The sequence below is a fragment of the Triticum aestivum genome, chromosome 2B (assembly GCF_018294505.1).
Source record: "Triticum aestivum cultivar Chinese Spring chromosome 2B, IWGSC CS RefSeq v2.1, whole genome shotgun sequence".
NCBI classification, from domain to species: Eukaryota; Viridiplantae; Streptophyta; class Magnoliopsida; order Poales; family Poaceae; genus Triticum; species Triticum aestivum.
In genome coordinates this window covers 518565935-518637589 of record NC_057798.1, presented here as the reverse complement: position 1 = coordinate 518637589, position 71655 = coordinate 518565935, and the positions used below count along the sequence as shown (strand labels likewise).

The window sequence follows — 71655 nt, the reverse complement described above, 5'->3', positions numbered from 1 at the left end:
GGGTAAGTCGCCCCGCGCCACCAGCCGAGGGCCGGCTCGTCGGGCGCCGGTGCCTCCGCCGGCCTGGCTGGCCAAGGCGGCGCGAAGAGGCGTCACGCCGGGCCGAGTGCGCCCGGCGGCAAATTGAAGAAGCTCAAGGGGGCGGCCGCCGCAACCAAAAGGGAGGAGGCGGCTGCGAAGGCCAACCGCTTCCGAAGGGAAGTGAGAAGGCCGCCGCTAGTCTCTGCGTAAGTCTTTATGCTCTTTATTTTCCTTCATTGAATCTTGTCCGAGTCTTCCTTTATTCTCCCTCCGTTCTTCTTCAGGGCCCCTCTTTCCCTTGAGAGAGTCGCCATCCCCTCCGTCATGGGGTCGGCAGAGACGTCCGCCAATACTCGGCGGGCCGATCCTGCCGCCGACCTCCAGGAGGCGACGAAGCGAAATGCGCGGGAGAAGCACGACGAGGAGGAGGCCGACCGCCTGGAGAAGGCGCAGGCCGAGAAGGCGGCCGCCAACGCCCAGAAGAGGCTGGAGGATGCCGAAGCCGCCCTTGCGGCGAGACAGCGTGCCGAGGAGGCCGCGCGTCGCCGATCGGCGATGCTCGTCCCCCCATTGTTGTCTGCGCCGCCGCCTCCGGAGTTCACGGGGAAGACCGGAGAGGCCGGCGCCGAGAACCCCCTCGTGGAGAAGGAGAGCAGCGAGGCTTCTATGTCGGACACTCTCGTGCCGCCACCGCCGCCTCCGCCGCCGTCTGGGAGACTGCACGGCAAACAGCCGGTGGGTCAGTCGGAGCCGCCGATCGCGGACGAGGCCGAGGCGCGGCTGCTTCTTCAAGTCGTCTCGCCGGTGCGCCGCCGTCTTGAGAAGGCGACCTCGGCGCCGCGACCTCGGGAGACCGGCGCCGCCAGCTCGGCAACCCTAGACGTCGAGGCCTCAAGCGCCGCGCCCACCGGGTGGTTGCGCGGAGGCGGCACCGGACCGCTGAACCAAGCGCTCCTGGACGTCCAGGCGAAGCTACGCGCCGAAGGCGACGCCCTTCAAGCTTGCACCAGGGCGCATCTGGCCACGCGGACGTCCGTCCGAGTACGTTTCCCTCTTCTTTTTTATTCTTGTTTTTCTCTGTGGGGGCGCACCAGCGCACCCACTGGGTGTAGTCCCCGAGTTCCGGGCCGGCTGCTGAGCAGGCGGTTCGGAACTCCCTCTGGCGAGTTCCAAATACTAACTTTGTCTCCATTGGCTTCTTGCAGGAGTATCATAACCTCCGCGCCACTTCCTTCAACCGCAATGTTGAGGAGTTGAACAAGCGGACCGCCGACTTGGCGGAAAGCCGGGGTAAGCTCTTTTTCCTTTTCTTCACGGGGGCGCGCTGGTGCACCCGCGGGCTGTAGTCCCCGAGATTCGGGACGACTGTTGAGCAGTCGGGTTGGATCTTCCCGGTGATCTACTTTGCTGACGACTTATTTGTCTTCTTGTTTCGTTCTTCAGGCGCCAACGCCGCTCTTCAGGCGCCAACGCCGTTCTTCTTCTTTCTTGTCCTTACTTTATCTGTATCTCACAGTCTTTGAAGAACTTGTTAATTTGCACAATTCCACCCGCGGGGTGTATTTTGAACTCGGCCAGAGGCCTTTGCTTATGTAAATATCTATTTGCCTTCTATCTTTCCTTGCTTATTGCTCTTTTTGGCTTTTTCCTTTGCCGCCTTCCCATAGTTGCCGCTTTGCCAGACGAACAGCCGCTCCGCGGACTGCCGTAAGTCAAATGCTTGGCTACCTTAGGCAAGGCAAGTACTTCGCTGTTTAGAGTTTCTTTAGCAAGTCGGCTAGAAAGCGCCAGGCCGACTACTAAAGAGTCGGCCGTCCTTGATAGAGGTTAAGACGGCGAGCCGACTACTCATGAGTCGGCTGTGCAGAGAGAGGCTGGGAGCCGGCTTGAGCTATGCATACGCTTTAGGTCCTTAGACATTTTTTCGTGTGTGCGCTCGTTCTTGCTTGTTCTCCGCCTACCAACAGTCGCTCTGTGAGCTGCGGCTTTCGACAGGAGACGGCTTGAGCGCAACACACTACTTGTCCAACTGCAGGAAGCATTTCATAGCGCAAGACGGCAAGTCCCCGGGCCGACTAGTCGGACCCGGTGCCAAGTGATATGACAAAAAGAGTAGCATGCTTTGAAGCGTGATTCTTATCATATAGATAACAAAAAGGGGCAGTCCCCGAGCTCGTCTCGGGGGCCCAAAGTCTCGGTACTTTAATACAAAGGGGGTAGTGCGATACATACTGCATCAACTGTAAAATCTTCGAAGAAGATTTGTGTTCCACGGGCGCTCTGTTTCTTTGCCGGAGTCGTCCCTCTTGCCCACTTGAGGCTTCTGAGCGTCGATTAGGTAGTAGGAGCCGTTGCCTAGGACTTTGCTGATGATGAAGGGGCCTTCCCAAGGTGCCGACAGCTTGTGGGCCAGCTGTTCTCTGAATCAGCCGGAGCACAAGGTCGCCTTCTTGAAATGATCTCGGCTTGACCTTTCGGTTGTAGTATCGGCGCAGACTCTGCTGGTAGATGCCGGACCGGCTGAGTGCTAACAGCCGGCCCTCTTCCAGCAGGTCAACACCGTCTTGGCGTGCTTCTTCAGCTTCCTCTTCGGTGTACATGGTGACTCGTGGAGAGTCGAACTCTATATCCGTCAGGATGACGGCTTCGGCACCGTAGACAAGGAAGAAAGGCGTGAAGCCGGTTGACTTGTTTGGAGTCGTGCGCAGACTCCAAAGGATGGCTGGTAGCTCCTCAACCCAACAGCCGACCGAACGCTCGAGTGGTTCGACCAGCCGAGGCTTGATGCCGGACAGGATGAGGCCGTTTGCTCGCTCCACCTGGCTGTTTGACTGTGGATGGGCAACGGACGCTAAGTCCAGTCGGATGCCCTGCGTCGCGCAGAAACGGGCCAAGGCGCCTTTGGTGAAGTTTGTGCCATTGTCGGTGATGATGCTGTGTGGTATGCCATACCGCACCGTGATGTCGGCGATGAAAGTCACTGCAGTCGGACCGTTCAACTTCTTGATGGGCTTTGCTTCTATCCACTTGGTGAACTTGTCCACCGCGACAAGCAGATGAGTTAGGCCGCCTCGGGCCGTCTTGAATGGTCCCACCATGTCCAGGCCCCAAACTGCGAAGGGCCAGGCGATGGGAATTGTCTTCAGCGTGGAAGCCGGCTGAAGTGGCTTGGAGCGGAACTTCTGGCACCCCTTGCATTTTTGGACTAACTCTTTAGCCTCTTCCAGTGCAGTCGGCCAAAAGAAACCGTGCCGAAAAGCTTTGGCGATGAGTGCTCTCGAAGCCACATGGTGGCCGCACTCGCCCTGATGGATGTCTCTGAGGATTGCTTGGCCTTGTTCTGGCTCTACGCAGCTGGTAGACACCAGTGACACTGCGCCTGACCAGCTCTCTGTTGACTATGGTGTATGCTGCCACTCGGCGTTGCACTTGCCGAGCCAAGATCTCATCAGTCGGTAGCTCTCTGTTCACTAGAAACTTGAGGATGGGCTGTGCCCATGAGGGTGCTGCTATTTCTTCAACTGCTACCACAGCGACTTGGACAAGGATGGCTGGGCTGGGAGGCAGCGGGTTGGAGTCCGCGGTCGCTTGCTGGATTGACGGAGTCCCTGGGCCGACTGGCGCAGTCCCCGGGCCGGGCTCTGAAGTCCCCGGGCCGGCTTCGACTGTGATTTTCTTGGGGCCGTCTGCTGGGGCTCTGGAGTCGGATCCGACTTGTTCTGGAGGAGCCGGCACAAAGATGGAGTCTGACTCTGGTGAAGGCTTGATAGACGGCTTGAGGAGGCGCTGAAGAGCGACGCCGGAAGGTATTGTTTGGCGGGTGGAGCCGACTCATGCCAAGGCATCTGCTTGATCATTGTCATTCCTTGGCACGTGAAGGAACTCGCACCCCTCGAAGTATCCGCTGAGTTGCTGCACCAGGAAGCGGTAGCTCGCCTTGTTCGCGTCTTTGGCGTCCCAGTCGCCAGATGACTGCTGGACTACCAAGTCGGAGTCGCCATAGCATAGGATCCGGCGTATGCCGAGTTCTTTGGCGAGCCGGAGCCCATGAACGAGCGCCTCGTATTCGACGACGTTGTTGGAGGTGGCGAAGTGGATTTGCAGCGCATACTTGAGCTTGTCGCCTTTGGGGGAGGTGAGGACGACGCCGGCTCCCAGGCCGGTGCGCATCTTGGAGCCGTCGAAATGCATCCGCCAATGGGTGGAGTCGGGCGCTGGCGGCAGGTACTGGGTCTCGGCCCAGTCGACGAGGAAGTCGGCCAGTGCTTGCGACTTGATGGCGGTGCGGGGCTGGTAGTAGATGGTGTAAGGAGCCAGATCTATGGCCCATTTGGCTACTCGGCCGGAGGCATCTCGGCTTCCAATGATCTCGGCCAGTGGAGCGGTGCAAACCACAGTGATTGGATGCTCTTGAAAGTAAGGCTTCAGCTTCTTGGCGGCAAAATGCACACCGTAGCACATCTTCTGGTAGTGGGGGTAGTTCTGCTTGGAGGTTGACAGTACCTCGCTCAGGTAATATACCGGTCTCTGGACAGGGAGCGCCTTGCCTTCCTCTTTGCGTTCGACTACAATGACTATGCTGACTACTCGTCTGGTGGCGGCGATGTACAGGAGCATGGGCTCTTTGGGAGTCGGAGCCGCCAACACAGGGGGAGTAGTCAACATCTTCTTCAGCTGGAGAAATGCTTCATCTGCCTTGTGGTTCCACTCGAAAAAGGTGGTCTTCTTCATTAATTGATACAAAGGCAGAGCTTTCTCGCCCAGCCGACTGATGAATCGGCTGATGGATGCCAAGCAGCCGGTGAACTTCTACACATCTAACAGTCGGCTGGGTATCTCCATCCTCTCGATAGCCTTGATCTTCACGGGGTTGCACTCTATGCCGCATTCAGAGACCAGGAAGCCAAGGAGTTGGCCGGCTGGTACTCCGAAAACGCACTTCTCAGGGCTGAGCTTGATCTGGAATCAGCGCAGGTTCTCAAAGGTCTCCTTGAGGTCTTCCAGCAGCGTCCCACGCTTCTCCGTCTTCACCACCACATCATCCACGTAGACATGGGCATTTCTGCCGAGTTGCTTGAGGAGGCACTTCTGCATGCAACGCTGAAAGGTGGCACCGGCATTCCTCAAGCCGAACGTCATCGTCAGGTAGCAGAAGGCTCCGAATGGTGTGATGAAGGCGGTCTTCAGTCTGTCTGCCGGGTTCAGCTTGATCTGGTGATATCCTGAATATGCATCTAAGAAGCTCAGCAGCTCGCATCCGGCTGTGGAGTCTATCACCTGATCGATTCTTGGCAGGGCAAACGGATCCTTCGGGCAGGCTTTGTTGAGGCTTGTGTAGTCAATACACATCCGCCACTGCTTGTTTTCCTTCAGTACCAAAACCGGGTTCGCCAGCCATTCTGGAAAAAACACTTCCATGATGAAGCCGGCTGCAAGAAGCCGGGCTATCTCCTCTCCAACAACTCTTCTCTTCTCTTCTGACAGGCGGCGCAAGGGCTGCCTGACGGGTTTTACATCTGGCCTGACATGTAGCTTGTGCTCGGCGAATTCCGTCGGTACACCTGGCATGTCTTTGGGGGACCATGCAAAGATGTCTCGATTCTCATGGAGGAAATCGACGAGCTCGCCTTCCTATTTGCTGTCAAGGTTTGCACCTACGACAGCGTACCTCTCTGGGTGCTCCGGGTCCAAGGGTATCTTCTTGGTCTCTTTGGCCGGCTTGAATGATCCTTCTGCTTCCGACTCCTTGGGGTCGGGCGATAACTCAGGCTGCTTTCCGGCTATCGCCACGACCCGGTCAAGGAGCTGCTTCTCAACTGCGATCACCAGGGACTCGGCCAGCCGGCTGCTCTCGGCCGTGCAGGCGGACGACTTCCTGTAGTCGCCGGCTACAGTCAGGATTCCCTTGGAACTCGGCATCTTCATCTTCAGGTAGGCGTAGTGAGGGACCGCCATGAACTTGGCCAAGGCAGGTCGGCCAAGCAGTGCGTGGTATGGGCTTTCAAGGTCCACTACTTCGAACCAGACCGGCTCTCGGCGGAAATGATCTTTGTCTCCAAAGAGGACGTCTATCAGGATCTTGCCGATTGGCGAACAGGAAAGGCCGGGTACAATACCATGGAACACAGTCCGACTGCTCTGCAGCTGTCTTCGCTTGATTCCTAGCTTCTCCATGGTATCTTTGTACAGGATGTTGATGCTACTGCCTCCGTCTATTAGTACTCTTGAAAAGCGGGCGGCCCGCCTATCAGTGGCCAAGGTGGCACCTAGGACCAGGGCATAGGAACCCGGATTCGGCATCACCTCTGGGTGATCCGCTCTACTCCAACTGATAGGCCTCTCGGACCAATGTATGAACTCTCGAGTACTTGACGCGATCGCATTCACTTCTTGCTGCTGTTGGCGCCCGCTGCACCGGTCATCTGCTACACTGGTGAACACCACATAGGCTCCATGCTCATCCGGGAACTCGTCTTGCACTGCGCCGACTGGCCGAGCAGCCGGCTGCTGGGGCGGCGGCGGAGGCGGCGGCCCAGCAGGCGGAGGGGGGAGGAGGCCGTCTCCCTTGGCGATTCTGGAGAGCCAGTGGCACTTTCGGGTGGTATGGTTTGACGGCTTCGCGCCGTTGTGGAACTTGCAGGGACCATCGAAAGTCTGCTCGTAGGAGAAGGCTAGCAACCAATTGGATTTGCCGCCTTTCTGCCGCTTGGCCGGAGGCTGCCCCTCCGGCTGTTGATCTTCAACCGTCGCAACCTGCCGACTGTTGGAAGTCGGCGGTTGGGCCTTGCGCTTGTTGTCGTTCTGTTGTTGGCGCCGACTGGTGTCTCCAGCCGGAGTTCTGGGAGCCTGAGGAGTCACCTTGCCAGCCGCATTGACTTGAATCTCCGTCTTCATGGACGAGTCGGCCGTGGCGTACTTGTCTGCTATGACTAGCAGTTCGTCGAGGGTTTCTGGCTCGTCGCAGAGGAGCCTGTGCTTGAGGAGGGTGCCTTCTCGGCACCCGGCAGTGAAGTACTCGATATCCTGCACCTCGTGCATGCCCTCGCAGGAGTTCCGGAGCTCGCCCCAGCGCGTGAGATAGTCGCGTGTTGACTCATCAGGGCCTTGCACGCACAAGGAGAGCTGGCGCGGCTTGGGAGGTCGCTTGTACGTGCTCGTGAAGTTGCGGATGAAGGCTTTGATGAAGTCGACCCAGCTGTTGATGCTGCGGGGCTTCAGACTGTTCAACCATGTCCGGGTCGTGCCCTGGAGCATGAGTGGAACGTATTTCACGGCAACCCGCTTGTTGCCGTTCGCTATGCTGACGGCTGTGGAGTAATCTATCAGCCAGTCTTTCGGCTTCACAGAGCCGGTGTACTTGGCTGTGTCTCGGGGGAGCGTGAACCCTTTGGGGAAGGGCTCGTCTCAGATGCGGGGCCCGAAGCAAGGCGGACCCAGCTCGTCCTCTTCTTCCAGCGCCAGGGATCGGTGGAGTCAGTCGATCCGATGGCGGGCGTCGTTCTCTCTGACTCCTTCTCGACGGCCGAGGCGGCCTCCGAGAGTCGGATGCTTAACAGGCGGTGGGGAAACTCGCCGTTCTCTTCTGGGTGGGGGAGGCAGGTAGTCGTCCCGTCGCTCCACTGCTCTCGGCCGGCCGTCTTGGTCGCGCTCAATGGTGAGGCGAGTCCGACTGTGACTGGCAGCCGGCTCCTTTTCTTTCCTTCCGCGGACTCCGCCAGTCGGCATCCGAGAAGTCGCGCCTTGATCTCGGCGGGGAGGCAAGTCGTCATTTGGTTGCTGCAGCGCATCTGCGTGGCCCCCGGCCACGTTTTGCGCAGCAACCGCATCAAGGAGCTGCTGGACTTGCTCCGTCATCATGCGGCGTTCTTCGTCCTCGAAGTTCTTCAACTCGTCAGTCGCCGCCTGGGCGGCGCGGATGTTCTCCGCAGGGGTGGCGTATACGGGGAGTTTTGCCCCGAACAAGTCAGCGATGGCTGCGCCGCGCTGCCGGACCGCGCCTAGACGGCTCGGCCTAGTTGGAGCCGGCGAGCCGCCCACAGCGTGATCCATCTCACGCTGGTATGCTTCTGACAGGCGCCTCATGCACGCCAGCCTCTTGCCGCCTTCGATGATCTGAAGGCGGCGTGTCTCCAGCGTCTCGGCGTTTGCGTCCTCTGGAATGGGCGCCGTTAGGTCTTGCAGGGCCGCAGCGAGCGGGTCCTGAGCTTCTTCGCCGGAGCGCTCATCATGACTGATGACGAGCACTTCTGTGACGGCGATTCCGCCACTCTCCTCGTGAGGAAGCGGCTCGTCGTAGACCACCACGTTGGTGGGGAAAGTGTCAAGCGACATGGCGTCGGAGTCGACTAGCATCGGGTCGGTGGATCCTATGGACTCCAAGTCCGCGGCAGGCTCGCCGGCGAGGTGGAGTTGGTCGAGGAGGCCCGCGAGAAGACTCTCGGGGCCACCCGTGCTTGCGTCGGATGCAGGCTCGTCGGAGAGTCGAACCTCGCCGACAAGTTCGGCGAGGCTGCTCGCTGCGCATGCAGCCTCAACACCGCGCAGCGCGTCGATGCAGACGCCATCTGGCGAGCCTGGCTGGCTGTGCTCGCCAGGGAGAAAGAGGGTTCCCATCCAGAACAGATCTCCGGACGACCGTGCACCAGGCCCCACGGTGGGCGCCAAATGTCGGGGGTTGGGTGCGACATATGCCAAAGGATGGCTTATCATGGTGGGGGCGAGTAGAACATCGCCGGTGCCTGGAAACGGGATGAGGCGTAGGCATGCACGCCGGCGAATCTTACCCAGCTTCGGGGCTCTCCGAGGATATAACACCCCTACTGCTGCTCTGCGGGGTCTCCGCATGATCACTAAAGCAAAGTGACTACAATGGTGCTCCAGGAGCTGTATCGGGAGGCAGGAGAGAGCAAGGCTGGTTTTCTCCTCCCTGTGCTATCTGGTCTATCTCTATCAAGGGCCGAACCCTTTGCATGGGCGCCCCGGGGGGTTTATATAGGCCTACCCCCGGGGGTACAATGGTAATCCGGCTGGGCACGGGTCCCAGCCGTCTGCCTCTCAGACCGCCATCCTTCCCGCAGGCTTCTGGGGCCCGCCGACTGGTGGGTCTCGCGGACAGGCTTGATACTGTAGCGGCACTCCTGATGATGCAGGCTTGGTCATTGGGTCGTGGCAATAGTGCTACCGTCTATCAGGCGATCACTGTCGCCATTCCCCATCCTATCTGGTTAATGGCTCGTGGGCCCCTGGGAGGAGTCGGCCGACTCCGGGGAGGCCGACTCCCACAGACCCGTCTTTGGGGCGTTCAGGCCGCCTTCGGTCCACCCACTGACAGGCGGCCCCGCGGTCTTCGGGCCGTACAGGCCAGCGTCATGGGCACAGTGCGTCACGCACTGTGGCTTAGGTCAGGGCAGGCATGGAAACAGTGTCGCGCCTTGCCGGAGATCTTCCAGCGATACGGCTCACTGTAGCCATGCCGGTCCTTCGTAGGCGGGGGGGGGGGGGGGACGGCCACACTGCGACCGTACCCCGCGTCGTGCTTCACGATGAGGGAGGAGTCATGGGCCGACTCTCCATAGTCGGCCTCTCTCGAGGTCGCCAGTCTTGGAGTCGGCTTATCTCGAAGTCGCCGTCTGGGACTCGGCTTGTCTTGGAGTCGGCTCCTGGGATTCGACTTGTCTTGGAGTCGGCTCCTTGGACTCGGCCTGAGGGGCGCGGCCTGCCCCGATGTCTTGAAAGATTCTGGGACCCGGGTTAGCCTACCCGTGGCCCATTACTCCGACAGTAAGTAAACCGACTCCAAAACAACTCCAATGGCAATTTTTATCAGTTTTGGAATATTTCAGAATTTTAGGAAGAAAGAAGTAGTCTGAAAGGGACATGAGGCCCCCACGAGAGTGGAGGGCGCTCACCCTTACTGGGCGCTCCCCCTGTCTCGTGGACACCTCGTGTGCCTCCCGGACTCCATTTTCTTGCACGTTACGTATTTTGGTCGGTAAAAATTCATTATATAAACTCCCAAAGGTTTTGACCATCGTAGCACGGAAATGTCCTCTGTTTTCATTTCGAACTGTTCCTATTGCAGATTTAGAGCAAGATGTCTTCTCAAGAGTCAGTCGGGGAGAGTCGGGTGTCTCACCCGACACCAGGTCCAGGAGCAAATAGTGATGCTTATTACTTTGGTCCATCAACGGAGGACGAGATGGAGGCCGACTTGAAAAGGATAGATGCCATGGAGGAAGATCAAGAAGTTACCTCTCGTCTCCAAGCAGAATTCATGATGGGGGAACTACCTAGCTTGGCTATTCCAAATTCGGTCATCCCTTCCAACTTTAGATTTCTTTCTTATGAAAATATGAAAAAGAGCCTCACTTGTTCTCCAGAAGCTATGCAACATCCTTGGGTAAAGGGAGCTTTGGCCGTTATGGGCAAGCTCCACAAAGAAGTTATGGACCTCAAACAACAAATCAATAATCTCGAGGAGGAGAATCGCATCCTGAAGGGCATCATTGCCAAGAACATCATAACACCAACCGTGAAGAAGGAGACATAATCACATGGGTATGGGCACTCCCCTTGGCAACTGCCAAGCTTGGGGGAGGTGCCCCGGTATCGTATCACCATCACACTCCTATCTTTACCATTTTATTTAGTTCAATCCTTTTAGTAGTATTTTGATCTAGTAGATTGAAGTTTTGATATCAAGTAGTTTTGAGTTTTGCTTTGTGATCTCTTTATGTAATCGAGTCCATGAGCTATCTATAATAAAGATTAGTGTTGAGTCAAAGGCTTTGCTATGTTGCTATGATCTTGAAGTAGAGAATAAAAGAGTTCATATTCATCTTATGGTTAGTGATGACTTCACACATAGAAAGTATGAGGCATAAAAGTTGTTGAGAGTTGATAAACGTAGTTTTGGTCATCGTTGCAATTAATAGGAAGTGATAAGGAAAGATAGGCTCACATACAAATATATTATCTTGGACATATTTTATGATTGGGAGCACTCATTAAGCATGACATGCTAAAAGAGTTGACGTTGGACAAGGAAGACAATGTAATGGTTTATGTTTTCTCATATCTCAGTTAAAGTATATTGTCATTGACCTTCCAAACATGTTGAGCTTGCCTTTCCCCCTCATGCTAGCCAAATTCCTTGCACCAAGTAGAGATACTACTTGTGCTTCCAAATATCCTTAAACCCAGTTTTGCCATGAGAGTCCACCATACCTACCTATGGATTGAGTAAGATCCTTCAAGTAAGCTGTCATGTTGCAGGCAATAAAAATTGCTATCTAAATATGTATGACTTATTAATGCAGAGAAAATAAGCTTTATATGATCTTGTTGTGGAAGTAATAAAAGCGACGGACTGCATAATAAAGGTCCACATACAAGGGGAAATATAAAGTGACGTTCTTTTGCATTAAGATTTTGTGCATCCAACCCTAAACGCACATGACAACCTCTGCTTCCCTCTGTGAAGGGCCGATCTTTTACTTTATGTTTTTAATTTATGCTTGAGTCAAGGTGATCCTCACCTTTCCCTTTTTTTCATTTTATCCTTTGGCAAGCTCCTCGTGTTTGAAAGATCATGATACATATATCCAATTGGATGTAAGTTAGCATGCGCTATTATTGTTGACATCACCTAAAGGTGAATATGTTGGGAGGCAACACAATAAGCCCCTATCTTCCTCAGTGTCTGGTTGAAACTCCATAACCACAAGTATTGCGTGAGTGTTAGCAATTGTAGAAGACTACAAGATAGTTGAGTATGTGGACTTGCTGAAAAGCTCTATTGTTGACTCTTTCTGATGTTATGATAAATTGCAATTGCTTCAATGACTGAGATTATAGTTTGTTAGTTCTCAATGAAGTTTTTGAACCATACTTGACATTGTGAATTGATTGTTACTTGAGTATAAGAAATCATATGATAAAATCTATATATGTTGTTGTTATAAGAATTATCATGATGCCCCCATGTCCGTATTTTATTTTTATCGACACCTCTATCTCTAAACATGTGGACATATTTTTCGATTTCGGCTTCCGCTTGAGGACAAGCGAGGTCTAAGCTTGGGGGAGTTGATACGTCCATTTTGCATGATGCTTTTATATCAATATTTATTGCATTATGGGCTGTTATTACACATTATATCTCAATACTTATGGATATTCTCTCTTATTCTAAAAGGTTTACCATGAAGAGGGGGAATGCCGGCAACTGGAATTCTGGCTGGAAAAGGAGCAAACATTGGAAACCTATTCTGCACTGCTCCAAAAATCCTGAAACTCCACAAAACCTGTTTTTGGAATTAATAAGAATTATTGAGCGGAAGAAATACATCAGGGGGCCCACACCCTGGCCGGGAGGGTGGGGGCGCGCCCACCCCTACTGGGCGCGCCCCTATCTCCTCGGCCCCTTGGTGGCCCCCCGGTGTCCATCTTCTGCTATATGAAGGCTTTTACCCTAGAAAAAATCATGGGCAAGCTTATGGGATGAAACTCCGCCACCACGAGGCGGAACCTTGGCGGAACCAATCTAGAGCTCCGGCAGAGCTGTTCTGCCGGGGACACTTCCCTCCGGGAGGGGGAAATCATCACCATCATCATCACCAACAATCCTCTCATCGGGAGGGGGTCAATCTCCATCAACATGTTCACCAGCACCATCTCCTCTCAAAACCCTAGTTCATCTCTTGTATCCAATCTTATATCCAAACAACAAATTGGTACCTGTGGGTTGCTAGTAGTGTTGATTACTCCTTGTAGTTGATGCTAGTTGGTTTACTTGGTGGAAGATCATATGTTCAGATCCTTAATGCATATTATTACTCCTCTGATTATGAACATGAATACGCTTTGTGAGTAGTTACGTTTGTTCCTGAGGACATGGGTGAAGTCTTGCTATTAGTAGTCATGTGAATTTGGTATTCATTCGATATTTTGATGAGATGTATGTTGTCTTTCCTCTAGTGGTGTTATGTGAATGTTGACTACATGACACTTCACCATTATTTGGGCCTAGAGGAAGGCATTGGGAAGTAATAAGTAGATGATGGGTTGCTAGAGTGACACAAGCTTAAACCCTAGTTTATGCGTTGCTTCGTTAGGGGCTGATTTGGATCCATATGTTTAATGATGTGGTTAGGTTTACCTTAATACTTCTTTTGTAGTTGCGGACGCTTGCAATAGGGGTTAATCATAAGTGGGATACTTGTCCAAGTAAGGGTAGTACCCAGGCACCGGTCCACCCACATATCAAATTATCCAGTACCGAACGCGAATCATATGAGCGTGATGAAAACTAGCTTGACGATAATTCCCATGTGTCCTCGGGAGCTCCTTTCTCATTATAAGAAATTGTCCAGGCTTATCCTTTGCTACATAAAGGATTGGGCCACCTTGCTGCACTTTATTTACTTTATTTACTTGTTACTCGTTAATATTTATCTTATCACAAAACTATCTAGTACCTACAATTTCAGTGCTTGCAGAGAAAACCTTACTGAAAACCGCTTATCATTTCCTTCTGCTCCTCGTTGGGTTCGACACTCTTACTTACCGAAAGGACTACGATAGATCCCCTACACTTGTGGGTCATCAGCTGGTCATCGACCACCTCCTCCCGACAAGCTCCTTGGTGGCCTCCCCAGTGGTGGCCTTGCCGGCCTCCCCGGCAGGCCCCTTGACGGCCTCTTCAGCGGCGGCCTTGCCGGCCTCTTCGGTGGATCCCTTGGCAGCCTCCTCAGCAGGAATGTTGGCGGCCTCAGCCTCAGCGTCCTTGGTGGTTTCCTCGATCACGGCGTCGACGTCCACCTGGTTTACCAGGGGAGGATCTGGAGACGGAAAAGAAGAGTGAGGTGGGGCCAAAACCAAGGATCAAGATAATGGAGAAAGGAAAAATCATGGCAAAGATGGAAAGGGGCGGTAAACAACTTACCTGCAACAAGGGGAGAGGAAGCATCTCCCTCACCGGCAACATTCGTTGCTGGGATGGGGTCGCCAGCACCTGTGCCCGCCACCTCCTCCTCCATGCGCGTGGGCTCATCGGTGGATGCCCTTGCCGGGGACACCCCTCTGGTTGGCGTGATTGACGGGGGTGGTGTATCAAGGGTGGCCCTTAGTGGCTCCTCCTGCCGCTGCTCTCGTCTTGTGAATCCGGCAAGGTCAGGAACATGGACACATGCTCCAATGCCCGCCAGCAATAAGTAAGTAGTGGACTTACATTGAGGGCTAGAGTGGGGGCTACACTGGGGGCTGGTCTCCGGGCTGATGAAGATCATCCCCGACGCACGTGGAGTTCTTGCCGGGGGCTCATCGCTCGTCGGGGCTCTGGCTCTCTTTGCCACCCTCTGAGCCAGCGTCTCCGTGTCCCTGCAAAAACAAGATAAAGTCAAGATGGAATAATCCAAATGAAAAATAAGAGAATGGATGGGGAAGCAAAGCGCTTACTCATCCTCCTCTTCCTCCTCTGACTGAAAGACCCCAAGGTCATAATCGGCCACTGATATGGTGCCCGTAGGGGAAGGAGAAGGAGACGAGGTCCTTAAGCGCTTGGCTGAAGAAGAGGCGGTGACACGTTTGGTCGAGGAGGAAGCGGCGGCTGCAGTTTTCTTCACCGCCTTCGAGGCCGCGCGCCTCGTCTGACGCATGCGTTGCACCTGGGCCCCTTACCGCTGCGTGGCCCTGCCGGAGCGGATGGGCTCGCTGGAGTCAGCCCGCCGGATGATGCATTTCTTCGGGGCTGAAGGCTCGTCCGCCTCGGACGCCTCCTCGACCGCCCCCTCGGCCGTCTCCTCGGCCATCTTTTCAACAAGGGGACCCCCGGCACCGCTGCCACTGGGCCCCCCAGCAGACTCCGCCCATGCGGCAAGCTTTCTCTCCTCTTCGGCCTCCTCAGCCTCGTCCTCCACAGTGCCAAAGCTGCCGGCCTCCTCGAGAAGTGTCGCCTCGTCCAACCTGGAGGCAATGTACTCCATCTCCTTCTCGGTGGTGGGGCAGATAAGCCACGGTTCAACACGGATGTATCCTTCCAACAAATTGTCGAAGAAATCCTGCACTATCTCTGCTTATGGCTCAACCCAGAACGGGTCAAGGCCGTGTGCGTTGAATGCCGGCATCATAGCGATGATGGCGGTCAGGCAAGAGTTATTGCTCAGCGGGACCACCCCCGCTGGCAACTTGAATGGCTTGTCCACCTTGCCGGTCTTGGCGGCCTTGCCGGACTTCTCGGCCTCGCCGGCCTCATCAACCTTGAGCTGAAAGAGCCGCTGGAAGAGATGCGCGTGCTCGATCACAGTGAAATTGAAATTCAAGCTGGGGCGAAGCCTCATGATATCGGCCGCGTTATTGTAGTCCCAGGCCGGCCTCCCCTTGTTGTGAAGAGGAGCGATGTGGCGGCGGGTGAAGTCGGCCCCGATCATCTCGAGCGTGAGCCCGGTTGCAGTGAGGCAGTGGATCCTGGTGATGGCAGTCATGAGCTTCTAGTCATTGGCATCGAGCTTGCTCCAATCATCGTCGCGGACCGGCGGCTTCTCACGGACCTGGCAGAACTCCTGCGAATCTTTCTCCTCGATCCAGCACCACCAGCCCCGCATTCATCCCACTTGTCCTTTGTGAAGCCCTGCGGATACACGCCCTTGCTATGGGCCCTTGGGATCCAAGTGACGCAACCGGTGATGGCGCCCCCCGTCTGGATGCGGGGGACGAAGTAATGGCAGAAGAGCGCCGTATTGGGGTGCACCCCGACAAAGCCCTCACAGAGGATGGCGAAGAAGGCCATGCACGCTATGGTATTCGACATAAAATCCAAGAGGTGGAAGCCGTAGGTGTGCATGATGTCATTGAAGAAGTCGGAGAACGGGGGGTAGAGCCCACAGGAGAAATAATCAACAAAGAAAGGATATCTGCCTGACCCGGGCTTGGTGAAGCGAGCAGGGATGATCTTCGTGGCAGGATGCCCTGACGTCTCCCTCCCACACAGGGGCTTGAACTTCTCCCTGAGGGCGAGCGCGTCGACCGTCAAGACGAAGAGGGCAAACTTCTTTCGCAGCTTCACCAGCTCGCTCTCCGGCATCTCCTTCCCCGCGGCGGCATTAACCACTCCCTTGCCCTTGCTTGCTTTGGGCGCCATGGCGACTGAAAAGAGGCGAGGAATCGATAAGCAACGGAAGCATGGCGGCGGCAAGCAGAGGCGTGAGGCTCTGGTTTTCTCTCAAGGAAGAAGAAGGGGAACAACGGTTCCTAGATTGGGAAGGGCGTAGGGGGTAATGAGCGGCGCCCCTGCAGATTCCTCTTTTATGGGGAAGGCACGTGTTGCCCTTTTTACAATTAACTGCGAAGTGACGCAGGCATGCTACGACCGCCCCATGCATGATCCCCACGTCACACGTTCAACACGGATCATGGGGAAGCGCGACTGGCGAAGAGATCGTGGAACATAAGTCCCTGCCACGCGTGTCCGCGCACTGCCTTGGGCCTGGCCCAACTATGCCTTGCACTCACGTGTGGCCCAGGCCCGGGGGCTCCTGTCGGTGTACAGAAATAAGGGTTCTTTCTATACCCCTTACTTGTGCACGGGCAGTCGTAGCCACGTCTGTGGCCGGGCCCGGCAGGACAGCAGAAGACAGAACACAAGACTGCCAAGACAACACTCAGTACAGAGAACAAGGAGCAGAAGACAAGTTTTACCTCCCCTGGCAACATCCTTGCCGGGGCGGCTTGCATCTTGCCGGGGCAACCTACGCAGCACCAGCAAGCCCATCACCCTTGAGGCTGAGAGTTCTGACACCATCGACAACGTTAAGACCAAGATTTGGGAACGCATGCGTGGTAGCATACGGATCTTCATGAAGATTGATGGCCTGCGGGTCCACGTGGGACCAGAAGATGAAGACCCCCGGCAAGACCCTTGCCGGGGACGACGCTGAGGCCCCCGACAAGTCTTGCCGGGACGATTGCTGGGCCGCGGCCAGGCCCGCGCCCGACAGGAATCCGCCACCTCACCACCACTCCAGTGCGATGACCAGTGCGCCAACTAAGCAGGCGCCTGCGTGGCGGCTTGCAGATTTTCGCGGAGGCTCTACCATCGTGCCAACACAGCAGCCAGCTAGCCAGCGTGGCACTGCATGCCTCGTCAGCCTGGACGCGTGTCAAGGCGAGGAGGGGCGGTGACGGACGGGTCGGCTTCTATTACCGTCCCCGATAAAGTAAGAGGGCACGTAGGCAGCGCATTAAATGCGTTTGTCCTACGGTGCCGAGCGATAAACTCAGACATTGTAGCTTGCTTTCCACCTCCTGTGTGCCACTGTGGCGACCCCTTTTACGTATAAAAGGAGGCCCAAGGCGTACTGAGAGAGGATTCATACTTTTTGGACTGTGCATGCATCGCAGGTAGTTCAAAAGCTCAAGAACACATATATCCAGACAAGCAGGACTAGGGTATCACGCATCTTTGCGGCCCGAACCTGGGTAAAAATCCCCTTGTGCTGACTGCTAGACCTGCTGTTCATGCAGGTACTCTCACCGCCGAATGTAGAAGGGATTCCTGTGATCCCATAGGTGTTCGTTTCCCCCAACAACCTCCTATTCCGCTTCTCGGTTATGCGTGCAACTCCACCGGCTCCGCCTTGTAGGCAACCAAAGCTGCCTCCGCTTGAAGGCGCACACACAAATCTCGTTTTGGTTGTGAACCATGGAGGCAGATATGGCTTCCGTTTAGGCGGGTGAGGCCACCTAAACGATTTCGCTGGCAAAATGAGGTTGCGCTGCCATGTGGCCAGGCGGGGGTCACACGCCATGATCCACCGGCCCCGGCAGATCCTAGCGCCATCTTAGTGAGGGCAATGGATTCCCGCTGGATCGATGAAGACCGCGGGCGGACTCACTCCTCTGGGAGCATCGGAGAGTAGTGCGGACGACCATCTGCTCCTCTGAACTGCAAGGTATGAGCTCCTAGTCCTCGGATCTGGAAATCTTAGAGTCGGATCCCGTGCCCGTCATGAAGGAGTACGTCAGAGAGGAGTTTGGGTACTGTGGAAGGCGCGTGGAGTGGAGTGAAATGCAACTAGGGTTTCGTCCGGAGTATGGATAGGGTTAAATATATGTGAGGTCGGATGATCACAATGGACCGGATCCGACGCGGCGGACGCATCCGGCATATATCTGCCTCAGATATGAGCGCGTTTAGGGAGTGCCCGTCAGTCTAGATGTGAGTAAATTGCTGAAAGCCACCACATTTGTGGCTGAGATACTACAAAACCACCGCTTTTGTCCAAAGTCACAAAAAACCACCAACTCTGTGGCAAGTGAATAACAAATCGCACTAATTCGAAACTAAGCGCGTCTAATAGCAAAACTGACGGGTGGGACCCGTCTATCCGAGCTGACGTGGCGAAGACTAGTCCTAGTCAATGGTTGACATGATGAGATGGACGGGGGGTCCCACCTGTCAGTCACACCTCCTCTCTTCTCTCCTTCTTCCTCCCCACATATCTCTCTCGCTCACTACCAATAGCGCCGCCCCTCCCCGCCGCCTGACACCGCCCCTCTCAGAACGCCTCCCCACCGCTGGGCGCCGGCCGAATCTAGTGCGTCGTAGTCATCTACGCCCGCTGCCCCTCCCCGCACACAGTCCCCTCCCTGTTCGCCCCCGGGCTCGCAACGGCGACCACACCAGCGCCGGGCGGAGGGGGCTCAGATCGAGCTCGAGCTCGGCTCTGGAAGCCCCGCCGCACTGTCCATGGCCAGATCAGGCGACCCTGGAGCCCCGCCTGCCCTATCGTTTGCGACCTCCTCCACAGATGCGTGGCGGCACCGCCTGTGCGGGAGCGGGGCGGTGGCGCTGCAGGCGCGGACTCGGGATGGCGGCGGCCGGGGGTGACGAGACTGCAGGCGCTGTGAGGGGCGGCGACGGCACAGGTGTAAGTGTGGGGCAGCGGCGCTCCAGGCGGACGTGGGATGGCGGCGGGCGCGTGGCGGCGGCGCTGGAGGCGCATGCGCGGGGCAGATGCGTTACAGGCGCGGGGCAGCGGCGTTGTGGGATGGGGCGGGGCTTGCCGGCGGGCGCACCTCCTTGAGCTCGGCCTCCAGCCGCCGGTGGAGTTCTTTGTTTGAGCCGGCCGCCGGTGGAGTTGATGAGAAGGCGACGGAGAGAAGTTTGAGGAGGAAGAAGAAGGTGTTAGACAGACAAGTGGGACCCCTGTCCACCTCAGCTAGTCAAACATTGACTAAGATTAGTCTTCGCCACATCAGCCCAGATATATGGGTCCCACCCATCAGTTTTGCTATTAACGCGGCTTAGTTTCGAATCAGTGCGATTTGTTATTCACTTGCCACAGAGTTAGTGGTTTTTTGTGACTTTGGACAAAAGTGATGGTTTTGGAGTATCTGAGCCACAAATGTGGTGGTTTTCAGCAATTTACTCTCTAGATGTTAAATTTGCGTCTGCGGAGGGACCGGGCTGCCCGGCGGGACGTTTGGGCGGATACGAGGTCCCGTTGTAGATACTCTGAAACTTTGATGAGGTTCCCAGATCACCGGGAGGCTCTACCGCTCACTTGTCGGTGGGCAAGTCTGCCTGCCCCGTCCACCACCAACATCGTCCCGCGTCATCGCGCACGCACGGGAGGCAGCAATGGCACGCCACCCGTTCGGGCGTGCCCCACGCGGCCCAATTGTTGAGCTTATCCATGCGATTCATATTGGCGATGACGAGGCTGCAGCTCGCGGTCGCTGTCGCCGTGGCGCCCGGTCCTCCGGGTTCCTGTTCCACTTCCACAGCAGTTCGACGACCCCCGCGCCATATCTCGCGCTGCCGGGGCCTCCTTCCAGGCGGACGTGGATCCTCTGACTTTACAATCCCTGCCATACCCTGCCTTTGAGTCACTGACAGGTGGGCCCCATGCTTTGTGGATCCTCTGACTTTGCAGTCCCTTCCAGGCGCAATGTCGGTCGTCGCCGCTGCCGCCTCCATTCACCCCAGCGCCACCGCCGACGGGTCCCCGCCGCAGATGGCGACGACGCGTCTCGAGCGCGGGTCCCTGCTGGTCGGCGGGCGCGAGCTCCTCTCCCAGTGCCCGCCCGAGGTCACCCTACGCGCGGCCGTCGCTGACGCCGCCCCGGGCGCCGCGTTCCTCGGCGCCAGCGCGGCGGCGCCGTCCAGCCGCCACGTCTTCTCCCTCGGCACCATCCCCAAGTAGGTGGTCACCTAAGGCTTGTTATGCTTGCGCAGCGCGCGCGTCGGTCCGAGATACTAATGCTCGTGGTGGTTGCTGTGCAGAGGATGGAGGTGGCTGTCGCTGTTCAAGTTGAAGATCTGGTGGATGGCCCCGAAGACGGGCGCGGACGCGGCGGGCGTGCCGGCGGAGACGCAGATGCTGCTTCTGGAGAAGAGGGGGAACGGGGCCGAGGACGCGGGGTACGCTCTGATGCTGCCAGCCCTCCATGGCGATTTCCGGGCTAGCCTCCAAGGGAGTCCCGAGAATGAGCTCCAATTCTGCTTCGAGAGTGGTAGGCAGACTTCACCTTGACTTATGAATGTTATGGTGCTTGGCTCAAATTGTGCGATGCTTGGAATCTTAGTGGAATGGTCGACTCTTTGCTAGGTGATCCTGATGTGCAGACGAAGGACGCTGTTGATGCGGTATTCGTCAACTCAGGGGATAATCCTTTCAAGCTTATTAAGGAATCAATCAAGTAATGCCATACTCAAAGAGTACTATATTACGACTACAACGGCATGGATTTTATTTGTTCTATGTGGAAGTGGCTCACTTGCATCTTCTGTAGGGTACTGTCCAAGATCAAAGGAACTTTCAGTCATATAGAGAGCAAGGAGGTATATATATAAGCAGGTTTTACACTTTTATCACCTAACAATTAGACTAAGGTTGTTGATCTTGGACATATCTCAATTTATTTGATTGTGACAAGTCTTTTGTAAATTTGCTACAAATGTCAGACCCCTGCAAACTTAGACTGGTTTGGATGGTGCACTTGGGATGCATTTTATAAAGCTGTCAACCCAGTAGGGATTGAAGAGGGCCTTCAAAGGTATACAAGAATTGAGTTGATCTTTGATTTGCAGGTGTTCATTATGTAATTTGCCGCACCCTTCATTTTTATTTTTTTCCTGAATACACCTCCTTCATTTGATAATTGCCATTTACTGATGATGCTGTCCCTGTAAAATAGTTTGCGTGAAGGAGGCGCACCACCAAGGTTTCTGATTATAGATGATGGTTGGCAAGAAATAGTTAACGAATTCAAGGAAGTGGATGGAGCTCTTGTTGAAGAGACTGTGTATGTATATCAGCCTTTGCTAATACATACAAAAAAGAGTGTGTGCTACGTCTGATTTTCATCTTAACATTGCCAGGTTTGCAGAGAGGCTGGTTGATCTGAAGGAGAATGACAAGTTCAGGGGAGAAGCCTGCAAGAATCTGGGAGATCTTGTCAAGAAAATCAAAGAGACACATGGAGTCAAGTACTTGATTCTTATTGCAATACTTTACTATATGCCTAATACTCCCTCCGTCCGGAATTACTTGTCATCAAAATGGATGAAAATGGATGTATCTACAACTAAAATACATCTAGATACATCCATTTCAATGACAAGTATTTCCAGACGGAGGGAGTATATAAGTAAAGGTCATCTTCTACTGAGCAAAATGTTGCATGTGAAATTTCAGGTACGTCTACGCATGGCATGCTTTACTTGGGTATTGGGGAGGTGTCTGTACATCATCGGACGTGATGGAGAAGTACAATCCAAAACTAGTTTACCCCGTCCAGTCTCCTGGTGATGTTGCAAATTTGAGGGATGTAGCCATGGACAGCTTGGAGAAATATGGAGTTGGTATCATTGATCCTGAGAAGATATATGAATTCTACAATGATCAGCACAGTTACCTTTCTAGTGTGGGTGTGGATGGTGTGAAGGTAGATGTGCAAAATGTGATGGAGACTCTCGGGCATGGCTTCGGTGGTCGTGTTGCATTAACTCGAAAGTATCAACATGCTCTTGAGGAATCTATTGCTCGGAACTTCAAAGGAAATAACCTAATATGCTGCATGAGTCACAGTTCAGACCACATCTATAGGTAAATAATCCAGTTGTGAACAGTATGAGCTATGTACATAGAATCTGACATGATTCTTCACTGTTTGTAGTGCCTTGAAGAGTGCAGTTGCTAGAGCATCAGAAGATTTCATGCCTCGGGAACCAACACTGCAAACTCTGCACATTGCTAATGTAGCATTCAATAGCCTTTTATTGGGAGAAATTTTCATCCCGGACTGGGATATGTTCCAAGTGAGATTATTGTGCACCCGTTAGTTTGATTAGTCACATTTCTGTACTTTAGTGTCAGCTAATTTTCTCTCTTTCTTTCTGATGTAAAGAGCAAGCATGAAACAGCGGAATTTCATGGAGCAGCTAGAGCTCTAAGTGGAGGTGGTGTTTATGTCAGGTGATTTTTATAGTGCATTTTCTTCAGGTGTGGTGTTTGATTTTAACCAAATCGTGCTTGATGTATAAATTTCTCCCCATGTTGATATGTAGTGACAAACCAGGAGTGCACGATTTCAATGTTCTGAAAAAGCTTGTTCTACCAGATGGCTCGATTCTAAGAGCAAGGTATGCTGGTCGTCCTACCCGCGATTGCCTGTTCAATGACCCAGTCATGGATGGTAAAAGGTATACACACACCAATTTAGCTTATCGTCTGTCCGCTGCTAATCTATTTGACGAAGAATACTAATTCATTAACTCTTGGGCAGTCTGCTGAAAATATGGAACCTGAACAATTTGTCTGCTGCTGTCGGAGTATTCAATTGTCAGGGAGCTGGAAACTGGACTTGGTTAGTCGAAGAAATTTCACATGTTCCCACCGCCGTTAACATAACCGGTCAGCTCTCGCCATCAGATGTAGAGTCTCTCGAGGAGATTGCTGGTGATGATTGGAATGGAGAGACTGCAGTATATGCTTTCAATTCATGTAATTTTTCTTTAGCTACTCATTTCTTATTTGCAATTGTGTCTTATCCATTGTACAGCCAACATCATAGTTAACTTTTGTATTGCAGGTTCTCTTTCAAGGCTCCAGAAGCACCAAAGTTTGGAGCTGTCATTGGTCACTATGACATGTGAGATCTATACCATATCACCGATACAGGTCAGATTTCTCTCCACCCCATGCTTACGTTTGTTGAGCCTAGTTTGCTTCATATTCTTACAGAAACATTCATTTTTGCACCAGGTTTACGGTGGGGCTGTTCGGTTCGCACCACTTGGACTGCTCAACATGTTCAACTCCGGTGGCGCACTCGACAGTATCACAGGCACAGTTGATTCTTCGGCTACGACAGTTCAGATCAAATGCCGAGGGCCAGGACGTTTGGGGGCGTATTCATCTGCTAGGCCGGCACTCTGCAGAGTTGATGCGCATGAAGTAGAGTTCAGTCATTCTGATGATGGCTTGCTGGCATTTGATCTCTCAGATGGATCTTCCCACAGCAGCCTCTGGAACATCGAGATTCTCTACACAGCCTCCTGAACACCTGAACCTGTATGTGACCTTGATGTCTCTTGTTGCAATTTCTGCTCTGCGCCATTCATTTATTGGAAACCAACTACTGATGTTTACACCGTGGTGGTTTCTCCGTAATTGCTGCCTCCCAGCTTCAGAAATAATTCCTCTGCTCACCGGATTTAGAAGTATGTTCTTTCTTACCATGTCGCGTCGTGTTTTCGTGTGCGTATGCGTGTGTGTTTTCTGTGTCGTTATGGCTGTTATTTTCTGTTGGACACAACTCCACATTAGAGATTTATGTAGATCACTTTTTATGAGATTATTTGGTCGAATGAACGGACGGATTTTGCAAGATTGGGGCCATCGTGCTCCAGTGCCCCAGCATTCATTCAGTTACCTGAATTCTGAAGGATATTACTCCAGTTCTAGAGCAGCTTCTCTCGTCCATCTCGGCGCCTTTGCAGCTACAACGGATGCGTGCACCTATACAATTATATATGTCGGTCCTACCGGTACCGATCAAAGCGAGCGAATCTTCGAGCTCACGAGTTTCACAGGCAGCTCCGCGAGCATGCTATTGGCGGCGACGCTCCTCGTGCTGCTCACCAGCTTGAACCACTGGCTCTCCGGGTCGCAGCTGTTGTCCGCGCTCAGGCACCGGCATGGGCTGGTGACCACGCTCTGGCCGTCCGCGCCGACATCCAGGCAGAGCATGCCGCCGCCGCTGCCGGAGCCCGACGACGACGAAGACGACGCATTGACGGCGACGTGCAGCTTGGAGTCCGACACGAGGCGCCACCGGGACATGTCGTCGTCGCACGGCGTGCCGAGGAGCACGGGCTGGCCGGCGCCCTGCGCGTGGAGGCACATCAGCGGGCTGTCACGCAGCGCCAGCCGCCCCTGCTGCGGCGCGTACTCCCACGCCTCCGTGTCGGCGCACGCGCCCAGCTCCAGCGGCTGCGCCAGTGACCGCCGCAGCACGCACAGCCCCGTCGCCGGGTGGAACAGCACTGTGTACGGCTCCGCCTCCGCGTAGCCAGGCCCTGCAAACACGCACACCAACACCGTGAAATTAGTCGCAAGCTCACAGGCCGGCCGGGCAAGACGAACAGAGCAGACCGCGGCGGGCGCGAACCTCTGAGCGGGCGCTGCAGGGGCTGGACCCTGCGGAGCGCGGTGTCGTTGCGCGGCCTGGACCAGGCCCTGTCGAGCACGCCGTAGACCTCGTCGAGGTCCAGCACGCCCTGCCGGAGGTAGTAGCTCCCTTGCAGCGTCCAGAGCGCCCAGTCGAGGTCGAGGTCGGCGGCGACGGCGGCGGCGCAGCCGTAGTAGCGGTTGTCGTTGGCGTTGCCGCCGCGGTTGTCGACGCCGAACTCGCTGAGGAAGACCGGCCAGCCCTGGTCGAGCAGGTAGAGCGCGCGGCGGGACACGCTGGCCCCGATCCGCGCGCACACCTCGTTGGGGTTGCCCGCCGCCCACTCCTGGCCGTTGGAGAAGCTGTACCAGTGCACCTCGAACGCCGCCTTCCGGGCGAAGCTGAGGCTCACCTGCCGCGAGTTGAGGAACGCCAGGTCGTTGTCGAAGCTGAGGCCGGAGAGGATCACCAGCACCCGCGGGTTCGCCGCGTGCACCGCCTCCGCGCCGCGCTGCATGTACCTGCGTTCGTGCGCCGCGTGCGTGCATTGTCAGTGACTCCGTGTCAACCCAGCTCAGCTGCATGTGCCATGACACTATGACGGGGCGGGCGCCATGTGTGGGAGTACTAGGCTTTGTCCCTTTTGCTCGAGGCATTGAAAGCTCATGCCTCCGGAGCAGACGAAGGACTACTGGTGGTTCACTGAAAGACTGATGCTGTCTGTTGGACGGCTATCCTATCACTTGCAGTAAATGCCATTACTGTCTCTCACATGCTGTGCAGGAGCAGCAGTTGGAGATGTAAAGCCAGCGGCCAACTACTACTAGGTTGTTCAGGCTCATTTACTGGCCCAGGACATGCACATGATCAAAATCTCAATGTCGTTGGTGGCTCAACGCGCATTGCCACACGCACTTGAGACTTTTATCATCACCGACATGGTCGACATTAGGAATAGGATCGTCAGTTCAACAGTGTTTACTGGTAGTGATAATAATTTTGGTTTGGTTTTAGTGATCAATCTAATCAGGGTAGGAGAAAAGCACTTACTTGTACCAGTCGTTTGAGTTCTGCCTGGGGCCTCGGAGCTCGTTCCTGAGGCTCATGCCGACGACGTGGGGGACGCCGGCGAACATGGTGGCCATCTTGGTGAGGCCGTCGACCCAGACGTCCGGCTCGAAGTAGCCGTCGCCGAAGAACCCGTTGCCGTCCGAGTTGTCGCAGCACCACCCCGGCTTGCTCACGTGGTTGTCCAGGATCACCATGACGTTGTTCTCGCCGAGGCTGCTCACCACGGCCTGTATGTATGCCATGCACACATCAACAGCTTGACACCAACACAAATTAAGCGCACTATTATACACTAAAAAGATTTACGAGCTTGCCTTGAACGCGTCGATGAGCTTGAGGTCGACGACGGCGGGGTTGTTGGCCCTGATGCCGGCGAGCGACTCGGTGAGATTGAGCCTCTGGAAAGACTGCTCGACGGTGAGGGACGAGTAGGAGGCGTTGGTCACCAGGAACGTGGGCCAGGTGAGCCGGACGCAGTTGAACCCCATGGCGGCGACGTCCCCGGCGATGGCGCCCACGGGCCGCTTGCCCAGCCCCTCCGCCAGCATCGGCTCCAGGTGCGACGGCCAGTTCACGCACGCCAGCTTCACGCGGTCCCCGGCCTCGTCCACGACCCACCGCGACGCCGTCGACAGCGTCACGGCCGCCGCCGGAGCATGGTGAAGCGCGCAATGCCACGCAAAGCCGAGAGCCAGCCACGCCGCGAGGAGAGGAGAACGCCTCACCCTCCCCATCGTCGCCATGGCGATGGGAGGCCGGGATGGCACGGAGGGCGGGCGGGTGTATATATAATGCCACACGGTACGTGGTGCAAGCTAGGTTGGCTTCGTCATGGGCCTGTGGAAGGAGGGCGAGGCTTCAAAGGAATAACTTGGTGGTGACATTGAGACGGGTCTTGACATGTGTGAGGGAAGGGCTTCAAGAGGGTGACTAGCGCTTGCCGATGTTTCAAGAATGCAACAACTATTTTATAGTGCTTGAAGGCACTGCGACGAGATCAGTGCTGTACTGCTCCTAATTCGCAACTCGGCTGAAAAGGAGATAAAGAATATGGAGGTCGGTAGAGGGTTGGAGAAAAATGGCCACCTAACTCCTGCAGTTTATATATGTTTTGGGATGCCTAATGTCGAGCGGTGCTTGTGTCGGGTAACATGTACTTTGCCCGACAGTTGATTTATGCGTGGGTTTTGGAAGGAAGCACCCCGGAGGACATTTCATATTTTACGTCAAGAAAAACATACAGTGTTGGATGACTGACGCTTTTGGCTTGTTATTCATGCGGATTATTCTTCTAGTGGGACGCAACATTCTTAGTGAGGTGTATGTGGTGACTTTCTCAGTTTTGAAGCTCCACAACGCGATCCGATCTTCGGTAGGCGAGATGTGAGTGCATGTGTGTGGTGTTGTCAGTGCTTTTGGCTTCTTATTAACAAGGATTTTTTAAATGAAAGGCAACATCCGAAGCTCTGCAATATCGATCCGGTCTTCCATAGGTGATATGTGAGTGCATTAGGAAGTGCCAACATCATCAAAATCATTGAGGGCATCTTTAATTGAAAGGATTTCTAATCATTAGGGATTTTTCTTACTGCATTGTTTGATTCATAGGGTTGCAATTCACTGGGATTTTTGTTAGGATTTATTTGTACTAAATTTCATAAGAAAATTGACATCCACTCCAAATTTATATGCAGCCTCATGGGCCCATATTGGTGCGCTCCCTCCCAACTTGGAGGGCAAGCCAACTTGTGGCGTGGGGGAAGGAGATCACGGAGAATCCGCTCACCTTGTGTGACAGCCCTAGGAGGGGAACTACACCTACCCAAGCCGCACCGCCCTTGTCCTCTTACAAATAGAGGGGCTTTTCAATCAAGCCCGTTGAACAATCGGAATTGATGTGCGTACGATGAATACCGCATACGACTTTCGTACGATGTGATTCCACTCCTGCGTGGGATTCATCGAACGGCTGATGAGGCTGTCGTACGTAAATCATACAAAAATTCGTCGTATGTGTAGCAGGACTCTTGAACAATTGTGTGAGTCGATGGTTCCTCTCCTACTAGGTTGAATTACTATTGCGACACTATCATCAGTAGGGTAAAACTAACCTGTCTCATTACGACCTAAACCCATCTCACGTTCCATATTGGTGGAAGAACAATCCAACACTTGGTGAATTCTGCTTCACAATGATAGAAAGAGCCGACATCTAAGGATCAAAATGCAACGTCGCTATGAACACTTGGCTGTCACAAGCCAGTTATGAGGGGGTGACGGTGCAGATTCCCGTCGGCAACGTTGGTAGGATACCTACCGTGGTTGGAAGTCACAGATCGAGGATCACAAGGGGAATTAACCTAGGTCTGGGCCTCCATTGAGGAGTAATACCCTACATCCTGCTTTGTTGTTATCTACAGATGGTGGGTATATCTCGTGCGAGGGATTACAATGGGATGAATGAGATACTATCGGGAGTTATTCTACCAGTGAGTAGATGGGAATGAGAGCTCCCTAGCCTCCGCTCAAGCTCCTTAATTTTCGGCAACAAAACAGTCTCGTCAAGATTAAGCCTGGGTAGGTCAAGTTGGCTGGCATGAAGACAATTGAACAACTCCAATAGGCCAGCCTTGATGACATCCCATAAATTCTGATAGAATTCTGCGGGGAAGCTATCCGGTCCTGCAGCTTTGTTATGTTCCATTTGGAACACTGTAGCTCTCACCTCCTCTTTAGTGAAAGGTGTCGTGAGTATATCGTTCTCTTCTGTCTTGACTTGTAATATCAACTGTTCGGGTCTCATCAAGGGTGATTTTACCTTCATGTGTAGGTCCAAGAAGAGATTTGTAGTATTTCATGATATAACTTTTGAGCTCTGTCTGAACTTCGATCCGCCCCTCCTCTTGTTGGAGACTAAACATACATTTATTCCTATGCCGCCCATTGGCGACCAATTGGAAATATCACATATTATTGTCGCCCTTCAAGATGAAGTCAACTTTAGATCTTTGGTAGTATTTTATTTCCTCATCTCACAAAAGATGTCAATCTTCTCATTGGACTGATTCTGTAGTTCATCATCTCTGCGCTTTTGTCGAGGTCGTCAATAATGATGGAGAGGCGTTGCTTTTCTTTTCTTACATCCCATTGGTGTGTTTTGCCCATCCAAATAGGTATTTCCTTATGGCCCTTATTTTAAATTTTCACTTCTGAATAGGTGTATGACCAACGACAGGCCTGTCCCATACATTTTTGATTATGTCTGCAAAACCTTCCCAGTGCAACCACCCCAATTCAAACATGAAAAGTCGGCGAGCGGGTGGGCTGTTAGACTTAAAATCAAGAATGATGGGCACATGATCTGATAGTGCCTCGTGTTGGGGAACGCAGTAAATTCAAAAAAATTCCTACGCACACGCAAGATCCATCTAGGTGATGCATAGCAACGAGAGGGGAGAGTGTTGTCTACATACCCTCGTAGACCGAAAGAGGAAGCGTTATGACAACGCGGTTGATGTAGTCGTACGTCTTCACGATCCGACCGGTCCTAGTACCGAAAGTACGGCACCTCCGCGATCTGCACACGTTCGGCTCGGTGACGTCACACGAACTCTCGATCCAACTGAGTATCGAGGGAGAGCTTCGTCAGCACGACATCGTGATGATAGTGATGATGAAGTTACCGACGCAGGGCTTCGCCTAAGCATTACAATGATATGACTGAGGTGGAATCTGTGGAGTGGGGCACCGCACACGGCTAAGACAACTGTCAACTTGTGTGTCTATGGGGTGCCCCCCTCCCCCGTATATAAAGGAGGGGAGGAGGAGGAGGGCCCCCCACAAGGGGCGCGCCCAAGGGGGGGGGATTCCTACTCCTACTAGGAGTAGGTTTCCCCCTTTCCTAGTCCAACTAGGAGAAGGAAGGGAAGGAGGAAGAGGGCAGAAGGAAGGAGGGGGGCGCCGCCCCTCCTAGTCCAATTCGGACCAGCCCATGAGGGGGGCGTGCGGCCACCCCTTGAGGCCCTTCTCTCCTTTCCCGTATGGCCCATTAAGGCCCACTACTTCCCCCGGCGAATTCCCTTAACTCTCCGGTACTCCGAAAAATACCCGAATCACTCGTAACCTTTTCTATGTCTGAATATAGCCTTCCAATATATCGATCTTTACGTCTCGACCATTTCGAGACTCCTCGTTAGGTCCGGGATCTCATCCGGGACTCTGAACAACCTTCGATACATCAAATCACATAACTCGTAACACAAATCATCATCGAACGTTAAGCGTGCAGACCCTACATGTTCGAGAACTATGTAGACATGACCGAGACACATCTCCGGTCAATAACCAGAACCTGGATGCTCATATTGGCTCCTACATATTCTACGAAGATCTTTATTGGTCAAACCGCATAACAACATACGTTGTCCCCTTTGTCATCGGTATGTTACTTGTCTGAGATTCGATCGTCGGTATCATCATACCTAGTTCAATCTTGTTACCAGCAAGTCTCTTTACTCGTTCCGTAACGCACCATCCCGCAACTAACTCATTAGTCACATTGCTTGCAAGGCTTATAGTGATGTGCATTACCGAGAGGGCCCAGAGATACCTCTCCGATACACGGAGTGACAAATCCTAATCTCGATCTATGCCAACCCAGCAAACACCTTCGGAGACACCTGTAGAGCATCTTTATAATCACCTAGTTATGTTATGACATTTGATAGCACACAAGGTGTTCCTCCGGTATTTGGGAGTTGCATAATCTCATAGTCAGAGGAACATGTATAAGTCATGAAGAAAGCAATAGCAATAGAACTCAACGATCATAATGCTAAGCTAACAGATGGGTCTTGTCCATCACATCATTCTCTAATGATGTGATCCCGTTCATCAAATGACAAGACATGTCTATGGTCAGGAAACTTAACCATCTTTGATTAACGAGCTAGTCTAGTAGAGGCATACTAGGGACACTTTGTTTCGTCTATGTATTCACACATGTATCAAGTTCCGGTTAATACAATTCTAACATGAATAATAAACATTTATCATGATATAAGGAAATATAAATAACAACTTTATTATTACCTCTAGGGCATATTTCCTTCACCTCGATATGCTCTAGGGCCCACACAGTGACCATAGGAAATTTATCTCCCACTCGGTATCCATGAGTACCCTATCGAGCTTCACGTACTGGAACAAAACAGTTATTGGCCCAAGTGAATTGCTGCCCCACATAATAGCTTCCCCAATATTCAAACTGTTAATCAGAACATTCAATATGACAGTTTGATGGTTGTCAAAGCGGTCATTACTTTTCTCTTCCTGGTACCTAAGTATATTAAAGTCCCATCCAGTAATCATTGGATGCGGGTTATCCTTAGCTAGGTTCACCAATTCCTAAAGGAAAGCAGATTTATGCTCATCTTGGGCAGCCCCATAGTGCAACAAGGCTCCATGGAAAATTATCAGCTCTGTTTTGGAGGTTGAATTTAATGTGAAATTCACTAGTCGAAAAGATTATCAAGTCCATGGTTGTGGTCTATATCCCAAATAGAATTCCTCTGAACTTTCCACGTGCTACTATGCCATGTGTAGTCGAAGCCACCTGAAAGGTGACTAAGGACATATGCACGAAAGTCACATTTTGTCAGCCTCGAAAATGGCCACAAAATCCAGTCCATGTTCTCTCACACAATTATCAATGTGTTTATGTTTAGCCAAGTCTGAAAGACCTCTGCTATTCCAAAATATGCCTCTCATTTGAAAACTCAAGTTGTGGTGGCTAACTTCGCCTTCTTTTGTTTTTTTTGAGGAATGTGATTTTGATTTTCGTGAAGACGCTATAAAGTCACAAAACATGAATTCAAGTCTTGCGTCATCTAATCCAATCTCAATAACCGCACCAACCAAATGAGAGAGAAGTGGACCATCATATGTGGCATCCACCTCCTTCTCCTCGGTGTCAGGGTGTTAGGACTGGGTTTTCGGGATATTAATTTTCTAGAAAATGCCCCTTGTGCTCACCAGCCCCAGGATTACTGTTAGCTGGTGAGACACCAACTTGATACAGAAACTCCAAGCAAAATACATAATATGTAGTACAAGACCATTCTGGCCTATGAGTGCAACACAAGTTTTCTAGTGGTTGGTGGCGGAAGCGGGTTGCGGTTCATCAGCGTCTATGGGACTCCATTTCCCACAGGAACAGCTGACCTGGATAACTCCTATCTTCGCGAAACTGCTATCATCATTGCGTAGGTTCCGGGGCTGTCATCGCAACGCTCCTCTCCAAGCAAGAGATCTGGCCAAGACAATAGCCAGGGACAAGACAGTGAGTACTTTTGAATGTACTCACAAACATTATGAACACCGGTATAATATAACAGAAGATAAACATGCTCTGAAGTATTCTATGATCACAACGTCAGTCACGGAATAAAATCCTTGATGCATGCACGCAGGTTATTCATATACAACATGAATATGCAATAATGGAGTAGAAATAAAATGCACCAATCGGGTGTCTGAAGCGACGCCTCGAAAAGATCATGATATAAAGCATGCCTCAGTCGGGCGTCTAAGTGACACCACATAAAGGGCTTATAAGGTAAATAAATAACAAACATGCCATAGTCGGGCGTCTGTGCGACACCACATAAAGGGCTTATAAAGTAAATAAACAACAAACATGCCACAGTCGGGCGTCTGTGCGACACCACATAAAGGGCTTATAAGGTAAATAAATAACAAACATGCCACAGTCGGGCGTCTGTGCGACACCACATAAAGGGCTTATAAAGTAAATAAACAAAAAACATGCCACAGTCGGGCGTCTGTGCGGCACCTCATAAAGGGCTTATAAGAAAATAATCACAATGAATATCCAGGAGGTAGAACCGTCCCAGGGATACTCAATAATTTAAATAATACAAAGGGTTAGTCCATAATAATAATGATCATAATCATCATAAGTCACAAGTCCCGATCCATGTTCTGGTTTAGTTGTTTCTCCTCCGAAGACCGACACTAAGACCGACACTTGACCCAATCCAGACTGTAGTCCTTAACCATGGACACGGCTATTCGAATAGATATAATCTCTGCAGAGGGTGTACTCTTTACCCACGAGTAACGGATTCCTTTAGTCCATCTGGACTAATTTCGTCTACGGTCTTTTAATTGAAAACACACCTGACCTGCACACACTAGCTTAACTTACCGGTGTCTAGAATCACCCACGACACCTGTCAAGCAAAACTCTAAGTGGGGAGGCTACAACCTCGAGTAGCATGGGATCACAAAATTTATAACGCGCGCAAACTAGGGGAGCTACTCCGTCGGCTACAACCGGAAACACCCATGCCCCCGGACCAGGTGGCATGCCTACCGGATGCAGCCGGTATCTTCCACCATGGCCTCTCTGTACGGTGTGTGCCAGGAAGGGGTTGAAAACTTACTGAACCGTACCCTACCTATGGCAGGGACAAGTGGTAGTACGAAACAAGTATGGGGGTTACTGGAACAAGACTCGATCTATGGTCGACTCAAGAGGTTTAAGTATTCCCTGCATGATTAGCATAACAAAAATGTATTTTCAACCAACAGACAAAATCACCACTCCTCATACCCCGTCATGCCATACCGGACACAACCGTCTCGACGGAGGACTAGGGACAAGCCCGTGTCTACCCAAGACAGAGGCTTTTCCCGGATTCCTTCCGGTATGCATGAAAAGCATACGATGGTGATTACTATCATAACATATCAAATTCCAATAGCACGGAATCATCAATATGCACTTATGAGTATCATCATATCATCGCATAAAATAACGAAAACTCCAAGACAAGGGGTGTTGTAACCGTATCAAACAACACATGACAATATTATGCCAGGGTTCAAAAAGCTTGCCTTCATGTTGTGAAGAGGCAGGGTGCATTCCAAAACTTTTGAAAGTTGCCTTCTTCTTCACAATCCTATTTTTGAAAATATTCAAAATTAACACAAACAAAAAAAACAGTACAAAAAGTTTTCCTAATTATTTTTGAAATAAATCTTAAAATAAACTAGGTGAAATTTGAGAGAGGTAGGAAAAAGAATCAACTCATTTGGAGTTATATTTAAACAGTTATAGCCAGTCAAAGATTAGTCAAATTTCTGTTTTAAAATAAAACAGAAAAAGAAATATGTTTCGAAATAAAAAACACGTCAAAGACGTACTCTGGGTTTACGCCTCCACTTACGCCAGCGTGGACCGACTCATGGGTCACTGACAGTGGGTCCACGGGGCCCACTGGTCAGGTTTGACCAGTCGCCTCTCCCTCCTTTCTCCTCTGCCCGAGCGGCGGGACTCCGGCGATCATCGTCGATGAACGGCGGTTCCCCGCGGGGTTCTGAGGGCGGGGATGGATCCGCTAGTCCAGGGCGGTCCTCTTGGTGGTCGACAGGCTGGCGGGGGCGAAGGGAGTCGCCGGCGGCGAGCTCCGCGGCGGAGGTGGCTTTAGGATGATTTGGGGGTTCGGGCTATGGTGGCTCTCCGTCGAAGCTGGGGGTTTGGGCGGCTCCGCAAGACCAAGTGGAGTCGGGTGGTGGCGCTGGATGGACGGGGGAGGGCCTGCTCATGACGAACTGAGCCGGTGAGTGGCGGCGGCCGAACTGGCCGGAGGCGAGGAAGAAAGCCTTCCTCCGTCGATTGCTGGCTGTGGGGGCTCTAAAGGGATGGCCTGAGGTTGCCTGGGGGTCTGGATGAGCTAGAGGGGCCTCCATTTATAGTGTAGCTAGGTTGGTTCCGCGACCATGGATAAGAACGCCGGCGAACCGCCGTTCTATTGCAGCAGGGGGTGCGTGGCGGCGACGAGCGCTAGCAGACGCGTTCTTGGATAAGCTCGGGCTGCTCCAGAGGGCAGCTGGCGCACGCGTGTGGCTTGGGCGGCGCCGTCCATGGCAGGAACCCACTATGGCCGGCCGCTAGCCGCCGTGGCCGACCTGACGGTGTCGCTGTGGGGCTCCAGGGGCGGCCTGGAGTATCCTGGTGAGTGGATGAGGACGGGTGTGGCTCTGCAGGTGAGCAAAGGCCAGGGGCCAGACGCGGTGACCCGTGCGCACGCACGTGCAAAACACGCGCTCTGGGCGCGCCCAGCGCACGCACGCCAGGTGCTCGACGAAATGCCAGTGTGTGTTAGAGAGCTCAGGTGATGCTGGTAGTTAACAGGCCTGGGTTAGGGTTAGCTAGGAGCTTAGTGGACAAGTTAGTTAGGTCAGAAGATCAAGTTCACAATGTCAATTAAAATTCATGCCAAATCTGGCCATGCACACAAAGTGTTCGACATAATGCTAGAGGCATCTAGGTAGTTCTTGGGGTGGCCAAAAATCATCAGATCCTAGTCTCTTTAGATGATGAAGAGGTTGGCAAGATTAGTTTGGCAAAAACAGAAACTTGTTAGTGCAAATTTTTGAGAAAACCAATTTTGGGCAGAAACTAAAGGCTATTATTTCATGAACCAAAAGTACTCCAATGGGTCCATTCTCCTGGACTTAAGGGTTTGGTAGGGAGGACTATAAGCAAGAAAAAGAATCATGGGCAACAGAGCAACACAAAATGGAGTTGCAGTAGAAAAGGCCAATATGGTCCAGAGAGCAAAAGAGGATGTTTTGATCAAATTTTCCAAAGAACACCAGTGGGTTTTTGCACAAAATTGAATTATATACTCCTACTGACCTCCCTTAATTTTGGTGGAAGTTTTAAAGAAATATTTAAATAGGTTGTAGTGCAATTTTACCAACTGGACCAGTTTTGAAAACTAGGGGTAGAGCTTAAAATCTACAATGAATAAAAGATATTTTCGCACCAGAGTGATTTAAAAACACCACATGGCATCCCCAAATTTTGGTGAAAATTTTAAATGCATTTGCCAATTGGTTGCAGTGCAAAAGAGGCTCTAAAACTTATGAAAATCACTTTAAAAGAATAAAGCTCAGGAAAAATAATTATGCAAATAAATCCACTGATAAAAGAATTGTTTTTATTGAGAGGGTATACAAGTCCAATGATAATTTTGGAAAGTTTTTACTTGGGGTAAAAACTTCACAATATCAAAGAAAAGAGAGGCTCTGAAAGCAAAAGAAAATCCAGAAAGTAAAAATTTTAATCTCCTGGCAAATTTTTTAATAAACAAATCATGGTTAAATTTTTGGGGTGTTACAACACTGCCCCCCTTATGAAAAATCTCATCCTCGAGATTTGCTAAGGGCTGTTTTGAAAAATCTTACTCCTACCATCACAAAAATAACCATCCTACTCATGTAATTAAAACGTAGCTACAGTGAGTGGGCAATAAGTGGTGCAAAACTACAGTGTGGCATACTGGCGTTGCATGGAAAATTTTACGGTCAATTTCTACTATTGGTTACAGTAAATTTAGAATAAACTTCTATATTACTAAAAATACGCTGGTCGTACCCGAGAGCACAGTGCTCTCTGTGGCCGACAGGTGGACCCAGGGTCCACTGTCGGTCTCTTCCTCTACCTCTGGCTCTCTCCTTCTTCCTCTCTCTCGCGTGCTTTCCCGTGCTTTCTCCACCGGTGACGTCTAGCTCGTAGGGCATCTAGGCCGTACTGCGATAGTGCGCGGCGTGCTTGCTGCCGGCGCAGCGTGCACTCACCTCGTGGGCTAGTGCGTTGTCGGCACTGCTCGCGGATTCCCCTCCGAACACCGGCGATCGAGCGACGAGCGGCGCTGGTGGACTTCGCCCACCGTACTACCGATCTTGAGCTATAAAATGACTGAGGTGCTCCTTCTTCTTCCTCACACCTGGCCTCGCTTCTCCTCCTCCTCCCTTCTCCTCCATTTCTCTTTGCAGGAGCTCGAGACAAGGCTCTAATGGCGGAGGTGATGACGGACTGGTACGTGATCCTGATGTGTAGAGGGTTGGCGGCATTGCTGGGGTTCTTCGTGAAGGAAATATGCCCTAGAGGCAATAATAAAGTCATTATTTATTTCCTCATATCATGATAAATGTTTATTATTCATGCTAGAATTGTATTAACCGAAAACATGATACATGTGTGAATACATAGACAAACACATAGTCACTAGTATGCCTCTACTTGACTAGCTCATTAATCAAAGATGGTTATGTTTCCTAACCATAGACATGTGTTGTCATTTGATTAATGGGATCACATCATTAGGAGAATGATGTGATTGACATGACCCATTCTGTTAGCCTAGCACTTGATCGTTTAGTATACTGCTATTGCTTTCTTCATGACTTATACAAAGTTCCTGCAACTATGAGATTGTGCAACTCCCGTTTACCGGAAGAACACTTTGTGTGCTACCAAACGTCACAACGTAACTGGGTGATTATAAAGGTGCTCTACAGGTGTTTCCGAAGGTACATGTTGGGTTGGCATAATTCGAGATTAGGATTTGTCACTCCGATTGTCGGAGAGGTATCTCTGGGCCCTCTCGGTAATACTCATCACCTAAGCCTTGCAAGCATGTAACTAATGAGTTAGTTATGAGATGACGTATTACGGAACGAGTAAAGAGACTTGCCGGTAACGAGATTGAACTAGGTATTGGATACCGACGATCAAATCTCGGGCAAGTAACATACCGATGACAAAGGGAACAAAGTATGTTGTTATGCGGTTTGACCGATAAAGATCTTCGTAGAATATGTAGGAACCAATATGGGCATCCAGGTCCCGCTATTGGTTATTGACCGAGAATGGTTTTAGGTCATGTCTACATAGTTCTCGAACCCGTAGGGTCCGCACGCTTAACGTTTCGATGACAGTTTTATTATGAGTTTATAAGTTTTGATGTACCGAAGTTTGTTCGGAGTCCCGGATGTGATCACGGACATGACGAGGAGTCTCGGAATGGTCGAGACATAAAGATTGATATATTGGAAGCCTATGTTTGGACATCGGAATGGTTCCGGGTGAAATCGGCATTTTACCGGAGTACCGGGAGGTTACCGGAACCCCCCGGGGGGTTAATGGGCCTACATGGGCCAAGAGGGAGAAGAGGAAGGAGCAAGGAGGGGGCCGCGCGCCCCTCCCCCTCCTAGTCCGAATAGGACAAGGGAAGGGGGGCGGCGCCCCCCCTTTCCTTCTCCTCTTCCTCCTCTTTCCCCCTCTCTCCTACTCCAACTTGGAAAAGGGGAGTCCTACTCCCGGTGGGAGTAGGACTCCCCCCTTGGCGCGCCCCCTTAGGCCGGCGGCCTCCTCCCCCCTGGCTCCTTTATATACGGGGGCGGGGGGCACCCCATAGACACACAAGTTGATCTACGGATCGTTCCTTAGCCGTGTGCGATGCCCCCTTCCACCATATTCCACCTCGGTCATATCGTCGCGGAGTTTAGGCGAAGCCCTGCGCCGGTAGAACATCATCATCGTCACCACGCCGTCGTGCTGACGGAACTCATCTCCGGAGCCTTTGCTGGATCGGAGGGCCGGAGATCGTCATCGAGCTGAACGTGTGCTGAACTCGGAGGCTCCGTACGTTCGGTGCTTGGATCGGTCGATCGTGAAGACGTACGACTACATCAACTGCATTGTGATAACACTTCCGCTTAGGGTCTACGAGGGTACGTGGACGAACACTCTCCCCTCTCGTTGCTATGTCATCACCATGATCTTGCGTGTGCGTAGGAATTTTTTTGAAATTACTACGTTCCCCAACAGTGGCATCCGAGCCTAGGTTTTATGCGTTGATGTTATATGCACGAGTAGAACACAAGTGAGTTGTGGACGATATAAGTCATACTGCCTACCAGCATGTCATACTTTGGTTCAGCGGTATTGTGAGATGAAGCGGCCCGGACCGACATTACGCGTACGCTTACGCGAGACTGGTTTCACCGTTACGAGCACTCGTGCTTAAAGGTGGCTGGCGGGTGTCTGTCTCTCTCACTTTAGTTGAACCGAGTGTGGCTACGCCCGGTCCTTGCGAAGGTTAAAACGGAGTCTATTTGACAAACTATCGTTGTGGTTTTGATGCGTAGGTGAGAACGGTTCTTGCTAAGCCCGTAGCAGCCACGTAAAATTTGCAACAACAAAGTAGAGGACGTCTAACTTGTTTTTGCAGGGCATGTTGTGATGTGATATGGTCAAGACGTGATGCTATATTTTATTGTATGAGATGATCATGTTTTGTAACCGAAGTTATCGGCAACTGGCAGGAGCCATATGGTTGTCGCTTTATTGTATGAAATGCAAACGCCCTGTAATTGCTTTACTTTATCACTAAGCGGTAGCGATAGTCGTAGAAGCAATAGATGGCGTAACGACAACGATGCTACGATGGAGATCAAGGTGTCGCGCCGGTGACGATGGTGATCATGACGGTGCTTCGGAGATGGAGATCACAAGCACAAGATGATGATGGCCATATCATATCACTTATATTGATTGCATGTGATGTTTATCCTTTATGCATCTTATCTTGCTTTGATTGACGGTAGCATTTTAAGATGATCTCTCACTAAAATTATCAAGAAGTGTTCTCCCTGAGTATGCACCGTTGCCAAAGTTCGTCGTGCCGAGACACCACGTGATGATCGGGTGTGATAAGCTCTACGTCCATCTACAACGGGTGCAAGCCAGTTTTGCACACGCAGAATACTCAGGTTAAACTTGACGAGCCTAGCATATGCAGATATGGCCTCGGAACACAGAGACCGAAAGGTCGAGCGTGAATCATATAGTAGATATGATCAACATAGTGATGTTCACCATTGAAAACTACTCCATCTCACGTGATGATCGGTTATGGTTTAGTTGATTTGGATCACGTGATCACTTAGATGACTAGAGAGATGTCTGTCTAAGTGGGAGTTCTTAAGTAATATGATTAATTGAACTTAAATTTATCATGAACTTAGTACCTGATAGTATCTTGCTTGTCTATGTTTGTTTGTAGATAGATGGCTCGTGCTGTTGTTCCGTTGAATTTTAATGCGTTCCTTGAGAAAGCAAAGTTGAAAGATGATGGTAGCAATTACACGGACTGGGTCCGTAACCTGAGGATTATCCTCATTGCTGCACAGAAGAGTTACGTCCTGGAAGCACCGCTGGGTGCCAGGCCTGCTGCTGATGCAACTGACGACGTTAAGAACGTCTGGCAGAGCAAAGCTGATGACTACTCTATAGTTCAGTGTGCCATGCTTTACGGCTTGGAACCGGGTCTTCAACGACGTTTTGAACGTCATGGAGCATATGAGATGTTCCAGGAGTTGAAGTTAATATTTCAAGCAAATGCCCGGATTGAGAGATATGAAGTCTCCAATAAGTTCTATAGCTGCAAGATGGAGGAGAATAGTTCTGTCAGTGAACACATACTCAGAATGTCTGGGTATAATAATCACTTGATTCAACTGGGAGTTAATCTTCCTGATGATAGTGTCATTGACAGAATTCTCCAATCACTGCCACCAAGCTACAAGAGCTTCGTGATGAACTATAATATGCAAGGGATGAACAAGACTATTCCCGAGCTCTTCGCGATGCTGAAAGCCGCGGAGGTAGAAATCAAGAAGGAGCATCAAGTGTTGATGGTCAACAAGACCACTAGTTTCAAGAAGAAGGGCAAAGGGAAGAAGAAGGGGAACTTCAAGAAGAACGGCAAGCAAGTTGCTGCTCAAGAGAAGAAACCCAAGTCTGGACCTAAGCCTGAAACTGAGTGCTTCTACTGCAAGCAGACTGGACACTGGAAGCGGAACTGCCCCAAGTATTTGGCGGATAAGAAGGATGGCAAAGTGAGCAAAGGTATATGTGATATACATGTTATTGATGTGTACCTAACTAGAGCTCGTAGTAGCACCTGGGTATTTGATACTGGTTCTGTTGCTAATATTTGCAACTCGAAACAGGGACTACGGAATAAGCGAGCACTGGCCAAGGACGAGGTGACGATGCGCGTGGGAAACGGTTCCAAAGTCGATGTGATCGCGGTCGGCACGCTACCTCTACATCTACCTTCGGGATTAGTTTTAGACCTGAATAATTGTTATTTGGTGCCAGCGTTGAGCATGAACATTATATCTGGATCTTGTTTGATGCGAGACGGTTATTCATTTAAATCAGAGAATAATGGTTGTTCTATTTATATGAGTAATATCTTTTATGGTCATGCACCCTTGAAGAGTGGTCTATTTTTATTGAATCTCGATAGTAGTGATACACATATTCATAATGTTGAAGCCAAAAGATGCAGAGTTGATAATGATAGTGCAACTTATTTGTGGCACTGCCGTTTAGGTCATATCGGTGTAAAACGCATGAAGAAACTCCATACTGATGGACTTCTGGAATCACTTGATTATGAATCACTTGGTACTTGCGAACCGTGCCTCATGGGCAAGATGACTAAAACACCGTTCTCCGGAACTATGGAGAGAGCAACAGATTTGTTGGAAATCATACATACAGATGTATGTGGACCGATGAATGTTGAGGCTCGTGGCGGATATCGTTATTTTCTCACCTTCACAGATGATTTGAGCAGATATGGGTATATCTACTTAATGAAGCACAAGTCTGAAACATTTGAAAAGTTCAAAGAATTTCAGAGTGAAGTGGAAAATCATCGTAACAAGAAAATAAAGTTTCTACGATCTGATCGTGGAGGAGAATATTTGAGTTACGAGTTTGGTTTACATTTGAAACAATGCGGAATAGTTTCGCAACTCACGCCACCCGGAACACCACAACGAAATGGTGTGTCCGAACGTCGTAATCGTACTTTACTTGATATGGTGCGATCTATGATGTCTCTTACCGATTTACCGCTATCGTTTTGGGGTTATGCTTTAGAGACGGCCGCATTCACGTTAAATAGGGCACCATCTAAATCCGTTGAGACGACGCCTTATGAACTGTGGTTTGGCAAGAAACCAAAGTTGTCGTTTCTTAAAGTTTGGGGCTGCGATGCTTATGTGAAGAAACTTCAACCAGATAAGCTCGAACCCAAATCGGAGAAATGTGTCTTCATAGGATACCCAAAAGAGACTGTTGGGTACACCTTCTATCACAGATCCGAAGGCAAGACATTCGTTGCTAAGAATGGATCCTTTCTAGAGAAGGAATTTCTCTCGAAAGAAGTGAGTGGGAGGAAAGTAGAACTTGATGAGATAACTGTATCTACTCCCTTATTGGAAGGTAGTTCATCACGAGAACCGGTTCCTGTGACGACTACACCAATTAGTGAGGAAGCTAATGATATTGATCATGAAACTTCAGATCAAGTTTCTGCTGAACCTCGTAGGTCTACCAGAGTAAGATCCGCACCAGAGTGGTACGGTAATCCTATTCTGGAAGTCATGTTACTTGACCATGATGAACCTACGAACTATGAGGAAGCGATGATGAGCCCAGATTCCGCAAAATGGCTAGAGGCCATGAAATCTGAGATGGGATCCATGTATGAAAACAAAGTATGGACTTTGGTTGACTTGCCCGATGATCGGCAAGCCATTGAGAATAAATGGATCTTTAAGAAGAAGACTGACGCTGATGGTAATGTTACTGTCTATAAAGCTCGACTTGTTGCGAAAGGTTTTCGACAAGTTCAAGGGGTTGACTACGATGAGACTTTCTCACCCGTAGCGATGCTTAAGTCTGTCCGAATCATGTTGGCTATTGCTGCATTTCATGATTATGAAATTTGGCAAATGGATGTCAAGACTGCATTCTTGAATGGATTTCTAGAAGAAGAGTTGTATATGATGCAGCCGGAAGGTTTTGTTGATCCAAAAGGTGCTGACAAAGTGTGCAAGCTCCAGCGTTCCATTTATGGACTGGTGCAAGCATCTCGGAGTTGGAATAAACGCTTTGATAGTGTGATCAAAGCATATGGTTTTATACAGACTTTTGGAGAAGCCTGTATTTACAAGAAAGTGAGTGGGAGCTCTGTAGCATTTCTAGTTTTATATGTTGATGACATATTATTAATTGGAAATGATATAGAATTTCTGGATAGCATAAAGGGATACTTGAATAAAAGTTTTTCAATGAAAGACCTCGGTGAAGCTGCTTACATATTGGGCATCAAGATCTATAGAGATAGATCAAGACGCTTAATAGGACTTTCACAAAGCACATACCTTGACAAAATTTTGAAAAAGTTCAAAATGGATCAGGCAAAGAAAGGATTCTTGCCTGTGCTACAAGGTGTGAAGTTGAGTCAAACTCAATGCCCGACCACAGCAGAAGATAGAGAGAAAATGAAAAATGTTCCCTATGCTTCAGCCATAGGCTCTATCATGTATGCAATGCTGTGTACCAGACCTGACGTATGCTTAGCAATAAGCTTGGCAGGAAGGTACCAAAGTAATCCAGGAGTGGATCACTGGACAGCGGTCAAGAACATCCTGAAATACCTGAAAAGGACTAAGGATATGTTTCTCGTATATGGAGGTGACAAAGAGCTAGTCGTAAATGGTTACGTCGATGCAAGCTTTGACACTGATCCGGACGATTCTAAATCGCAAACCGGATACGTGTTTTATTAAACGGTGGAGCTGTAAGTTGGTGCAGTTCTAAACAAAGCGTCGTGGCGGGATCTACATGTGAAGCGGAGTACATAGCTGCTTCTGAAGCAGCGAATGAAGGAGTCTGGATGAAGGAGTTCATTTCCGATCTAGGTGTCATACCTAGTGCATCGGGACCAATGAAGATCTTCTGTGACAATACTGGTGCAATTGCCTTGGCAAAGGAATCCAGATTTCACAAGAGGACCAAGCACATCAAGAGACGCTTCAATTCCATTCGGGACCAAGTCCAAGTGGGAGACATAGAGATTTGCAAGATACATACGGATCTGAATGTTGCAGACCCGTTGACTAAGCCTCTCTCACGAGCAAAACATGATCAGCACCAAGACTCCATGGGTGTTAGAATCATTACTATGTAATCTAGATTATTGACTCTAGTGCAAGTGGGAGACTGAAGGAAATATGCCCTAGAGGCAATAATAAAGTTATTATTTATTTCCTCATATCATGATAAATGTTTATTATTCATGCTAGAATTGTATTAACCGGAAACATGATACATGTGTGAATACATAGACAAACACATAGTCACTAGTATGCCTCTACTTGACTAGCTCATTAATCAAAGATGGTTATGTTTCCTAACCATAGACATGTGTTGTCATTTGATTAATGGGATCACATCATTAGGAGAATGATGTGATTGACATGACCCATTCTGTTAGCCTAGCACTTGATCGTTTAGTATACTGCTATTGCTTTCTTCATGACTTATACAAAGTTCCTGCAACTATGAGATTGTGCAACTCCCGTTTACCGGAAGAACACTTTGTGTGCTACCAAACGTCACAACGTAACTGGGTGATTATAAAGGTGCTCTACAGGTGTTTCCGAAGGTACATGTTGGGTTGGCATAATTCGAGATTAGGATTTGTCACTCCGATTGTCGGAGAGGTATCTCTGGGCCCTCTCGGTAATACTCATCACCTAAGCCTTGCAAGCATGTAACTAATGAGTTAGTTATGAGATGACGTATTACGGAACGAGTAAAGAGACTTGCCGGTAACGAGATTGAACTAGGTATTGGATACCGACGATCAAATCTCGGGCAAGTAACATACCGATGACAAAGGGAACAAAGTATGTTGTTATGCGGTTTGACCGATAAAGATCTTCGTAGAATATGTAGGAACCAATATGGGCATCCAGGTCCCGCTATTGGTTATTGACCGAGAATGGTTTTAGGTCATGTCTACATAGTTCTCGAACCCGTAGGGTCCGCACGCTTAACGTTTCGATGACAGTTTTATTATGAGTTTATAAGTTTTGATGTACCGAAGTTTGTTCGGAGTCCCGGATGTGATCACGGACATGACGAGGAGTCTCGGAATGGTCGAGACATAAAGATTGATATATTGGAAGCCTATGTTTGGACATCGGAATGGTTCCGGGTGAAATCGGCATTTTACCGGAGTACCGGGAGGTTACCGGAACCCCCCGGGGGGTTAATGGGCCTACATGGGCCAAGAGGGAGAAGAGGAAGGAGCAAGGAGGGGGCCGCGCGCCCCTCCCCCTCCTAGTCCGAATAGGACAAGGGAAGGGGGGCGGCGCCCCCCCTTTCCTTCCCCTCTTCCTCCTCTTTCCCCCTTCTCTCCTACTCCAACTTGGAAAAGGGGAGTCCTACTCCCGGTGGGAGTAGGACTCCCCCCTTGGCGCGCCCCCTTAGGCCGGCGGCCTCCTCCCCCTGGCTCCTTTATATACGGGGGCGGGGGGCACCCCATAGACACACAAGTTGATCTACGGATTGTTCCTTAGCCGTGTGCGATGCCCCCTTCCACCATATTCCACCTCGGTCATATCGTCGCGGAGTTTAGGTGAAGCCCTGCGCCGGTAGAACATCATCATCGTCACCACGCCGTCGTGCTGACGGAACTCATCTCCGGAGCTCGGCTGGATCGGAGGGCCGGAGATCGTCATCGAGCTGAACGTGTGCTGAACTCGGAGGCTCCGTACGTTCGGTGCTTGGATCGGTCGATCATGAAGACGTACGACTACATCAACCGCGTTGTGATAACGCTTCCGCTTACGGTCTACGAGGGTACGTGGACGAACACTCTCCCCTCTTGTTGCTATGTCATCACCATGATCTTGCGTGTGCGTAGGAATTTTTTTGAAATTACTACGTTCCCCAACACTCCGTGCTCCTGTGTGTGATGATCCTCGATGATCATCGTGATACTGCCGCTCGAGTGTTAGCTCTCCGCGGTGGCGGTGATCACGAGGATTAGGTGCGGTGTCAGGTGCTAACTGCTGTCAGGGTGCCGGAGGTAACTTGTACCTGTGTAATTACTCACAAATCTCCCCCTCTGAGATTGTGGGGTGTTAGGGAGGTGATTAGTTTGGTGCAAAAATGTACACGTGGATTTGCACTAGGTTGAGTGGTTGGGATCGTGAGTCTGCTGTTATGGTGCCGTGCGAATAAAAAAAATATGTCGTGAAGAAATATATGCTGCAACAACTCAGGAAAAATCTCACTTCAGGAGTTACCGAGAGTGAAAACAGTTAATAAAATTTTTCCGCAGTAAAAACCACTCACATTAATTGCAACAAAATTTATTTAATACATCGCACAAATTTCTAGGACACAACGCTTAAGTTGCAACACATACAGAAGTGCTGGAACAATGAACATAGCAGTGACATCTACAATGAAAACGGTAAATGGACAGGGTCCTGAGAAAACGTCTCTGGTATTGGGGCACACTCCTCTTCTATCGGGGGAAGCGGATTGACTATTCGATGAATGTGTCTCTCCTGGTCGGGCCTCAGTGGCCTGCCGATGGTGATCTGAGGATTTAAATCAGCGAGGCTCTGGAGGTAACCCATTACTCGCTGGGTCAAACGCTCTTGAGCGATGACATACTGGGCAAGGTTGGCCAGTACTGGGTCTCTCTTGATTCGTCCATCGGGAAAAGATGTTACTTCTTCGGGTGCTGTGCGACTCGGGAAGTAATAATACCTTCGATCACTGGCATAGGGTACGGCTAATCGAAGGCGAGCAAGTGCTTCGCATGCAGCAGCTTCTATGGCCATATGCGGAGTCGGCATAGATTTCCCCACGAAGGAGACTTCCGTCGGGTCTTGGTTTGGGTTTGCGGGAGGGATGTGCACCACTGCCCAATATTTCAAGGTGGAAGGGGTGATCCTCGATTTGAGCAACTTGTACTGGGGTGGGTGGATAGCACTCATGGTACTGCAGGTAAAGTCCCACAAAATTTTAACTAAACTACCTGGGGTTGCATCTGGAGTTCTCAGATAAATACTAGTGGTCGGCATGGCAAAGAAATGGCTGTGAGAGTTGTGCACAAGGTCAGGGATACTTGGCAAGGTCACGAGGTGGCCTTTTATATATCATTATGGCTGGGTTATTTACCGTGGTGAAGGGTAACTAGTTTGTCGAATCTGCTCTATGGAGTCGGGGTCAAAGCTACAGATACACATATCTCACAAAAGTGACGTATTACTGTGTGTGTCGTCGGGGTGGTTTTGGTAGCTGTGCCCGGAATAAATAAATAAAAATGCAACCGCACGCTAACATGGCTACTATTTAAAACAGAGGCACACAAGCAGGATGTGTTTATTTACAAGGTCACACTATTATAGTGCGTGGACATACGGAGACTCGGTACTACTCGAGTGACTTAGTCTACCTCGTTTATATCTAAGCAGGTGTGCCTTGTGGACGTCGAGGCTTCTCCATGGATTTCACCATCAGGATTAGCTGGAGGGGGTTGAGGGGCTGCAGGGTTGGGGTAGTGATGATGACTATCCCGGGGATTGTTGGCCACAATCCCATTTGAGCGTGTTCCAAAAAGGCGATGAAGCACTTCTGGGGACACCAAACTATTTTGGTCGATGGCTGGGGCAGTCCTCAAGGACTCGATCGGTTGTCCGAACAGCACAACTGGGTTGTCGGTGTCGGGCTCATCTTCTCCTCTCGTCGGGGCTCGGCGGTTCAGTTCTCCACGAGCTGCGATCAGATCAAGGGTGATTTGATCGAACAGTTCCTCTAGTGCACTTACATAGCGCACCAGATGCAACAATGCAGGGTCCGTCTCGTGATCTCCGTTGGCAACCTAGGGTGGCCTACCATACCCATCACGGCCGGGGTAGTAGTGGAACGAGCAACAATTAACTCTGGGCGACAGGTGCTGGAGTTGAACTATAGCCTCTCGAGCAGCTAGTTGGATGGCTTGTGGCTCAAAGGAAGTTGTCCTTCCGGTGAACCTGTAGGGGCGTTCTGGTGATAGAACCCTACCATAGACGTGCACAGCGGCCCAGAATTGATGGCTCTCACCGCTCATAGGTCCTTGATACACAACATATTCTGGGGGCTCTCCTAATGCAAAGGCACGACGGGTGAGGTTTGCTAGCACGGTCACAAAACCTCCAAGGTTGGTTGCTGTGGTTTCATTGTGCACGATGGGGCCAGGCATTATAGCTCGGTTTGGGGAAGAGGCTGTGCTGTGTCGAGGCTAGAGTGCCCTTTTTATAGAAAAAGGGGACGGAGTCTTCCTTCGCACGCTTGCGAATAAGACAATTTAGGTGTCGGTCACTAGCGTGTGATCGACAGGCTAGGCTGATAGGTTGGGCACCGACTGCCAAAAGGTGTCGGGGTCACCGTGTGGCTATCTTACACGGGAAGCTTGGCCGGGGTTAGGTTAAGGTCTGGTGGGTTGGTTAACCTAGGTTTATCGAACTGGCTAAGATAGGATTAGCCAATGGTCAGCCTGGCTCTGATACCAAGTTTGTCAGGACTGGGTTTTCGGGATATTAATTTTCCAGAAAATGGCCCTTGTGCTCACCAGCCCCAGGATTACTGTTAGCTGGCGAGACACCAACGATACAGAAACTCCAAGCAAAATACATAATATGTAGTACAAGACCATTCTGGCCTATGAGTACAACACAAGGTTTCTAGTGGTTGGTGGCGGAAGCGGGTTGCGGTTCATCAGCGTCTATGGGACTCCATTTCCCACAGGAACAGCTGACCTGGATAACTCCTACCTTCGCGAAACTGCTATCACCATTGCGTAGGTTCCGGGGCTGTCATCGCAACGCTCCTCTCCAAGCAAGAGATCTGGCCAAGACAATAGCCAGGGACAAGCCAGTGAGTACTTTTGAATGTACTCGCAAACATTATGAACACCGGTATAATATAACAGAAGATAAACATGCTCTGAAGTATTCTATGATCACAACGTCAGTCACGGAATAAAATCCTTGATGCATGCACGCATGTTATTTATATACAACATGAATATGCAATAATGGAGTAGATATAAAATGCACCAATCGGGTGTCTGAAGCGACGCCTCGAAAGGATCATGATATAAAGCATGCCTCAGTCGGGCGTCTAAGCGACACCACATAAAGGGCTTATAAGGTAAATAAATAACAAACATGCCACAGTCGGGCGTCTGTGCGACACCACATAAAGGGCTTATAAAGTAAATAAACAACAAACATGCCATAGTCGGGCGTCTGTGCGACACCACATAAAGGGCTTATAAGGTAAATAAATAACAAACATGCCACAGTCGGGCGTCTGTGCGACACCACATAAATGGCTTATAAAGTAAATAAACAACAAACATGCCACAGTCGGGCGTCTGTGCGACACCTCATAAAGGGCTTATAAGAAAATAGTCACAATGAATATCCAGGAGGTAGAACCGTCCCAGGGATACTCAATAATTCAAATAATATAAAGGGTTAGTCCACAATAATAATGATCATAATCATCATAAGTCACTAAGTCACAAGTCCTGATCCATGTTCTGGTTTAGTTGTTTCTCCTCCGAAGACCGACACTAAGACCGACACTTGACCCAATCCAGACTGTAGTCGACACGGCTATTCGAATAGATATAATCTCTGCAGAGGGTGTACTCTTTACCCACGAGTAACGGATTCCTTTAGTCCATCAGGACTAATTCCGTCCACGGTCTTTTAATTGAAAACACACCTGACCCGCACACACTAGCTTAACTTACCGGTGTCTGGAATCACCCACGACACCTGTCAAGCAAAACTCTAAGTGGGGAGGCTACAACCTCGAGTAGCATGGGATCACAAAATTTATAACACGCGCAAACTAGGGGAGCTACCCCCTCGGCTACAACCGGAAACACCCATGCCCCCGGACCAGGTGGCATGCCTACCGGATGCAGCCGGTATCTTCCACCATGGCCTCTCTGTACGGTGTGTGCCAGGAAGGGGTTGACAACTTACTGAACCGTACCCTACCTATGGCAGGGACAAGTGGTAGTACGCAACAAGTATGGGGGTTACTGGAACAAGACTCGATCTATGGTCGACTCAAGAGGTTTAAGTATTCCCTGCATGATTAGCATAACAAAAATGTATTTTCAACCAAAAGACAGAATCACCACTCCTCATACCCCGTCATGCCATACCGGACACAACCGTCTCGATGTAGGACTAGGGACAAGCCCGTGTCTACCCAAGACAGAGGCTTTTCCCGGATTCCTTCCGGTATGCATGAAAAACATACGATGGTGATTACTATCATAACATATCAAATTCCAATAGCACGGAATCATCAATATGCACTTATGAGTATCATCATATCATCGCATAAAATAACGAAAACTCCGAGACAAGGGGTGTTGTAACTATATCAAACAACACATGACAATATTATACCAGGGTTCAGAATGCTTGCCTTCATGTTGTGGAGAGGCAGGGTGCATTCCAAAACTTTGAAAGTTGCCTTCTTATTCAAAATCCTATTTTTGAAAATATTCAAAATTAACACAAACTAAAAAAACAATACAAAAAGTTTTCCTAATTATTTTTGAAATAAATCTTAAAATAAACTATTTGAAATTTGAGAGAGGTAGGAAAACGAATCAACTAATTTGGAGTTATATTTAAAAAGTTATAGCTAGTCAAAGTTTAGTCAAATTTCTGTTTTAAAATAAAACAGAAAAAGAAAAACGTTTTGAAATAAAAAACACGTTGAAGACATACTCCGGGTTTACGGCTCCACTTACGCCAGCGTGGACCGGCTCGTGGGTCACTGACAGTGGGTCCACGGGGCCCACTGGTCAGGTTTGACCAGTCACCTCTCCCTCCTTTCTCCTCTGCCCGAGCGGAGGCGGGACTCCGGTGATCGCCGTCGATGAACGGCGGTTCCCCGCGGGGTTCTGAAGGCGGGGATGGATCCGCCAGTCCAGGGCGGTCCTCCCAGTGGTCGACAGGCTGGCGGGGGCGAAGGGAGTCGCCAGCGGCGAGCTCCGCGGTGGAGGTGGCTTCGGGATGATTTGGGGGTTTGGGCTATGGTGGCTCTCCGTCGAAGCTGGGGGTTTGGGCGGCTCCGCAAAACCAAGTGGAATCGGGTGGTGGCGCTGGATGGACGGGGGAGGGCCTGCTCGTGACGAACTGAGCCGGCAAGTGGCGGCGGCCGAACTAGCCGGAGGCAAGGAAGAAAGCCTTCCTCCGTTGATTGCTGGCCGTGGGGGCTCTAAAGGGATGGCCTGAGGTTGCGTGGGGGTCTGGATGAGCTCGGGGGGCCTCCATTTATAGTGTAGCTAGGTCGGTTCTGCGGTCGTGGATAAGAACACCGGCGAACCACCGTTCTGTTGCAGCAGGGGGTGCGTGGCGGCGATGGGCGCTAGCGGACGCGTTCTTGGATAAGCTCGGGCTGCTCCAGAGGGCAGCGGGTGCACGCGTGTGGCTTGGGCGGCGCCGTCCATGGCAGGAACCCACTGTGGCCGGCAGCTAGCCGCCGTATCCGACCTGACGGCGGCGCTGTGGGGCTCCAGGGGCGGCCTGGAGTATCCTGGTGAGTGGATGAGGACGGGCGTGGCTCTGCAGGTGAGCAAAGGCCAGGGGCCAGACGTGGCGACCCGTGCGCACGCACGTGCAAAACGCGCGCTCTGGGCGTGCCCAGCGCACGCACGCCAAGTGCTTGATGAAATGGCAGCACGTGTTAGAGAGCTCAGGTGATGCTGGTAGTTAACAGGCCTGGGCTAGGGTTAGCTAGGAGCTTAGTGGACAAGTTAGCTAGGTCAGAAGATCAAGTTCACAATGTCAACTAAAATTCATGCCAAATCTGGCCATGCACACAAAGTGTTCAACAGAATGCTAGAGGCATCTAGGCAGTTCTTGGGGTGGCCAAAATCCCCAGATCCTAGTCTGTTTAGATGATGAAGAGGTTGGCAAGATTAGTTTGGCAAAAACAGAAACTTGTTAGTGCAAATTTTTGAGAAAACCAATTTTGGGCAGAAACTAAAGGCTATTATTTCATGAACCAAAAATACTCCAATGGGTCCATTCTCCTGGACTTAAGGGTTTGGTAGGGAGGACTATAAGCAGGAAAAAGAATCATGGGCAACAGAGCAACACAAAATGGAGTTGCAGTAGAACACCAGTGGGTTTTTGCACAAAATTGAATTATATACTCCTACTGACCTCCCCTAATTTTGGTGGAAGTTTTAAAGAAATATTTAAATAGGTTGTAGTGCAATTTTACCAACTGAACTAGTTTTGAAAACTAGCGGTAGAGCTTAAAATCTCTAATGAATAAAAGATATTTTTGCACCAGAGTGATTTAAAAACACCACATGGCATCCCCAAATTTTTGTGAAAATTTTAAATGCATTTGTCAATTGATTGCAGTGCAAAAGAGGCTCTAAAACTTATGAAAATCACTTTAAAAGAATAAAGCTCAGGAAAAATAATTATGCAAATAAATTCACTGATAAAAGAATTGTTTTTCTTGAGAGGGTATACAAGTACAATGATAATTTTGGGAAGTTTTTAATCTCCTGGCAAAATTTTTAATAAACAAATCATGGTTAAATTTCACAATATCAAAGAAAAGAGAGGCTCTGAAATCAAAAGAAAATGCAGAAAGTAAAATGTTTAATCTCCAGGCAAATTTTTTAATAAACAAATCATGGTTAAATTTTTGGGGTGTTACACAGGGTTAGGCAGGGTACTCATACATTTTGGACAAACCTTTACAAGATCCATCTCCATATGTTTGAGCACCCCAGCCGAAAGACTCACTTCATTTGAATTCTTTCCCATAGATACACCAACATTTTGTTGGAAATATTAGCACTTTTCTGACTAATCTAATCCATGAGTAAATGATAAGCATGGCAAATACGGTATGCATCTCATACCGAAACCTAAGCATGTGAGCACGTATAGTACATAGAACCGAAACATCTACGAACAGCATATATACGGCCAACACATGTACGAGAAAAAAGGGGATGAATGAGTCGTACCCTCTGGTTGGCCAGGCCAACACGGCGGCAGCAGCCGTAGCCTCAACATCGGCTGAGGCCTTCTTCTTGGCGGCTTCGTCGTCAGCCATGGAGTCGATGCAGGGGAAGTAGTGGAAGCAGAGGCGGACGGAGATGGGGACAGATCGGGAGCAGTCCCGTCGAGACACTCCCCAAAAACCTTATTGCTGTTCTCCTAGGCAGGATCTCGAACAACAGGGTTCCAGAGGCACCTGAACTCCCAACCAACCGTGCATGCGGTCGTCGGGATGGGATCGCCGAAAGAAGCACAAAGAGAGGAACAGTAGATGACGGCTAGGGTTGTGCAAGAGGGAGTGTGTGAACTGAGTTAGGGTTCAATCCACTGGCCAGCGCCTTCTTATATAAGCCGTCAGGTAGATGGGCCTGGGCTCAGGCCCACGACCAAGTTCTGAACAGCCCACGGTCCAACGTCTCGAACAGTGGCACTTCCCTAAGCGACTCGTTAATTAATACAATATTAGTTAACCATTCTTGACCGGCAAAAATAAGCTTCGACTCGGCTCATTCCCGTAACCCATGGCGCGCGCGTCTCGTGACGAGGCGAGGCATGGAGAGGCGAGGCGGGCGGAGGAGGAGTAGGAGCACGCCTGTACAACTCCTATCGCCAAGCTCGCAATAGCAAGTGATGGAGCAACCCTTATAAAGAGGTCTCACTCTTCTTGCTATAGCAGTATGGTACTAAACTTCCCACACTTCCCACCACTTTCCGTACACATGCATGGGCCTTAGAGATTAACTAGGGATTATTGTCTTATAGGGCCTAAGCCCATCCATAATCCATCAATCCCCCAGCAGATCTCGAGGCACATAAGTTTGTAAACTGTTCCAAACAATGTTTGATATACCAAAATTTTCAGTGGAGACTGTTAAGTTGAACTTCCACCTAGAGCAATAGGATTAGAGTTCTTCACAACTGAACAATGGACTATGCCTTTAATTGTCAGTTTGGCATGCAGAAGTTTCGCCTATTGTCATCTGATACGTGGCTGCCGGAGGCTAAACCCCACGGGTGGAGCTTATTAGTCATACTCTGTACCTTCTCATGAGCTTCCTAGAGGTCACCCAATCTCACCAGCAGTTAGGCTCACATAGGTGTGTTCCTTCAAAGAATGCTGTGTAGGTTAGCATCTTGCTTTCATAAGCTTTGGAACACATTAGGACAAAAATCATCCTGCCTTACAGAACTGAGAGTATTATGCATCTCCAATGGAGTGGGTTAATTAAGGATACTATCCTCAGTTGACCGCTGGATTGTTTTCCCAGGTCCTAATTCACGGGATCTCCGATCACATAGGTTGGGTTACCCCCACGACAACTTACGTGGGTCTCATACCCATCTCCCGCGATGCATTTTCTATCACAATCTGTGATAGCCCTTTCATAAAAGGGTCTGCCAGATTTTTAGCAGTCTGGATATAATCCAACGCTATCACTCCGAAGTTTCTTGATTTTTTGACAGATTTCAATCTTCTTCTTATGTTCTTAGTGAATTTCATATTGTCCTTTGAACTCTTAGCCTTGGCAACCACATTTTGATTGTCACAGTTCGTAAGGACAGCCAAGACTGGTTTATCAACCACTGACAAATCCATCAAAAGCTCTCGAAGCAATTCTGCTTTGACGCATGATGTGTCTAATGCTGTGAGTTCTGCTTCCATAGTCGATCTCGTTAAGATCATCTGCTTGCAAGACTTCCAGGAAACAGCACCACCACCAAGTGTGAAGACATATCCACTTGTGGCTTTCATCTCATCAACATCAGATGTCCAATTCGAATCACTATACCCCTCAAGTACCGTCGGGTACCCAAAATAGTGAATTCCGTAGTTCACAATACCTTGCAAGTAACGCATCACTCGCTCAACAGCATGCCAATGCACATCTCCCGGATTGGAAACAAACTGGCTCAATTTGCACAAAAAAATGAGATGTCAGGACAAGTAGCACAAGCTTGGTACATCAGTGAACCAACCACTTGAGAATATCTCAATTGATCTACAACCGTGCCTTCGAACTTTCGGATCCGCACGCTAGGATCATATGGTGTTGCAGAAGGTTTGCAGTCCGAATATCCAAAACGGCTCAAAATCTTCACAACATAGTGGGATTGCAAAAGTGTAATTCCACCCTCAATATTTCTCAGTAGCTTGATGTTCAACATAGCATCAGCCACGTCCAGGTCTTTCGTCTCAAAGTTATGAGATAGAAAAGCCTTAACCTCCTCAATGACTTTGAGGTGGGTCCCAAATATCAGTATGTCATCGGCATACAGACACAATATAACTCCTTCGCCCCCACCATAGCGATAGTATACACATTTGTCAGCTTCATTAACAACAAAGCCATCAGATGTCAAAGTTGTATTAAACTTCTCATGCCATTGCTTAGGCGCTTGTTTCAGGCCATACAAAGATTTCACTAGCTTACACACCTTTCTTTCCCGACCATTTACTACAAAGCCATCTGGCTATTGCATGTAAATTTCCTCGTCTAGCTCTCCGTTAAGGAAAGCCGTCTTAACGTCCATCTAATGAACGAGAAGACTATGCGAGGCAGCCAAAGCGAGTAACACTCAAATAGTTGTCAGCCTAGCCACATGTGAGTAAGTGTCGAAGAAATCCCCTTCTTCCTTTTGGGTATAACCCTTGGCCTCAAGCCTAGCCTTGTACTTCTCAACAATACCATCGGGCCTAAGCTTCCTCTTGAACACCCACTTACACTACAAAAAAAAGACACATCTGTGACATTTTGGGTCGAACAATTTTTTTTCTGTCATGCTTATGACACTTCTATGACGATAATTGTGAAAAAACCCGGTGTCATCACAGATGTGGTGGGCTCCTACTTCTATGACAAAAAATCATGACAGAAAATGGGGTTTTCGTCCTGGGCGGGCCAGAGACGCAGCTGCATGACATTCTTTGGGTCGTCCATGACGGAAAAAACCGTGGTAGAAGCGAGGGCGAGGAAAATATCGGGGGAGTTCCCGGTTAGGGTGGGTGGTCGGGGGCCGAGCGATGCGCGCTTCTCTTGTACGTACGCGCGTGTGTGCGAGGCGTTGCGCTCTAACTAAACCCGAGCGAGGCGTTTGGCTCTAACTGAACCCGAGCGATTCCACTAGCTACGTTAGTGAACCCGAGTGATCGATCCCTTGTTGTTAACTGAACCCGAGTGATTCCTTTGCTACTTCTGCTAATTGAAACGATCGATGCTGCCTCTGGATGAACAGTGGGCGTTGTTGGAGGTTTGGATGAACAGTTCCCGGTAGGGGTTGGATGAATAGTACCCCATGGTAGTAGAGGCCGTTGCCGCTGGATGAACATGACCCCGATCGAGCCAGTTGGGGGTGGATGAACAGGACCCCGTGGAGGGCTGGATGAACAGGACCACGTGGAGGGCTGGTTGAATAGTAGCCAGTGGAGGGCTGGATAAACAGTATCCCGTGGAGGGGTGATTGAACAGGACCCCGTGGAGAGGGCTGTTTGAACAGTAGTCGGTGGAGGAGCGCGCGGTGGAGGCTGGATGAACAGGAGCCCGTGGATGAACAGTTGATACGTCCATTTTGCATCATGCTTTTATATCAATATTTATTACATTATGGGCTGTTATTACACGCTATGTCACAACACTTATGCCTTTTCACTCTTATTTTACAAGGTTTACATGAAGAGGGAGAATGCCAGCAGCTAGAATTCTAGGCTGGAAAAGGAGCAAATATTAGAGACCTATTCTGCGCAACTCGAAAAGTCCCGAAACTTCATGGAAGTTATTTTTGGGATTAATAAAAAATACTGAGCGAAGAAAATACCAGAGGGGGCCCACACCCTGGCCACGAGGGTGGGGGCGCGCCCTACCCCCCCTTGGCGCGCCCCCTGCCTCGTGGGCCCCCTGGCAGGCCTCCGGTGCCCATCTTTGGCTATATGGTGTCTTCTACCTTGGAAAAAATCATAAGCAACCTTACAGGACGAAACACCGCCGCCACGAGGCGGAACCTTGGCGGAACCAATCTAGGGCTCCGGCAGAGCTGTTCTGCCGGGGAAACTTCCCTCCGAGAGGGGGAAATCATCACCATCGTCATCACCAACGATCCTCTCATCGGAAGGGGGTCAATCTCCATCAACATCTTCACCAACACCATCTCCTCTAAAACCCTAGTTCATCTCTTGTATCCAATCTTTGTCCCAAAGCCTCAGATTAGTACCTGTAGGTTGCTAGTAGTGTTGATTACTCCTTGTAGTTGATGCTAGTTGGTTTACTTGGTGGAAGATCATATGTTCAGATCAATTATGCATATTAATACTCCTCTGATTATGAACATGAATATGCTTTGTGAGTAGTTACGTTTGTTCCTGAGGACATGGGAAAAGTCTTGCTATAAGTAGTCATGTGAATTTGGTATTCATTCGATATTTTGATGAGATGTATGTTGTCTCTCCTCTAGTGGTGTTATGTGAACGTCGACTACATGACACTTCACCATTGTTTGGGCCTAGAGGAAGGCATTGGGAAGTAATAAGTAGATGATGGGTTGCTAGAGTGACAGAAGCTTAAACCCTAGTTTATGCGTTGCTTCGTAAGGGGCTGATTTGGATCCATATGTTTCATGCTATGGTTAGATTTACCTTAATACTTCTTTTGTAGTTGCGGATGCTTGCAATAGGGGTTAATCATAAGTGGGATGCTTGTCCAAGTAAGGACAGCACCCAAGCACCGGTCCACCCACATATCAAATTATCAAAGTACCGAACGCGAATCATATGAGCGTGATGAAAACTAGCTTGACGATAATTCCCATGTGTCCTCGGGAGCATTTTCCTTCATATAAGAGTTTGTCCAGGCTTGTCCTTTGCTACAAAAAGGATTGGGCCATCTTGCTGCACTTTTTTTTACACTTGTTACTTGTTACCCGTTACAAATTACCTTCTCACAAAACTATCTGTTACCCATAATTTCAATGCTTGCAGAGAATACCTTACTGAAAACGGCTTGTCATTTCCTTCTGCTCCTCGTTGGGTTTGACACTCTTACTTATCGAAAGGACTACGATAGATCCCCTACACTTGTGGGTCATCAACAGTCGCAGGTGGAGGCTGGAGGAGGTCGACGGTGGATGAACAGTAGCCCGTGGAGGCAGTCGACGGTGGAGATGAACAATATCCTGTGGAGTCCCGTTTTGCGGTACGCCACACCCCTCCCGATGAACAGGACCCCCGTTTCGACCGTAGCGCTCCAACACAAGTCTGTTTCCTCCGTTTTGCGGTACGACACACCCCTCCCAATCAACAGGACCCGGTTTTGACCGTAGGAGGTCCAAGAGAAGTCCGTTTCCTCCATTTTGTGGTACTCCAGACCGCTCCCGATGAACAGGATCCCGTTTCGACCGTGGCCGGTTGAACACAAGGCCGTTTCCTCCGTTGTGCGGTACGCCAGGCCTCGTTTCCATCGGCTGTTCCTTCCAAGCCGGTTGGCTCCCAATGAACATCACGCGTTCCGTTGCCCCCCGATGAACTTGAAGCAGTTTCTCCATTCTGACCCAGCCATGTACACGAGCCCTGGCCGTACGTATGTGCGAGTAGGTTTTTGAGACGCCGCCCATATGTACATACGTGGCCGTATTTTTTGGCGTGTGGCTGTATGTACGCATACACGGTTTAGACGGGACAGCCTGAACTTCTACGAGGGGGGCTATACTATGACATGTGCCGCTATTTACTCGGCCATGGTTCATCATTGCAGAGCGACCGATCGACCAGTATGTACGTACACGTTCCCACAAGATAGACAATGCTACGTATGCTTCGACCGGGTGGGTCCCAGCTGCCAGGGAGGATAAGGACGCACTTCCTTGCATGCGAAGATATAGCTGCTGGATTGTCACAGCCTGATTTTTGGCCCTTTCTTTTTCTTTTGTTTTTTTGAGATTTTTGCTTGAGTTTTCTTTTTCTGTGGCTTTGTGGTCTGAAAACTGAAGAAGATGACCTCTTCTTTTTTTCCAGAGTGGCTTGTCATCATCATATGCATCCCAAGACCTTGCCATTTCCATCCTGGACCAAACCCAATATTCTTTTTCTAGGGAATACTCTTTTTTCTATTAAAGGAATAATCCTTTTGCCCTAGGTTGTGAAGCAACCTATATTTCCATCACTCCTAAAATTCCCAAATAATTCTCATAAATTGTTTAGGTCATATCTTCCTCAAATATGGTAAAACATTTCACTTGCCATGTTCTCCATGATGCTCAAATAATTCACTCCATATTATGTCCTAAATAGCACATTGTGAAGCAAGTACTATTTATATTTGCCCAGTTGACTCCAAACTTATTGGACATGTTTTCATGTCCATATCATTGCCACATGCCAAAATTCAACTTCATTTGCCTAGTGATTATTTATCAATGATTTTACAAAGTTTCTGTCCAGAAAGAAACTTTGTGAAGGAGGTACAAGCTAGGAATATCCAAATGAGTTGAAATTTATGCATGACCTCAATATCATCATACCATAGCCCTCCTCAAGATTTGAGATCATGCAATGCATCCATGTGAGCTGAGCATCAATTCTTTGGTTCTGTCCAAACTTTCAGTTAAGGAAGCAAGTATATTTTATCTTGCTCCATTATGTGTGAAAATTTTCCTATGCCTTCTCCTGTGTATATAACCTACCTCCACCAAATTTGGGCTCATTTCATCTAGCCATTTTCCCTCAGGATTTTTCCCAAGTTTCTGTCCAGAGAGGTGCTGTATGAAGGAAGTACCATTTTGGCTTGGCCAAATGGCATGAAATTTTTATAGAACTCTCATATGATCAAATCACCCTGCCATGTCCATTTTCAGCTTAATTCATCACTCCTAGTGAGTGCTCCTTCCTGTTTTTGATTCTGGACCAGTTTAATCAGTTGTGAAGCAAATATATTAATTAGTGGTCCAAATCCCTCCAAACTTCACAGGATTCTTTTACTTCCTATCATAAACACACCAGACAACTCATTTGGCTCCAAGCTCTTCGCTGTTGATCATTGTAACCTGATTCAGTTTGATACAACAATTTTCAGAGGAGTAATCCCATCGATCTAGAGCTCATTTATTCGATCTATCACCTCCCTCAGCCTATATACAGGGACTAGTCAATTGACAATATCTCGCAGCCTTACTTGTCCTCTTTGTGCCAGGGCCAGTGGTGACCATCGTTTTGGCGTGCAACGGCCATGTCCAGAGCGTCGTTTTTCCTCGGCCCTGCTCGTGCTCGTCGTCTTCGCGCGTGTGAGCCTGTCAAGCGTGTTCCCCGTGTCGTTGCCGTCCCCTTGGACTCCTCTTACCCTCCGACAGGGCTTTAATGGCGCTCGTCACCGCGCGTCCACGGGCGCGCTGTAGCCGACCATCGTCTTCTCCTCTGTTGGCTTCTTCCTCACCTTGTCCCCGAGCTCTGCCTCGTCTCCGTGACCTCTGTGCCTCGTCCGCGTCCTCCCTCACCGCCTTGGCACCCCTCCCCATGACCCTTGGCCGCACGTGCCCATCGCTGGAGCATGGACACGTAGTCGCGTGCATGCCTCCTCACCCCCTCGCCGCTCGGCTATATATAGCCACCCCGAGCCCCTCCTCTCCTCACCACCAGCCTCCCCACCCTCCCCTGGTCCTGCCTGGCTACTTGCCCCAGCACCAGAGACCCTCCCTGACCCCCATCGCCGCCATGGTCGCCGGCCTCCTCCTCTTAAATTCGGTCGAGCCCGAGTCATTCTTGTCATTCCACCACCACCCAGAGCCTCCACCCCACTCTAGTTCCTTTCCCGTAGCTCTCCGCCCTCTCTCCGTGGTTGGGGCGCCATGCCCGGAGTTGTCCGAGCCCTCCGTCCGCCCCGGCCAGTGCCCCGCCCTTCTCCAAGCTCGACTATGGCTGAAACCTACCTGGACAGGACCGCCTTGGTCCCCTGGTCACGTCGCTAGGTCGGGCGCCGCCTGAGGAGGCTCGTGCCGCTGGCCATCATCGCCGGAGCGCTCTGTCCCGCCTCTGGTCTACGTGCGGCGTCGGGAGGAGAGGAAGGAGGAGAAGGGAGGAAAGAGAAGCAGCACGGGCCCCACCTGTAAGCGACACAAGGCCCAGCCCCGCCCACGCTGACGTGGATAAGTGGAAGCGCATTCGCGTGAATACGTTTTTCTTTTCCTAAGGCGTATTTTCTTGCGGCGTAGGCGAGGAATGCGCTTTCCTCTCTGGTAAGCGTATTTTCCCAAAACTGCTTTTGCCTTATCCACTCAGGGACTTGTTTGTGATGATATTTTTGCAGAAAAGTCCCTGATCTTCATCTCTTCACAACTTTTTACCCGTAACTCCGATTGAGGTGAATCCGACGCCCACATATTCATCTCGTCCAGCCCATTCTGTTGGAACCATTTTCATTATGTTTTAACATTCTGGAAATGACCATTTTGCCCTTGCCCCTAATCACCCCCTCCGAGAGAGAATCTATTCTGGCGAAACTTTTTGTGATCGTTCCACACCTCTTCCTGGAGCCTTCGTCACCCCAGGAAAGCCACAACCACCATTTGCATGATAGCCATGCAGTAGCATTGGTTTTCAACTTGAATCTTTAATAATTGTCTGTTCGTTTTTCTACAACTGTCGTTATTTCGGTTATGCTTATGGATCAGTGGTTACCGTCATGCTACGTTTCTTGCACTCTGTACTATGTTCTTCATGCTAGTATTACTTTAATATTGGCCATGCTTGGTAGTAGTACATGTTGGTGATGGTCTTCGGTGCATGACTATTGTCTGTTCCGAGTACCGTTGTTATGCATGTTCTTTTGCACCCAGTTGGTTAAATGATTGCATGGTAGTTTTATCATTATGTTATTGCATGGTATTTATTGTTGATGCTAGTGGTCATGTTATGCTATGAGTAGTGTTATACTTGTGATATTCATGTTTGTCATTATGCCATGCCCAGTTGGATATGATTCATTGTTCATATGGTTGGTAGTTATGTTGCATGTTGATGTGCATTACCGAGAGGGCCCAGAGATACCTCTCCGATACACGGAGTAACAAATCCTAATCTCAATCTATGCCAACCCAACAAAAACCTTCCGACCTGTAGAGCATCTTTATAATCACCCAGTTATGTTGTGACATTTGATAGCACACAAAGTGTTCCTCTGGTACTCGGGAGTTGCATAATCTCATAGTCAGAGGAACATGTATAAGTCCTGAAGAAAGCAATAGCAATAGAACTCAACGATCATAATGCTAATCTAACAGATGGGTCTTGTCCATCACATCATTCTCTAATGATGTGATCCCGTTCATCAAATGACAAGACATGTCTATGGTCAGGAAACTTAACCATCTTTGGTTAACGAGCTAGTCTAGTAGAGGCATACTAGGGACACTTTGTTTTGTCTATGTATTCACACATGTATCAAGTTTCCGGTTAATACAATTCTAGCATGAATAATAAACATTTATCATGATATAAGGAAATATAAATAACAACTTTATTATTGCCTCTAGGGTATATTTCCTTCACCTCGATATGCTCTAGGGCCCACATAGTGACCATAGGAAATTTATCTCCCACTCGGTATCCATGAGTACCCTATCGAGCATCACGTACTGGAACAAAATGGTTATTGGCCCAAGTGAATTGCCGCCCACATAATAGCTTCCCCAATATTCAAACTGTTAATCAAAACATTCAATATGACAGTTTGATGGGTGTCAAAGCGGTCATTACTTTTCTCTTCCTGGTACCTAAGTATATTAAAGTCCCGTCCAATAATCATTGGATGCGGGTTATCCTTAGCTAGGTTCACCAATTCCTAAAAGGAAAGCGGATTTATGCTCATCTTGGGCAGCCCCATAGACCGCAACAAGGCTCCATGGAAAATTATCAGCTCTGTTTCGGAGGTTGAATTTAATGTGAAATTCACCAGTCGAAAAGATTATCAAAGTCCATGGTTGTGGTCTATATCCCAAATAGAATTCCTCTGAACTTTCCACGTGCTACTATGCCATGTGTAGTAAAAGCCACCTGAAAGGTGACTAAGGACATATGCACGAAAGTCACATTTTGTCAGCCTCGAAAATGGCCACAAAATCCAGTCCATGTTCTCTCACACAATTATCAATGTGTTTATGTTTAGCCAAGTCTGAAAGACCTCTGCTATTCCAAAATATGCCTCTCATGTGAAAACTCAAGTTGTGGTGGCTAACTTTGCCTTCTTGTGTTTTTTTTGAGGAATGTGATTTTGATTTTCGTGAAGACGCTATAAAGTCACAAAACATGAATTCAAGTCTTGCGTCATCTAATCCAATCTCAATAACCGCACCAACCAAATGAGAGAGAAGTGGACCATCATATGTGGCATCCACCTCCTTCTCCTCGGTGTCAGGGTTAGGCAGGGTACTCATACATTTTGGAGAAACCTTTACAAGATCCATCTCCATATGTTTGAGCACCCCAGCCGAAAGACTCACTTCATTAGCATTCTTTCCCATAGACACACCAACATTTTGTTGGAAATATTAGCACTTTTCTGACTAATCTAATCCACGAGTAAATGATAAGCATGGCAAATACGGTATGCATCTCATACCGAAACCTAAGCATATGAGCACGTATAGTACATAAAACCGAAACATCTACGAACAGCATATATACGGCCAACACATGTACAAGAAAAAAGGGGATGAATGATTCATACCCTCCGGTTGGCCAGGCCAACACGGCGGCAGCAGCGGTAGCCTCAACATCGGCTAGGCCTTCTTCTTGGCTGCTTCGTCGTCAGCCATGGAGTCGATGCAGGGGAAGTAGTGGAAGCAGAGGCAGACGAAGACGGGGACAGATCGAGAGCATTCGTATCGAGACGCTCCTCATAAACCTTATTGATGTTTTCCTGGGCAGGATCTCGAACAACAGGGTTCCAGAGGCACCTGATCTCCGAACCAACCGTGCATGCGGTCGTCAGGATGGGATCGCTGGAAGCAGCACAAAGAGAGGAACAATAGATGATGGCTAGGGTTGTGCGAGAGGGAGTGAGTGAACTGAGTTAGGGTTCAATCCATTGGCTAGCGTCTTCTTATATAAGCCGTCAGGTAGATGGGCCTGGGCTCAGGCCCACGACCGAGTCCACGAATAGCCCACGGTCCAACGTCTCGGACAGTGGCACTTCCCTAAGCGACTCGATAATTAATACAAGATTAGTTAACCATTCTTGACCGGTAAAAATAAGCTTCGACTCAGCTCATTTCCATAACCCACGGCGCGCGCGCGTCTCGTGACGAGGCGAGGCGTGGAGAGGCGAGGCGGGCGGAGGAGGAGGAGCATGCGTGTACAACTCCTATTGCCAAGCTCGCAATAGCAAGTGATGGGGCAACCCTTATAAAGAGGTCTCACTCTTCTTGCTGTAGAAGTATGGTACTAAACTTCCCACACTTCCCACCATTTGCCGTACACATGCATGGGCCTTAGATATTAACTAGGGATTATTGTCTTATATGGGCCTAAGCCCATCCATAATCCATCAACCCCCACCAGATCTCGAGGCACATAAGTTTGTAAACTGTTCCAAACAATGTTTGATATACCAAAATTTTCACTGGAGTCTGTTAAGTTGAACTTCCACCTAGAGAAATAGGATTAGGGTTCTTCACAACTGAACAATGGACTATGTTTTTAATTGTCAGTTTGGCGTGCAGAAGTTTCGCCTATTGTCATCTGATACGTGGCTGCCGGAGGCTAAACCCCATGGGTGGAGCTTATTAGTCATACTCTGTACCTTCTCACGAGCTTCCTAGAGATCACCCAATCTCACCAGCAGTCAGGCTCACATAGGTGTGTTCCTCCAAAGAATGTTGTGTAGGTTAGCATCTTGCTTTCATAAGCTTTGGAACACATTAGGACAAAAGTCATCCTGCCTTACAGAATTGAGAGTATTATGCATCTCCAATGGAGTGGGTTAATTAAGGATACTCTCCTCAGTTGACTGCTGGATTGTTTTCCCAGGTCCTAATTCACGGGATCTCCGATCACATAGGTTGGGTTACCCCCACGGCAACTTTCGTGGGTCTCATACCCATCTCCCGCGATGCATTTTCTATCACAATCTGTGATAGCCCTTTCGTAAAAGGGTCTGCCAGATTTTTAGCAGTCTGGATATAATCCAACGCTATCACTCTGAAGTTTCTTGATTTCTGACAGATTTCAATCTTCTTCTTATGTTCTTAGTGAATTTCATATTGTCCTTTGAACTCTTAGCCTTGGCAATCACATTTTGATTGTCACAGTTCATAAGGACAGCCGAGACTGGTTTATCAACCACTGGCAAATCCATCAAAAGCTCTCAAAGCCATTCTGCTTTGACGCATGATGTGTCTAATGCTGTGAGTTCTGCTTCCATAGTCGATCTCGTTAAGATCATCTGCTTGCAAGACTTCTAGGAAACATCACCACCACCAAGTGTGAAGACATATCCACTTGTGTCTTTCATCTCATCAACATTAGATGTCCAATTCGAATCACTATACCCCTCAAGTACCGTCAGGTACCCAGAATAGTGAATTTCGTAGTTCACAGTACCTTGCAAGTAACGCATCACTCGCTCAACAGCATGCCAATGCACATCTCCCGGACTGGAAACAAACTGGCTCAATTTGCACACAAAAAAATGAGATGTCAGGACAAGTAGCACAAGCTAGGTACATCAGTGAACCAACCACTTGAGAATATCTCAATTGATCTACAGCCGTGCCTTCGAACTTTCATATCCGCACGCTAGGATCATATGGTGTTGCAGAAGGTTTGCAATCTGAATATCCAAAATGGCTCAAAATCTTGACAACATAGTGGGATTGCAAAAGTGTAATTCCACCCTCAGTATTTCTCACTAGCTTGATGTTCAACATAGCATCAGCCACGTCCAGGTCTTTCATCTCAAAGTTATGAGATAGAAAAGCCTTAAGCTCCTCAATGACTTTGAGGTGGGTCCCAAATATCAGTATGTCATCGGCATACAGACACAATATAACTCCTTCGCTCCCACCATAGCGATAGTATACACATTTGTCAGCTTTGTTAACAAGAAAGCCAGCAGATGTCAAAGTTGTATTAAACTTCTCATGCCATTGCTTAGGCGCTTGTTTCAGGCCATACAAAGATTTCACTAGCTTACACACCTTTCTTTCCCGACCATTTACTACAAAGCCATCTGGCTATTGCATGTAAATTTCCTCGTCTAGCTCTCCGTTAAGGAAAGCCGTCTTAACATCCATCTTATGAACGAGAAGACCATGCGAGGTAGCCAAAGCGAGTAACACTCGAATAGTTGTTAGCCTAGCCACATGTGAGTAAGTGTTGAAGAAATCCTCTTCTTCCTTTTGGGTATAACCCTTGGCCACAAGCCTAGCCTTGTACTTCTCAACAATACCATCGGGCCTAAGATTCCTCTTGAACACCCACTTACACTAAAAAAAAGACACATCCGTGACATTTTGGGTCGAACAATTTTTTTCCTGTCATGCTTATGACACTTCTATGACGATAATTGTGACAAAACCTGGTGTCATCACAGATGTGGTGGGCTCCTACTTCCATGACAAAAAATCATGATAGAAAATGGGGTTTTCGTCCTGGGCGGGCCAGAGATGCAGCTGCATGACATTCTTTGGGTCGTCCATGACGGAAAAAACAGTGGTAGAAGCGAGGGCGAGGAAAATATCGGGGGAGTTCCCTGTTAGGGTGGGTGGTCGGGGGCCAAGCGATGCGCGCTTCTCTTGTACGTACACGCGTGTGTGCGAGGCGTTGCGCTCTAACTGAACCCGAGCGAGGCGTTTGGCTCTAACTGAACCCAAGCGATTCCATTAGCTACGTTAGTGAACCCAAGCGATCGATCCCTTGGTGTTAACTGAACCCGAGTGATTCCTTCGCTACTGCTGCTAATTGAAGCCGATCGATGTTGCCTCTGGATGAACAGTGAGCGTTGTTGGGGGTTTGGATGAACAGTTCCCGGTGGGGGTTGGATGAATAGTACCCCGTGGTAGTAGAGGCCGTTGCCGCTGGATGAACAGGACCCCGATCGAGCTAGTTGGGGGTGGATGAACAGGACCCCGTGGAGGGCTGGATGAACAGGACCACGTGGAGGGCTGGTTGAATAGTAGCCGGTGGAGGGCTGGATAAACAGTAGCCTGTGGAGGGGTGGTTGAACAGGACCCCGTGGAGAGGGCTGGTTGATTAGTAGCCGGTGGAGGAGAGCGTGGTGGAGGCTGGATGAACAGGAGCCCGTGGATGAACAGTTGATACGTCCATTTTGCATCATGCTTTTATATCAATATTTATTGCATTATGGGCTGTTATTACACGTTATGTCACAACACTTATGCCTTTTCTCTCTTATGTACGTACGTGGAGTAGGCGTTCGAGACCCCGCCCATATGTACGTACGTGGCCGTATTTTTTGGCGTGTGGCTGTATGTACGTGTACACGGTTTAGACGGGACAGCGTGAACTGCTATGCGGGGGGCTATACTATGACTTGTGCTGCTATTTACTCGGCCATGGTTCACCATTGCAGAGCGACCGATCGACCAGTATGTACGTACACATTCCCACAAGATAGACAACGCTACGTATGCTTCGACCGGGTGGGTCCCAATTGCCAGGGAGGATAAGGACGCACTTCCTTTCGTGCGAAGATATAGCTACTGGGTTGTCACAGCCTGATTTTTGACCCTTTCTTTTTTTTGAGATTTTTGCTTGAGTTTTCTTTTTACGTGGCTTTGTGGTCTGGAAACTGAAGAAGATGACCTCTTCTTTCTTTCCAGAGTGGCTTGTCATCATCATATCCATCCCAAGACCTTGCCATTTCCATCCTGGACCAAACCCAATATTCTTTTTCTAGGGAATATTCCTTTTTCTGTTAAAGGAATAATCCTTTTGCCCTAGGTTGTGAAGCAACCTATATTTACATCACTCCTAAAATTCCCAAATAATTCTCATAAATTGTTTGGGTCATCTCTTCCTCAAATATGGTAAAATATTTCACTTGCCATGTTCTCCATCATGCTCAAATAATCCACTCCATATTATGTCCTAAATAGGACATTGTGAAGCAAGTGCTATTTATCTTTGCCCAATTGACTCCAAACTTCTTGGACATCTTTTCATTCCATATCATTGCCACATGCCAAAATTCAACTTCATTTGCCTAGTGATTATTTATCAATGATTTTACAAAGTTTCTGTCCAGAAAGAAACTTTGTGAAGGAGGTACAAGCTAGGCATATCCTTGAGTTGAAATTTATGCATGACCTCAGTATCATCATATCATAGCCCTCCTCAAGATTTGAGCTCATGCAATGCATCCATGTGAGCTGAGCATCAATTCTTTGGTTCCGTCCAAATTTTTAGTTAAGGAAGCAAGTATATTTTATCTTGCTCCATTATGTGCGAAAATTTTCCTATACCTTCTCCTGTCTATATAACCTAGCTCCACCAAATTTGGGCTCATTTCATCTAGCCATTTTCCCTCAGGATTTTCCCAAGTTTCTGTCCAGAGAGGTGCTATATGAAGGAAGTACCATTTTGGCTTGGCCAAACGGCATGAAATTTTATAGCACTCTCATATGATCAAATCACCCTGCCATGTCCATTTCAGCTTAATTCATCACTCCTAGTGAGTGCTTCTTCCTATTTTTGATTCTGGACCAGTTTAATCAGTTGTAAAGCAAATATATTAATTAGTGGTCCAAATCCCTCCAAATTTCACAGGATTCTTGTCCTTCCTATTGTCGGTGTCAAAACCGGCAGATCTCGGGTAGGGGGTCCCGAACTGTGCGTCTAAGGTCGATGGTAACAGGAGACGGGACACAATGTTTACCCAGGTTTGGGCCCTCTCTAGGGAGGTAATACCCTACTTCCTGCTTGATTAATCTTGATGAATATGAGTATTACAAGAGTTGATCTGCCAGGAGATCGTTATGGCTAAAACCCTAGAAGTCTAGCCTGTATGACTATGGCTATGAGTCTTATCCTCTACGGACCTAGCCCTCCGGTTTATATAGACACCGGAGGGAACTAGGGTTGTACAAAGTCGGTTACAGAGAAGGGAATCTTCATATTTGATCGCCAAGCTCGCCTTCCACGCCAAGGAGGGTCCTATCCGGACACGGGTGACAGTCTTTGGTATTCATATCTTCATAGCCCATTAGTCCGGCCCATGTCCAATAGGCCGGACGTTCGAGGACCCCTTAGTCTAGGACTCCCTCAGTAGCCCTTGAACCAGGCTTCAATGACGAGGCGTCCGATGCGCAGATTGTCTTCGGCATTGCAAGGCGGGTTCCTCCTTCTGAATACTTCAAGATAGTCTTCGGACGCAACAAACGTGTCCGGATCTGCAACACAAGTACCACACACACACAACCGCAGAGAGTATAATATTTCAAGAGTCCCATCTGCTGTCAACATTTTGCAAGATGACATCACGTCCGCCTGGTCATTATTTCGAACCGTTTTCGTCTGCCGTTCCGCGTTCCGAGATGCGGTTTCCATTGGCACGTCTTGTCAAAGCAGAGATCGTGTCCCTTTATTGCGGGATTCTCATCAATACAGGCGTGGGTAATCCAACCGTACCGTTTGCAGGGTCCTTGGGAATATGCAAGTTTTAAGGCGAGTGGGGAGGCGCTCGATATTCACTGCCATTTTAAGGAGACAAAGATTCCCTTTCTTCACCCACGCCTTCTGTCTTCCTCTGCCCTTCCGTCTTGAGCTCCAGCGCCCAAGTTCTCATCTTTTCCCCCTCAAGCAAGCACTCAACCATGTCAGGATCCGGAGGTCAAGGAAAGTGGATGGCCTCCTCCGTCAAGGAGAAGGATATCACTGAGCTTCGGGAGGCTGGATATTTGGCGAAGGAAATCGCCCATCGACTCGCGGCCAAGGGGCAAGTCGTCCCCACACCGAAGCTCAATGAGAGGGTGGTGTTCCTCCCTCATTTCATCCGTGGGTTATGGTTTCCACTCCACCCATTCTTCCACGGACTAATGTTCTACTACGGGTTAGATTTCCATGATCTAGCCCCAAAAGTCTTTCCTCAACATCTCGACATTCATTGTCGTGTGTGAGGCTTTCCTTCGTATCCAGCCCCACTTTGGACTGTGGCTCAAGATCTTCAACGTGAAGCCGAAGGTGGTGGATGGCCAACACGCAGAGTGCGGAGGAGCCATGGTGAGAAAGATGCCCAATGTCACATGGCCCAAAGGACGTTTGTGGAGACTGTCAAGGAGTGGCAGAAGATGTGGTTCTATATCATAGAGCCCCGCGACGCCACCTGGGTCGCAGCTCCCGAATTCAAGTCCGGAGCTCCTGTGTGGCTTGATACGTCTTCAACGTATCTATAATTTTTGATTGTTCCATGCTATTATATTACCCCTTTTGGATGTATATGGGCTTTATTTTACACATTTATATCATTTTTGGGACTAACCTACTAACCAGAGGCCCAGCCCGTATTGCTGTTTTTTTGCCTATTTCAGTATTTCGAAGAAAAGGAATATCAAACGGAGTCCAAACGGAATGAAACCTTCGGGAGCGTGATTTTTGGAAAGAACGTGATCCAGAGGACTTGGAGTGCAAGTCAAGAAGCAGCCGAGGCGGCCACGCGAGGGTAGGGCACCCCCCTATAGGGCGCCCCCTGTCTCGTGGGCCCCTCGGGCAGCCACCGACGTACTTCTTCCTCCTATATAAGCCTACGTACCCCGAAAACATCCAGGGAGCCACCGAAACACAATTTCCACCGTTGTAACCTTCTGTATCCGCGAGATCCCATCTTGGAGCCTTCGCCGGCGCTCTGCCGGAGGGGGAATCGACCACGGAGGGCTTGTACATCAACCCCATAGCTCCTCCGATGAGTTCTTAGTAGTTTATCACAGACCTTCGGGTCCATAGTTATTAGCTAGATGGCTTCTTCTCCCTTTTTGGATCTCAATATAATGTTCTCCCCCTCTCTTGTAGAGATCTATTTGATGTAAACTCTTTTTGCGGTGTGTTTGTCGAGATCTGATGAATTGTGGGTTTATGATCAAGTTTATCTATGAATAATATTTGAATCTTCTCTAAATTCTTTTATGTATGATTGAGTTATCTTTGCAAGTCTCTTCGAATTAGCAGTTTGGTTTGGCCTACTAGATTGATCTTTCTTGCCATGGGAGAAGTGCTTATCTTTGGGTTCAACCTTGCGGTGTCCTTACCCAGTGACAGCAGCGGTTGCAAGGCACATATTGTATTGTTGCCATCGAGGATAAAAATATGGGGTTGATATCATATTGCATGAGTTTATCCCTCTACATCATGCCATCTTGCTTAAAGCGTTACTCTGTTCTTATGAACTTAATACTCTAGATGCAGGCAGGAGTCGGTCGATGTGTGGAGTAATAGTAGTAGATGCAGGCAGGAGTCGGTCTACTTGTCATGGACGTGATGCCTATATACATGATCATGCCTAGATAATCTCATAACTATTCGCTTTTCTATCAATTGCTCGACAGTAATTTGTTCACCCACCGTAATACTTATGCTATCTTGAGAGAAGCCACTAGTGAAACCTATGGCCCCCGGGTCTATCTCATATCATATTTGCTTCCAATCTACTTTTATTTAAATCTTTACTTTTTGCATCCATATTATAAAATACCAAAAATATATTTATCTTATCATACTATCTCTATTAGATCTCACTTTCGCAAGTGGCCGTGAAGGGATTGACAACGCCTTTATTGCGTTGGTTGCGAGTTCTTTGTTTGTTTGTGTAGGTGCGTGGGACTTTTGAGGAGCCTCCTACTGGATTGATACCTTGGTTCTCAAAAACTGAGGGAAATACTTACGCTACTATTGCTGCATCACCCTTTCCTTCAAGGAGAACTAACACAAGCTCAAGACATAGCAAGAAGGATTTCTGGCGCCATTGCCTGGGAGGTCTTCGCTCAAGTCAAGACATACCAAGTACCCATCACAAACTCATCTCCCTC

The 71655-nt window shown here is 49.4% G+C and overlaps 2 protein-coding genes across 2 annotated transcripts; one reads left to right on the top strand and one right to left on the bottom strand.

Annotated features, from left to right (window-relative positions):
• The first annotated feature begins 19752 nt into the window (after positions 1–19752).
• Positions 19753–23897, top strand: LOC123045772 (probable galactinol--sucrose galactosyltransferase 2). The gene is made up of 14 exons (XM_044468947.1): positions 19753–20221; positions 20306–20535; positions 20631–20721; positions 20815–20863; positions 20987–21078; positions 21220–21327; positions 21404–21511; positions 21720–22130; positions 22201–22342; positions 22432–22499; positions 22592–22726; positions 22810–23027; positions 23116–23204; positions 23289–23897. The coding sequence occupies exons 1-14, from the start codon at positions 19971–19973 to the stop codon at positions 23583–23585; spliced, it is 2289 nt and encodes a 762-aa protein (XP_044324882.1). The 5' UTR covers positions 19753–19970; the 3' UTR covers positions 23586–23897.
• LOC123045773 (glycosyl hydrolase 5 family protein) lies at positions 23862–26710 on the bottom strand. The gene is made up of 4 exons (XM_044468948.1): positions 26082–26710; positions 25747–25994; positions 24697–25217; positions 23862–24604 (listed from the first exon to the last, which is right to left on the bottom strand). Exons 1-4 carry the CDS (start codon positions 26508–26510, stop codon positions 24081–24083), a joined length of 1722 nt encoding a protein of 573 aa, XP_044324883.1. The 5' UTR covers positions 26511–26710; the 3' UTR covers positions 23862–24080.
• Between the last annotated feature and the right edge of the window lie 44945 nt (positions 26711–71655).

Bases quoted from the DNA above. Each gene is read 5' to 3' on its own strand.
- LOC123045772 (XM_044468947.1), top strand. From the start codon at position 19,971: ATGTCGGTCGTCGCCGCTGCCGCCTCCATTCACCCCAGCGCCACCGCC. The intron at 22,131-22,200 runs GTAAATAATCCA...CACTGTTTGTAG, and splicing joins AGTTCAGACCACATCTATAG to TGCCTTGAAGAGTGCAGTTG. The intron at 22,500-22,591 runs GTGATTTTTATA...GTTGATATGTAG, and splicing joins GGAGGTGGTGTTTATGTCAG to TGACAAACCAGGAGTGCACG.
- LOC123045773 (XM_044468948.1), bottom strand. From the start codon at position 26,510: ATGGCGACGATGGGGAGGGTGAGGCGTTCTCCTCTCCTCGCGGCGTGG. The intron at 25,995-26,081 runs GCAAGCTCGTAA...GCATACATACAG, and splicing joins AGCTCATCGACGCGTTCAAG to GCCGTGGTGAGCAGCCTCGG. The intron at 25,218-25,746 runs GTAAGTGCTTTT...GCACGAACGCAG, and splicing joins AACTCAAACGACTGGTACAA to GTACATGCAGCGCGGCGCGG.